This window comes from Helianthus annuus, chromosome 15 (assembly GCF_002127325.2).
Source record: "Helianthus annuus cultivar XRQ/B chromosome 15, HanXRQr2.0-SUNRISE, whole genome shotgun sequence".
Classification (NCBI taxonomy): domain Eukaryota; kingdom Viridiplantae; phylum Streptophyta; class Magnoliopsida; order Asterales; family Asteraceae; genus Helianthus; species Helianthus annuus.
The window spans coordinates 87,881,275-87,953,363 of NC_035447.2; the positions used below are offsets into that span (position 1 = coordinate 87,881,275).

A 72,089-nucleotide genomic window follows, 5' to 3' on the forward strand; every position below is an offset into this window, starting at 1 on the left:
CAAAGTACCATCAAGAACAGTTAACTGATCGAACGAGGTGATTCCCATCCGATCGGGTGACTTGGACTTGATGGGGTTTCCGTTGTTTAACACGTTGTCATACCGTCTCAGTCAAACCGCAAACTTTTCAAACTTAGCAAGATAATTCAAGTTTTAAACGATCAGGTCACTGAACGGACTGCCGTCCGATCGGATTACCATCAGATCGAACGACAATCCGATTGGATGTCTTATGGTCTCAACATTTGAACATTTTTTTACAACTTTCAATGATCATCAGTTTCCAACGGATAGTCATCTGATCGGAAGACCATCCGATCGAATGACCATCCTGCTATGAACTTGTTCTTTGAAATATCTCACATGGAACAGGTCATCATCCGAGCGAACGGCCATCCGACCGGTCGACCGTTTGACCGGACGACCTAAAAAGTAGAGATGCTTCTCTGTTTTTAAAATGCTACAACGAAAACTTCAAAGCCATCATACACAAACACATCCATCCCAAACGAATGCCAATCCGACCGAATGGCCATCCGACTGGATGACCATCCATCCGGATTGACATCCGATCGGATGACCATCCGTCCGGATTGTCATCCGATCGGATGACCATTCGTCACTCAGTACACTCGTCTACGTTTTTCACACCGTTCATAGCTTATGCTATCGTTCTGTGATCATGCTAACTTTCCAGCGCTCCCTTCAATCCAAGACGGTGTTTGTTTATTGAATGCCATCTGTGAGTATACTCGATCCCTTTTGCTTTACCCACTTTTGTGTGTTACATACGTTACTTATACGAAATCACATCGATCACACAACGCAAACACTTTTATACGCTAACCGACTCTTCATGTTATACGTGTTACTCGATGAATGGTTGTATGTTATGTTTACACAGTGATTGTTGCCTGACACCTTAGCAACGATAGTACTATAGTTTGGACTCAGCACCTATCGTGGGCAAGGGTTGTTAAGGGCTTTTCTTCATGTGTCATAGTGGTGATATGTGTTTGCGCATTCTACAACTCGCAGTCACGTCTGTGCATATTTCATTGTCGAAAACCTACTAGCTTCACTTTGCTATATGTTACATGCTGGTTATGCGTAAAACGATTTCGCTATCTATTATACTATTAAACTTGTATGCTCACGTTTACACTGTGTGTATTGACCTCTATTTTAACGTATGTGATAGGTGTTTAGGATGTTATGCTTCGCTAGCTTTGTGGAATCAAGTTAGGAAGAGTCCAGAAACAAACTATTTAATTTATGAGTTGTCGGAACAGCTTTTATTTGTCCTTGAAAACTACTTGTCGGTAATAACTGTGTTACTTATTATGTCATGGTATGGGACGTGATGCTTAAGTAATTGGTAATCGTATTTGTTATGGAAACTCTTGGACAATCTGTTTCGCTCAGTGCCTCACCCCGATGTTTCCGCCATCGGTTGGGGTGTGACAACTACCGTCCATAAGTGAGGAGAATGTGCAGGAACTCCGTACATTTTGTGAGGAGTTAGTGGAGGAAGGAGAAAAGATAAAACAAATAGGAGAAAAGCTCGTGTGGAAATATGACAAGCAAGAGATGCATCTGGAACAACCCCTAATAGTTATAATAATGATAATATATATATATATATATATAAATGTGTGTAGTTTGAAAAAAAATCTCCATTAAAATATATATAACCTAATACCTATTGATGCATAACTAGTAGTGTGTTTAAATTCCCGTTGTAGATTGTAATAGATATATATATATATATATATATATATATGAAAAAGAGTAAATGTCCCAATGCTCGACGATTTTGATCAATTTGTTGCGTGATTGTTTGCGTTAAATCTTATTCTGTGATATTAATACCTGGTAAATGTTTATAATTCAGATGGACAACGAAGTAAATCAGGAAAACCAGAATAATGATAATAATGGAAACCAAATAAATAACAGTGCCATCCAACACATAGTAGCACAAGGAATCATAGACGCTATGCCATATATTATCAAGATTGTTAAAGAAGCAGAAAATAATAAAACTAACAGTGGAAGTAAACGACCACCTACTGAACCCAATCACAATGTGAACAATGGACCGCTACTTCAATTACCTATTCCAAAAAGAAGAAGAACCATGTCATATGGTTGTTCTTACAAAGAATTCTGGTCTTGCAAACCAATAGAATTCTCTGGCAATGAAGGAGTCATTGCAGCTCTACGTTGGATAGAAAAGACAGAAGCGGTCTTAAAAATAAGCAAATGTGCAGAGGAAGATAAGATTATGTTTACTTCTAATCTATTTAAGAATGCAGCCTTAGAATGGTGGAATACTATTTTCCAGTCTAGGGGAAGTGACAGAGTTTATAATATGGAATGGATCAACTTTAAGGAAATGATTGAAAGAAAATTTTGTCCTCCCAATGAAAAGAAACAAATTGCTAATAAGTTCTTAAACCTTAGAATGACTGGAATAGATTGCAAGAGTTACACTACCGTATTCTTCGAATATGCTAGAATAGTGCCAACCCTAGCCTCACCAGAACCAGTATTAATCTCGCGTTACATCTGGAGATTAATTAGTGAAATAAGACACGTAGTCAAGGCAGCTAGACCACAAACCATAGAAAAAGCCGTAGAACTAGCCAATACCTTGACTGATGAATTGGTACGTACGTAGGAAGAAAACCAGAGAAAGAACCTGGCCTAAAAGCTTACCCAGGAATTTCGCTACGGTAATTCCAACCGTGGGAAAAATACAGGTTCTACTTCTGCACCTTTCTGTAAGTACTGCAAGAAGAAGCATTCAGGAAGAAGACTGCAGGAAAAAACCCAGCAACAAGGTATGCTTCAACTGTGGAGAGACGGGACATATCAAACACCAAACTATCCGAAACTAGCTCCAGCAACAAACAACAAAAATACTAAGAACGCCAGGGCATTTGTTCTGACAGCTGAAGAAGCCAAGATGATTCTGGATGTGATTGCTGGTACATTTATAGTTAATGATATTTTTGCTAAATTATTATTTGACTCTGGTGCAAACCAAAGTTTTATTAATACTTCGTTCTGCAAACTTCTCAATCAACCATTAATTAAACTTCAACAAGAATGTCTGGTAGAAATGACAAATGGGAAACCCATTAAGATCACTGAAATCTTGCAGGGAGCAAGAATAGAAATTTTAAACCATAAATTTATTGCTAACCTTTACCCAATGAATCTAGCTGGATTTGATATTGTATTAGGAATGGATTGGTTAGTAGCCAACCATGCCAGTATTCTGTGTGATCAAAAGTCAGTACAAGTAAATTCACCAAAGGGTGAAAAGATCACAATTAAAGGAGATAAGCCAACTAGATCCACAAAATTCGTCTCTGTGATAAAAACAATAAATTATGCAAGGAAAGGATCACTAGTGTATATGATTTTCATAATCATTAACACTAAAGAAAAAGAATTGAAAGATATTCCCACAGTATCTCAATTCTCAGATGTTTTACCAGAAGAATTACCTGGACTGCCACCAGATAGGGAGGTTGAATTCAGAATTCACCTACTACCAGGGACAGCACCGATTGCCAAGGCACCTTACCGTTTAGCACTAGCGGAAATGCAAGAACTGAAGAAACCGTTGGACGAACCTCTGGAAAAAGGCTTCATACAGCCTAGCTCATCACCATGGGGAGCACCAATCTTGTTTGTCAAAAACAAGGATGGATCAATGCGTATGTGCATTGATTAGCGAGAATTGAACAAGGTCACGATTAAAAATCGGTACCCACTACCGAGAATCGATGATCTGTTCGATCAACTACAAGGAGCTCAATTCTTTTCTAAGATCAATTTACGCTCAGGATATCATCAATTGAAAGTACAGGAAGAGGACATTCCTAAAACTGCTTTCAGGACAAGGTATGGTCATTATGAATTACAGTCATGCCATTTGGTTTAACAATGCCCTGACCGCATTTATGGACAAGATGAACAGAATATGTAAACCATATCTTGATAAATTCATAATTGTCTTTATAGATGATATTCTAAATTACTCTAAGAGTAAAGAGGAACATGCAGCGCATCTGCATGCACTCCTTACATTGCTGAGAAAAGAGAAGCTTTATGCTAAATTCTCAAAATGTGAATTTTGGTTACAAGAAGTGCAATACCTGGTCAATCATGAAGGAATTCATGTGGATCCCACAAAAATCGAGGCGATTGCTAAGTGGAAAGTCCCTAAATCACCGACGGAGGTGAGAAGTTTTCTTGGACTAGCAGGTTATTATAGACGTTTTATTCATGATTTTTCTAGAATAGCCATTCCCTTAACAAAACTGACCTGCAAATCAGTTAAGTTTGAATGGGGACCAAAACAAGAAGAAGCTTTTAGAATTCTTAAGGAAGGTTAACCAACGCACCCATACTCGCTTTACCAGAAGGAACTAAAGACTTTATAGTGTATTGTGACACTTTTAAGTTAGGTTATGGATGTGTGTTGATGCAACGTCAAAAGGTTATAGCCTATGCACTAGAAAACTTAAGAATCATGAAGAGAATTATACAACCCATGATCTAGAGTTAGGAGCCATAATTTTTGCCCTCAAAATTTGGAGACACTATCTTTATGGTAGCAAGTTTACCATTTTCACCGATCATAAGAGTCTAAGATATGTTTTCGGGCAAAAAGAGTTAAATATGAGACAGAGACGATGGGTGGAAACTCTTAGTGATTATGATTGTAATATTCAGTATCATGCAGGAAAGGCTAATATAGTAGCTGATGCTTTAAGTCGAAAGTATCATGAAAAGCCAATACGAGTACGTTCTCTCAAATTAAATCTACAGATAGATTTAAATGAGCAAATCTGAAAAATTAAAAGGAATGATTAAGGAATTAGAACAAGGGACATATGGAATTTGGAGATTCCATAAGAAAAGAATCCGGATACCCAAACAAGGAAATTTACACTACCAAATTTTAGAAGAAGCTCATAAGTCTAAATATACGATACATCCTGGTAATGATAAAATGTATCAAGACTTAAGAAAGAATTTCTGGTGGATAGGAATGAAAAAGGATATAGCAACCTATGTTGCCAAGTGTCAAACCTGTTCACAGGTTAAAGCTGAACATCAGAAACCCTCAGGTTTATTGCAGCAACTAGAAATGCCTATATGGAAATAGGAATTAATAAAAATGGACTTTGTTATAAAATTACCCAAGACACGAAAAGGTAATGATACAATCTAGGTGATTGTAGACAGATTAACCAAGTCTGCTCATTTCTTACCGATGAAAGAAACTTTCAATATGGAACAGTTAGCCAAGTTATATGTAAATGAAATAGTTTCATTACATGGAATTCCTTTATCTATTGTTTCTGATAGAGATAGCCATTTTACTTCTTATCTAAGCACCGCTTATCATCCTCAAACAGACGGACAAAGCGAAAGGACAATTCAGACAATGGAAGATATGCTTAGAGCTTGTGTAATTGATTTCGGAGGAAATTGGGACGATCATTTACCATTAATAGAATTTTCCTACAATAACATCTATCATACCAGTATCAATGCTGCACCATTTGAAGCACTTTATGGATGAAAGTGTCGAACTCTAGTCTATTGGGCAGAAATTGGAGAAAAACAACTGTCTGGACCAGAGATAGTACAGGAAACAACGGACAAGATTATTCAAGTCAAGGGAAGACTAAAAGTAGCACACGATCGCTAAAAGAGTTATGCTGATAACAGGCGAAAACCGGTTGAATTTCAAGTAGGAGATAAAGTGTTACTAAAAGTTTCTCCATGGAAAGGAGTAGTCAGATTCATAAAGAAGGGAAAGCTAAGCCCCAGGTATGTTGGACCCTTTGAGATTATTAGAAGAATAAGACCAGTAGCCTACCAGCTACAACTGCAAGAGGAAATGGCAGGAATACATGATGTATTTCATGTATGTAATCTCAAGAAATGTTTAGCAGATGAATCATTAATGGTACCTCTTAAGGACATAGAGGTAAATGAGAAACTTATGTTTGTAGAGAAACCACTACAAATTGAAGATAGAAAGATCAAGAATCTCAAACACAAGAGATTAGTCCTAGTTAAAGTAAAATGGGATTCCAAGAGAGCACCAGAGTACACTTGGGAGCTCGAATCAGAGATGCAGAGGAAATATCCACACCTGTTCCAGTAGACCTCGAGGACGAGATCTAAAACAAGGTGGGGAGGATATAACAACTCTCCCAAAACCCATTAAAATACTCCTATATATCCTAAAATACACCCGTATACGAAAAACGGGCCTAATATACCTTTATATTTATAAAAATCCAATAAAACCAGTTTTAGTGGGTTCTCGCGGGGTGCGACAAAGTCAAGACTGTCGCGGGCCGCGATAGCTTGACACCAGGCGACATCCTGGTCTGCCACGTGTCCCCCTGCGTGTAAAGTATAGACCGTTGATTTATCAAGGCTAGAGCCTACCCTATGTCGCTCGCGGGCCGCGAAGGCCGTAGCCGATTCTCTCACGGGCCGCGACCCGCTGCTCGATCAGGCCTATATAAAGGGTTGAGAGGCTCAGTTTCAAATCGTTCATTTCTATTATCTCTCTCTCACTTTCTTTAAGCTAACACTATCTGGTATTATACCCCTAAAACGCGAAGCTCTGCCTCGTTGTAAGTATTATAACCCCTGGTTACGTATTAGTTACTCTGCCCGATTGATCTAGAGCTCCATAATGCATGTCAAGGCTCTGCCTGACTCAGTTGTTGGAGTTCTGTCTCGGGGGTATAGTTAATGTAAATTGGGTTATCTTACTAACATGTGTGCATTGTTTAATTTAATAGATAATAACCAGCAAGTCACCAGCTGTAACACCCCGTGTTTTCGAATGTCAAAGTCAAAGTCAAAGTCAAAGTCCAAGTCAACTTTGACTTTCTTTGACTATAACTAGTCTATTTTATGTTTTATTTGCATTATGTGGAGTAAGTGTTGTAATAAAGGAAGAATCGAAGTAATCGAATGTTTAATCGAGGCGAACCGACTTACGACTGTGAATAGTAGGAAGTAACAATGCGATAAAGTTAACTAATCAGTAATCAAACCGATCTAAATATCATCAAACTCGAATCTCGAATTACGCGAAACTTGGTTGTTGTTATACGTGTGTGTGTGCCCTATGTGTTACCTGTGCGTGCGTACTTTATGTTTTGTGTGGTATTCAATCGAAACTCGAATCGAACCTCGAAGCTCAAACCAAATGCAATCGAAATCGAATTATGACGAATGGTAACGTAAGGATAGGGTGAAGTATAGATGATTGTATGTTAGATATAGTGGTTGGGATTAAAAGTAATTTGAATAGGTAACTCTATCGTACTCGTATCGTCTTCAAATCGAAAATCGAAATATCAAAAATCGTCGCACCGAACCCTCGAACCAGGCTGCTAATCGATCAGGCTGTCAGCCGATCGAACAGCCCAGCCGATCGAATAGACTGTTCGATCGAGCAGGCTGTCCGATCGGGGAAGCCTGGCCGATCGGCCAGCCCTTTCCTCTTTTGGAGCCTATAAATAGGGTTGTCATTGTCACTCTTTACCACTTTTGGAAAGCTCTGACCGACCAGCTCGTGCTCCTCTCCTTTTCTCAGATTTCTTCCGATTCCGGTAAGTTTTCATCCTAAATCTTGTACTTTCTTGATCAAGACATGCTCCTACACCTTTCTATCTTTCAAATCTTGATTTCTAACAGTGAAATCACCAAGATCTAAGCATTCTTGGATGATGTCATCATGGTGTTCTTCAAGAACATCATGTTTTGGCTTCAACCCACCATGAATAGCTTGGATCTAACCGATTTCCACATAAACAAGCTAAGATCTATCAAAGATCTAAACATTTACATGATGTGAAGGATTGAAAGAAGGAACTCCAACTTTCTTTCAACTCTTTTACACTCAATGCCTTCAAACCGGTAGAAACGGAGCTTGAGCCAACTCACTAATCATTCTAATGGTTGTGAGGTTCAAGATTCGGATTCTATCTAAGAGGTTCACTGACTTCGGGTTAAACGTTAAACCGCCGTTCCGAACCGTTCACTGGCCGGATTTGGGTGATTCCTGTCCAAACCGGAGAAACAAGTAAGAACGAAAGTATTATGGTTCAGCTCGTTGACAAACTACCTCGATATAACGTCAAATAATCAGAACAGCCAAGTGTTAGACGAACAGGCCGACCAGGTCAGGGTGCTGGCTGAACGGTTAGGCTGTTCGAACGAACAGCCCAACCAATCGGACCTGCCAGCCGATCGACCAGGCCAGCCGATCGGCTAGCATATGGCCCCACACTTTGACAATTTCATGAAGTATAGTATTGAACGAGATAATGTTCGATCGAACAGCTGTTCGTTAACATTACTCCTCGGATTATGAGATACAATGCTTCAACACTTAGTCGATTTTCAATTCATTTGTCGTATAGGAACGCCACCCGATCGAGCATGCTATTCGATCGAGTAGGCTGTTCGATTGAGTGACATCCTGCTAAGGACTACTACTGAAGTTCCTAACCGATCGGTTAAGCCGACCGATCGAACAGACCGTTCGATCGATCGACCTGAAAGGTAGGAACGCTTCAGTGTTCTCAAATACTACAACGAAAACTTCAAAAGTTCAAATCCTCACACACAAACACATCTCAGCAAGAAACAATCCACTTGAATAGTCCAGCCGATCGAGCCTACCGACCGATCGAACGGACTGTTCGAACGAATTATCTAGCCGAACGAACAACCCGCTCGATGGAACCAACTGTTCGATCGACAAGGCTGTCCGACCCACTTACATTTGTTTCCATTCTACGTGTTCTTCATCGTTGTGCTATCGAACTGTTCAGGCTAACCCCACTCTCAAGCGCTCCCTTCAATCCATCAAATCAATCCCTGTGAGTATACTCGATCCCTTTTTGCTTTTTAGCACTTTTGGGTGTTACATACGTTACTTATATCAAAATACAATCGATCACACTACTCAAACTATTTGAACGCTAACCAATATGCATGTATTACGTGACTAAATGAATGCTTGTTGATTGTGTTTACACGTGGAATGCTGTCTACCTGCCTTAACGACGTAGTACTATAGTTTGGACTCAGCACCCGTTCACACGGGGGTTGTTAAGGAAAATTACTTGCATGGATTACGGTGGTAATCATGTATTGTGAACCGTCTCGGACGGTCAACCCGCAGTCATTGGTATCGATAGGTCCATGTCGATAATAACATGCTTCGTTTTCCTCTGTGTACGTGCTGGTTATGCGTAAACTATTCGAACTCTATATGCTATTATTAAACTTGTATGCTCACCTTTACATTATATGTATTGACTTTATTTTAACGTATGTGACAGGTGTTTAAGATGTTTTCTTGCTAGGAAAGCGAGGCTAGAATAAAGCTCTAGAGGCCCCCAACAAATAGTTGTCTGTCAGGAAAAAGCAACTAGAGCATAGTTGTCTGTAGATCTTGTCAGGCTGGGTCTTTAGGAGCATTTGGTCAATATTTATTTGTTTTATTTAAATCTGAGTTGTCGGAACAGAATATTTGACTAGTTGTTATCTGTAATAATTTGTTTGTTATTTGGGACACGGTATGGGACGTGCTATTTAAACTGAATAGTAATGATAATTGTTATGGAAACTCCTGGACAATCTGTTTCGCTCAGTGCCATGCCCCGATGATTCCGCCATCGGTTGGGGTGTGACAGATTGGTATCAGAGCCATAACTATAGCGAATTAGGCAGGGCACGACCTAGTCCGGGTCGCTGTCTTAGAGACCTAGACTATAGTTAGGAACCAACAGACCAAGTTTAGGTGCTATAACCTGCTATCCTACGCTATCACTGCACTCGAATTCTCAAATAAAGTCAAGCGATTTAGCCGAGATTAGGAGTGAAAGCCGCAAACTCTCGACTAAATTGTTCGATCAATGCTGATTTTATCAATTTATCAATGAGTTCCTTATTATTTTCGATAACGAACAAGGAGAATTATACCAAAACAGGAGTGAAATCCAAAATTTGATGAATAACCTCCTCAAATTTTACTAAAACAAGGAAGAAATTGCGAAGCTAGGGGTGAAACCCGAACCTTGGCAACTTATTCCAACTTTTACTCATCTCACCAAAGCCTCGACGGACTCCAACGACCTGAACTCACGAGTATGACTTAGGGAATACGTGTTGAATGCCCAGGAATCGAGGCAAAAACGCGATCCTGAAAGTTGAAAAGTGACGACAAGTCTATTGTGAATAGTCGAATCGCTTTGGATAGTCAATGTCTAGTAGCCGCAGACAATCCATTTCCTCGATTTTGTGTGTTTCGATTCTGAGCCCGCAACTGCTGACTCTGATAATTCGTCGATTTTATGTGTTTTATGTGTAATTACCTGTTTACGTGTTTAATTTTGATGTTCGCCCGATTTTTGTTATCACTTCGATCGACACACACGACTCGTATTGCTATTCTACCTCAAAACGCTAGCAAGTCGTTGCAATTCTAGACGATACTATGATGTGATATACGCTATACTATAATCGACATGCTATACAATTATACGAAACTACTCGATGTGCTATATACGAACGACACGCGAGCTTTGAGTAATAGGTTTCTGTATTCTGCCTGCTTCTGTGTATGTGCTTCTGTGTTTATGTGTCTCTGTGCTCTATGTGCCTATGTGCTTCTGTGATTACGTGAAACTGTGGTTATGTGCCTACGTGTTTATGTGATGCGTGATTCGACGTGTTTCTAAGCTTTAGTAAATAGTAGACGCGTGAGGTGAGATTCGATTTGTTTTGTCTGAGACATACGACGATGTCTGTTGCAGACCATGTCATCATCTGGACACCGAACCCCACTTACTCGCCAAGAGAAGAGAGACAGGCGTCTCGCTGCTATCATTGCCAAGAGCGTGGCAAAAGCTGTGAGCGATGTCTTTGAAAACGCCAGCAAATCGTCTGAGGAGTCGCGAATCGATGCTCCAAAGGATGCCAACAAGACTGGTTTCAGCTTCAAACAGTTTAAAGCATGCGGACCCAAAGAATTCACTGGAGAAGATGGCCCTACCGCCATGTTTCAATGGTTCGATTCAATTGAAGTCACTCTGCGCCAAAGCGGCTATTCTGAAAATCTCCGCACCCTCAATGCTACAGGCGTCTTCAAGTCCCGAGCTCTAGACTGGTGGACGGCCGAACGAAACAAGCGCGGAAATGATGCAGCTTATGAGCTGATCTGGGAAGAGTTAAAGGCAATCATGATGGACGAATTCTGCCCTCCCCATGAACGCCAAAAGCTGGAGGACGAGTTTTGGAACGTAAAGCAGAAGGATGGAGACAATGCTGCTTTAACTGCACGCTTTAAACAGCTCAGCATCATTTGTCCCGATCAGGTCAAGACGTCAGACATGGCCATCAAGAAGTATATTCGAGCACTACCCGATTGTGTTGCCGATTTCGTTCATGCTGCCAAGCCATCATCAATCGAAGAAACCTACCTGCTTGCCGCTGAGATCAATGACAAGCGGGTGAAGTCTGGTTTTTGGGATAAGCATACCAAGTCTCTGCACCAAGCCACCGTCGCATCGACCATCGACACCACCACTGCTCAACCCTCCAAGTCATCAAGAAGAAAGAAGAAGCACAACAACAACAGCTCCAGCAACAAGAACTGTGCTGTCACAACAACTGCTGCACCTCTGCAAGTCGTACCGGCTCAGCAGCAGTCTCACCACCGACAAGCTCTAGTGATCAATGCGCCGCCAGCTAAGCGCGCTTACACAGGTCCCTACCCGCTCTGCCCAAAATGCTCATATCATCATCCAGTGGGAATCGCCTGTCGTTTCTGCGCCCACTGCAACCTCTACGGGCATTTCACTGCGAATTGTCGCTATGGTCCCCGTCAAGCCCCAGTTCAAGCCGTCGTTCATCAAGCTCCACTTCCAGCCCCTCAAGGCCAACCTGCAGCTCAAGCACCCGCGGTCAATGCTCGAGTCTGCTGTGCATGTGGTGATCCTAACCACTTTGCAAACATGTGCCCGAACAGGGTTATGAAACAAGAACCCCAGTAGCAGCAGCAACAGCAGCAGCCTCAGCAGCAACAGCAAGCAGCCCGTGCCAGAACCTTTAACATCAATGCCCCTCAAGCCCAGGCTGACAACAACGTGGTTAATGGTACGTTCCTTGTGAATGGTATTTATGCATCATGTTTGTTTGATACTGGAGTCGATAACTGCTTTGTGTCATTTGAATTCGAAAAGCTCCTTAGTCGTAAGCGTTCCTATCTTCCCTCGTCATTCGAAGTCGAAGTTGCTACTGGAAGAACCGTCGTTGTTAACTCTGTTCTTCGTGATTGTACCCTCGAGCTCAACAATCACCTCTTCCCAATCGACCTTATTCCGATGCAACTCGGAAGTTTTGACGTCATATTAGGCATGGACTTTCTTCGCGAAAACCATGCTGAAGTTGTGTGCTTCGAAAAGATGATCCGATTCTCACTCGCGAATGGTGATCTATTATGTGTGTACGGTGAAACAGCTTCGAAAGGTCTCAAACTTATGTCATGCGTCCAAGCTAGCAAGTATCTCCGCAAGGAATACAGCGCTTTCTTGGCCAACATTGTAGTAGCGGAGAAGGAAAAGAAAAATAAAGTTGAAGTCAAGGACGTCCCAGTGATTCGTGAATTTCCTCAGGTGTTCCCTGATGATCTTCCCGGACTACCGCCAAGTCGTGACATCGACTTTCGTATCGACCTTATTCCTGGAGCTAACCCTGTTGCCAAAGCCCCTTATCGACTCGCGCCATCCGAAATGAGGGAACTCTCAAACCAACTCCAGGAGTTACTTGAAAAAGGCATTATTCGCCCGAGCACCTCTCCATGGGGCGCGCCGGTCCTTTTCATCAAAAAGAAGGATGGGTTGTTCAGGATGTGCATCGACTATCGGGAATTGAATAAGCTGACCATCATGAACCGTTACCCATTGCCTCGAATCGATGACTTATTTGATCAGCTGCAAGGTGCCAAGTGTTTCTTAAAGATCGATCTACGTTCAGGCTATCATCAGTTGCGCATACAAGAGGAAGATATACCCAAAACAGCCTTTCGCACTCGATACGACCACTATGAATTCGTTGTTATTCCTTTTGGTCTAACCAACGCACCCACGGTATTTATGGATCTGATGAATCGCGTGTGTTTAAACATTATCTTGACCGTTTCGTCATCGTGTTCATCGACGATGTCTTGATTTATTCCAAGTCGAAAGCCGAACACACGCAACATCTACGTTTGGTTCTCGAGTTACTCCAGGGGAACCAACTCTGTGCCAAGTTCTCCAAGTGCGAATTCTGGTTGGAGGAGGTTCAGTTTCTGGGTCACATCGTGAATAGTCAGGGTCTTCATGTCGATCCCGCGGAGATTGAAGCAGTCAAAAGCTGGATTACGCCAAAGAACCCGTCTGAAGTCCGATCATTTCTTGGATTGGCTGGCTATTATCGACGATTTATCGAAGGATTCTCTAAGATCGCTGTGCCGCTTACCACTCTTACTCATAAAGACAGGTCTTTTGTTTGGGGAACTGAACAAGAGTCTGCTTTTCAAACCCTTAAGCGCAAGCTCTGCAATGCTCTTGTTCTTACGTTGCCGGGCGGAAACGACGATTTCATTGTCTACTGTGATGCTTCCAACCTTGGTCTTGGCTGTGTTCTCATGCAACGAGACAAGTTATTTCTTACGCATCTCGTCAGCTCAAAATCCACGAGAAGAACTATACAACCCACGATCTCGAGCTAGGCGCAGTTGTTTTTGCATTAAAGATATGGCAACACTATCTGTATGGTACCAAGTGTACGATCTTCACCGATCACAGGAGTTTACAACACATCTTTAATCAGAAAGAACTTAACATGCGTCAACGCCGATGGGTAGAACTTCTTAACGATTACGACTATGAGATTCGTTATCACCCGGGCAAGGCAAATGTTATAGCCGACGCACTCAGCAGACGGAGTTATCTGCTCAGTATTCGCAATCCCCAAGCCCAGCACAACCTCAAAGCTCTCATCCGCGAAGCCCATCATGCTTGTTTTAATGAACGCACTTTGAAGAAGGAGAGAATCTATCACGATGGAGCTCATCTTGTAAGCAAAGCATATGGGATTTTCTATTATCTGGACCGAATTTGGATCCCTAAGCGGACCGATTTGCAAAAGATTATAATGAACGAAGCCCACAAATCCCGATACTCTATTCATCCTGGTGCCGATAAAATGTACCAGGATCTTTGTTACAAGTACTGGTGGCCGGGTATGAAACGGGATATCGCCCTCTATGTTAGAAGTTGCCTGACTTGTGCGAGAGTTAAGGCTGAACATCAGCGACCTTCCGACTTACTCGAACAACCTCCAATCCCCATATGGAAGTGGGAGAGTATAGCTATGGATTTCATAACCAAACTTCCGCCCACGCCATCAGGTCACGACAGCATTTGGGTTATAGTGGATCATCTGACCAAATCAGCCCACTTTTTGCCAATACGGGAAGACTACAAGGTAGAACGACTAGCCCGAATCTACACCGACGAGATCATTTGTAATCAGGGTACACCTCGTGACATCATTTCAGACCGTGACGCTCGGTTTACTTCCCGATTGTGGGAAACGTTTCAAGCGGCCCTTGGTACGTCGCTTAACTTGAGTACTGCATTCCATCCTCAAACTGACGGACAGACTGAAAGAACGATCCGTACTCTTGAAGACATGCTCCGCGCGTGTGTCATAGACTTCGGCAGTAGTTGGAGCAAATACCTACCGTTGGTCGAATTCTCGTACAACAACAGCTATCATGCCAGCATACAAATGGCACCATTCGAGGCTTTATATGGAAGAAGATGCCATTCGCCTATTGTGTGGTACGAGATTGGTCATTCGCAATTAACCGGTCCCGAGTTATTACAAGAAACGACTGACAAAATCCTCCAGATTCGAGACAACTTGGCAAAGGCCAGGGATAGACAAAAAAGTTACGCCGATAGAAGACGCAAGCCCCTTGAATTTGACGTTGGCGACTATGTACTCCCAAAATTATCGCCTTGGAAGGGTGTAGTCAGATTCGGCAAACAAGGGAAACTAGCGCCTCGATATGTTGGACCTTTTAAGATTCTGGAAAGGATCGAAAAAGTCGCCTACAAACTCGAACTACCGGAGGAACTCAGTAACGTTCACCCGACTTTCCATGTGTCGAACCTCCGAAAATGCCTAGCCGATCATGATCTGATTGTACCTCTCGACGATCCTCAGGTCAACGAAACGCTACACTTCGTGGAAAAGCCTGTCGAAATCATGGATCGCCAAACCAAGCAACTCAGACGCTCACACATCCCTATCGTGAAAGTCCGATGGGAAGGCAAACGGGGCGCGGAGTTCACTTGGGAACTCGAAAGTGACATGAAGGCCAAGTACCCGCAGTTGTTCAAATGAAGATCTGAAGCGTCAAATTGGTAATTCACGGTGCTGTGCAGCTTCGAGCCTAATTTTGGACGAAATTCCCTAAACAAGGGGAGGCTGTAACACCCCGTGTTTTCGAATGTCAAAGTCAAAGTCAAAGTCCAAGTCAACTTTGACTTTCTTTGACTATAACTAGTCTATTTTATGTTTTATTTGCATTATGTGGAATAGTGTTGTAATCAAGGAAGAATCAAAGTAATCGAATGTTTAATCGACGCGAACCGACTTACGACTGTGAATAGTAGGAAGTAACAATGCGATAAAGTTAACTAATCAGTAATCAAACCGATCTAATTATCATCAAACTCGAATCTCTAATTATGCGAAACTTGGTTGTTGTTATACGTGTGTGTGTGCCCTATGTGTTACCTGTGCGTGCGTACTTTATGTTTTGTATGGTATTCAATCAAATCAATTGAAACTCAAATCGAACCTCGAAGCTCAAACCGAATGCAATTGAAATCGAATTATGACGAATGGTAACGTAAGGATAGGGTGAAGTATAGATGATTGTATGTTAGATATAGTGGTTGGGATTAAAAGTAATTTGAATAGGTAACTCTATTGTACTCGTATCGTCTTCAAATCGAAAATCGAAATATCAAAAATCGTCGCACCGAACCCTCGAACCAGGCTGCTAATCGATCAGGTTGTCAGCCGATCAAACAGCCCAGCCGATCGAAGAAACTGTTCGATCGAGCAGGCTGTCCGATCGGGGAAGCCTGGCCGATCGGCCAACCCTTTCCTCTTTTGGAGCCTATAAATAGGGTTGTTATTGTCACTCTTTACCACTTTTGGAAAGCTCTGACCGACCAGCTCGTGCTCCTCTCCTTTTCTCAGATTTCTTCCGATTCCGGTAAGTTTTCATCCTAAATCTTGTACTTTCTTGATCAAGACATGCTCCTACACCTTTCTATCTTTCAAATCTTGATTTCTAACAGTGAAATCACCAAGATCTAAGCATTCTTGGATGATGTCATCATGGTGTTCTTCAAGAACATCATGTTTTGGCTTCAACCCACCATGAATAGCTCGGATCTAACCGATTTCCACATAAACAAGCTAAGATCTATCAAAGATCTAAACATTTACATGATGTGAAGGATTGAAAGAAGGAACTCCAACTTTCTTTCAACTCTTTTACACTCAATGCCTTCAAACCGGTAGAAACGGAGCTTGAGCCAACTCACTAATCATTCTAATGGTTGTGAGGTTCAAGATTCGGATTCTATCTAAGAGGTTCACCGACTTCGGGTTAAACGTTAAACCGCCGTTCCGAACCGTTCACTGGCCGGATTTGGGTTATTCCTGTCCGAACCGGAGAAACAAGTAAGAACGAAAGTATTATGGTTTAGCTCGTTGATAAACTACCTCGATATAACGTCGAATAATCAGAACAGCCAAGTGTTAGACGAACAGGCCGACCAGGTCAGGGTGCTGGCCGAACAGTTAGGCTGTTCGAACGAACAGCCCAACCAATCGGACCTGCCAGCCGATCGACCAGGCCAGCCGATCAGCTAGCATATGGCCCCACACTTTGACAATTTCATGAAGTATAGCATTGAACGAGATGATGTTCGATCGAACAGCTGTTCGTCAACATTACTCCTCGGATCATGAGATACTATACTTCAACACTTAGTCGATTTTCAATTCGTTTGTCGTATAGGAATGCCACCCGATCGAGCATGCTATTCGATCGAGTAGGCTGTTCGATTGAGTGACTTCCTGCTGAGGACTACTACTGAAGTTCCTAACCGATCGGTTAAGCCGACCGATCGAACAGACCGTTCGATCGATCGACCTGAAAGGTAGGAACACTTCAGTGTTCTCAAATACTACAACGAAAACTTCAAAAGTTCAAATCCTCACACACAAACACATCTCAAGAAGAAACAATCCACTCGAACAGTCCAGCCGATCGAGCCTACCGACCGATCGAACGGACTGTCCGAACGAATTGTCTAGCCGAACGAACAACCCGCTCGATCGAACCAACTGTTCCATCGACCAAGCTGTCCGACCCACTTACATTTGTTTCCATTCTACGTGTTCTTCATCGTTGTGCTATCGAATTGTTCAGGCTAACCCCACTCTCAAGCGCTCCCTTCAATCCGTCAAATCAATCGCTGTGAGTATACTCGATCCCTTTTTGCTTTTTAGCACTTTTGGATGTTACATACGTTACTTATATCAAAATACAATCGATCACACTACTCAAACTATTTGAACGCTAACCAATATGCATGTATTACGTGACTAAATGAATGCTTGTTGATTGTGTTTACACGTGGAATGCTGTCTACCTGCCTTAACGACGTAGTACTATAGTTTGGACTCAGCACCCGTTCACATGGGGGTTGTTAAGGACAATTACTTGCATGGATTACGGTGGTAATCATGTATTGCGAACCGTCTCGGACGGTCAACCCGCAGTCATTGGTATCGATAGGTCCATGTCGATAATTAACATGCTTCGTTTTCCTCTGTGTACGTGCTGGTTATGCGTAAACTATTCGAACTCTATATGCTATTATTAAACTTGTATGCTCACCTTTACATTATATGTATTGACTTTATTTTAACGTATGTGACAGGTGTTTAAGATGTTTTCTTGCTAGGAAAGCGAGGCTAGAATAAAGCTCTAGAGGCCCCTAACAAATAGTTGTCTGTCAGGAAAAAGCAACTAGAGCATAGTTGTCTGTAGATCTTGTCAGGCTGGGTCTTTAGGAGCATTTGGTCAATATTTATTTGTTTTATTTAAATCTAAGTAGTCGGAACAGAATATTTGACTAGTTGTTATCTGTAATAATTTGTTTGTTATTTGGGACACGGTATGGGACGTGTTATTTAAACTGAATAGTAATAATAATTGTTATGGAAACTCCTAGACAATCTGTTTCGCTCAGTGCCATGCCCCGATGATTCCGCCATCGGTTGGGGTGTGACACCAGCAAGCAGTTGTATTATGTAAAATAACAATGTGAGTTATTCCCCTTTTTGCAATCTGTTTTTTCAAAACCTCAATTGTTTTTAATTCTAATTAACAGTGATTGAGTCTATGTGTTCTACAATTATTGTCGGTATGTTGGGGTTTTGTATACATTACTTGTTACTACACTGTGAGTAGCAGCATTACCACAAGTCAGGATTGACAGTACCGTGGGTGGTAATTAGGTAGCTAAAAACATTGAAATCGCTCTTAATACTATAAAGATATAAAAGCATGTTTTGATTAAACTGGGATTCACTCGCCAGTATTTCTTGCTGATAAAACTTTTTTAAACGCGTTTCAGGTAACAAAATGTGAAAGCCAAATAGAAGCCAGCTGGAGAGCATTGAAGGCTTGGAAAAGTGGCTATAAAAGTTACCTAAACAAGAAAGAAGTTTTATTTCAATAAATTAGGGTTTTTCCCTATAAACATATTTGTAATAGAAACTTGGGTTTTTCCCATGTATTTATTATTATAAAAGTTTGGTGTCTAACTCTAATAAACTATTTCCTAACTACGGTCCTGATGTTAATTTCCGCTGCCAAATTAAGAAACACTGATACCACTGATACTGTCCTCACGGCCGCCCGCTCCCGGGGTAGGGGTCGGGGGTTGCGACATAGGTAAACCATACAAACGAAGATTGTTTAACACATCAGGAGGAAACAATGCCATGTTAAGCTCTGATTTTTCCTCAGATTGACATAAACTATTTGAACTAAAATAAATCTTCTCTTCACCAGGCAGATTCTCTAACAACTCTTTATTTATTGAATCCACTACTTCATTAGTTGGAGCAAGAATCGCGCTTTGTTGGAAATACGTTAAATCCCACAATGAAGCATTGACTATCATTGTTCTGGTACCTTTAGGGATGATCGGAAGAATTTGTCTAAAATCACCACCAAATAGAATGACCATTCCTCCAAAAGGCTTGCATTCCATGTTTGGTTGACTGGAACGTGATATGTCTCTCATTGTTCTATCGAGAGCCTCGAAACAATGCTTGTGAGTCATAGGTGCTTCATCCAAAAAATCAAAGTTGCTCTTTTAATTAAATCACCTAATTCAGTATTAGGCTCTATCGAACATACTGAATACTCATTAATGTTGATTGGAATTATAAACCTTGAATGAGCAGTTCTACCACCATCCAGCAAAAGTGAAGCAATTCCACTGGATGCAACATTCAATACAACTTCACCATTAGATCGTAATGCAGCTGCGAATGTCTTCCAAAGAAACGTCTTTCCAGTTCCGGCATAACCATATGCAAAAAAGACACCTCCATCACCTTTTTCAATCGCTTTCATAACAGTTTTATATATTCTTTCCTGTTCGGCAGTTAAACACTTTACATAACCACCATGTTCCCTTTGAAGAGCTACTCTATCATACGATAGTTCTTTCATTATCAATCGATTGTTCGACGATGAAACATAATTATCCAGAACACTTGGCATATCATCAAAATTTCTCACTGTACTCCCATTGATAAGTAACAACTTTTCAGTTTCAGATAGACAAATATTTTCAAGTTCTTCTTGTTGAAGAACCAAATCTAAAACAAATGTTGAAAAAAATATTAGTTTTTTTCCCAAAAACGGAGCTATTGCATAATATTAATGTAGTTGTATATAACTTTAATAAAATAATCACATTACCTACAATACCAGTTATCTTTCGTTGCTGATACAGAATGTCTTCACATAACAGGGACTTCTTTTCCGACCAAAAACACCAGGACAAGATATCGAATTTGACAGCAACAACATTACAAAAAAAGTCCTCAAGAAATCTCTGGTTAACCATGTGCTAGCTTCTTTGACGACATCAACATAATCCTTATCATCATCCAACAATCCGCATGCAAAACATGCATCTTTAAATATTTCAAAAACCTGTCCATCAACTGTTTTTATATCTTCAAAACAGGTTGGTCCCCTAATATGATTCAGTAAAATCCTTAGGTAATAACAATCACCAAGTGATGGTGGGATATAATGTATCCTCCCAACTGATCCATACGGATGCTTTCTTCAATTCTATTTCCGATTTTTAGCTATCCATACATAATATCCCAGAAACTGAACATACTTCAATGTCCTAGCAAATTCATCGACTTTGTTACAATTCATCCACTCTGTGAACATTGTCATTTTCACAGTTGGATCAGTAACAATATCACACAAATTATCATGATCGTTATACACAATACTCTGACCATCTTTACAATGAAAAGGCAATACTTCAACAGCTGGATATCTATAATGTATATCATACATGAGTATTCTCCAAGCAGCTTCACAAGCAGAGATATATCTACAATCAAGGTATGCTTTTATCTCATCTACAACTACATTCTGCTGCGTATCATTGTTGGTGCTATTGGATTGAAAAACAGAAGCCGTGACTCTATCAGGCCCCTTATTAATATATTTAAACAAATATTTGATAGAACCTGACTGGTTGCACCATTCAACGTTAATGTGGCACTGATACTTTCTGAGCAGGAGAGCATTGTAAGGAACTACAAAACTATTATCAAGTGCCACACCATTCTTTACTACTGTATTACTTGTTTGACGACGATGATAGACATGATATCCTTCAGAATCAACACAAGTCTCATCTACATATTTTTTGGAAAACTTTTTAGAACATTTTTGCTGAACCATACATGGACAAAGTGGGTTGTCTGTACCACATGGTCCATGAATCATAAATTGCTTGACAAGCTCATATAATTCAGGATCTCTTTCTTTATCTGGTATCTCAGCACTAATAACACGATCAATATCAGATGTAGTTGGAAATTTGCTTTCAGCACTCAAGAACAAACATATGTGAGCATGTGGCAGTCCACGCTTCTGAAATTCTACTGTATACATAACTAATATTTTTCAACAGTGAGCTGTTAGATAAATATAATTAGATGTTCAATGGACCAAGAAGTTCACTAAGCCCAATGGTATATACAGAAATATGAAATGCAAATTTGTCTACTCTATAGAAAAAGCCAAGCTGAACTTAAAGAAAGTCTACAAATAGTTATGGTTGTTGATATTGTCTCACGTGAGATGAAGTTATGGGATGGTGATGTATGAAACTTGTATATTTTCCAAACTTACGAATATTTAAATTATAATCATGTATGCTTATCTTGCTAGTTATATTAACTTCAATTTTTGTTGTACATTCATTATATTTTAATTGGCTCTTCATGATGCATTACAACTTGAATTATACTCTGTAAATTATTTACCAATCATCGAATTTAAAAGGCTTCAAAAAATTTATGGGCGATCATTGTCATAACTTCACTTGAACTATACTCTGCAACCTCTAATTACAAATAACAGTTTTTTAACATCTATAACTAAAGGGATACACTCAACATCTCTTTAGATAAAGTCTGCCAAACCCAAAGCTCTGTTGAACATAAAATATGTTGAAGCAAAGTCTGTTGTTCCAAACAACCTCTGCTGATAAACACAAAGACTGTTGTAGCAAAGGTCTACCAAAAGAGAACCTCTGCTGATAAACATGAATACAAAAGTATCATGAAGCTAACATCTACTGTTACTTAACAGATGATGCAGTCTTTAAACATCTGAAACTAAAAGGATACACTCAACATCTATTTCGCTAAAGTCTGCCAAACCCAAAGCTCTCTTGAAGACAACATCTGTTGAAGCAAAGTTTGTTGAACCAAACATCCTCTGCTGATAAACACAAAGACTGTTGAACCAAAGGTCTGCCAAAGACATCCTCTGTTGATGAATACAAAAGTATAATGAAGCTAACATCTGATGAGGCTTAACAGATGATGCAGTTTAACAGGGGATTTCAACATCTGAGATTTAACAGATCATGATCAACAGATGATAAGGTCTGTTGAATCAAAGTCTGTTCAACAGATCCTAATGTAGCTCAGGTCCCTTTCCATCTAGGTCACAGCAGATGTTAGCAATCTATAACAGAGGTTAGTCTCAAACAGATGTTAATGTATATAAGATCCTAACGGTTTTCCTACTAACCAATTCATTAAATTTGCATTCATTCACTGACAACAATATACAACTCTACTACTTGTGCAAAACAGGAATATCAACAATAATATAATATATATAATATAATAACAATAATATTCAAATTATAGCAATTACATGCTAAATCCATCGGTTTAGATGATTCTCATTTTTGTTGTACATTCATTATATTTCAATTATCTCTTGACGATAAATCACCACATGTTGGTGATCTACATTTAAAAGGCGAAACAAATTTATGGCCGATCATTGTCATAATCTAACTTGAATTATACTCTAAAACCTCTAAATACAAATAATAGGCTTTTGAAAATCTACAACAAAAGGAACACAGTCAACATCTTCTTATATAAAGTCTACCAAACCCAAAACTTTGTTGAAGACAAAATCTGTAAAAGCAAAGTCTATTGAACGAAACAACATCTGCTGATAAACACAGAGATTGTTCAAGCAAAGGTCTGCCAAAGAGAACCTCTGTTGTGGCTTAACGGATGATGCAGTTCAACAGAGAATGTTTAACAGAAGAGCTTTAAAGACCATGATCAACAGATGATAAGGTCTGTTGAAGCAAAGTATGTTCAACAGATTCTAACAGTTTTCCTACTAACCAATTTATTAATGTAATACTCATTCACTAAAAATAATATATAACCCTACTACTTGTGCAAAAATGAATATTAACAATAATATAATAATAATAATATTCAAATTGTAGCAATTACATACAAAATCCATCAGGTTAGATGATTCAAATTGTAGCCATAAAATACCAAACATTCAAACACACCAGGTTAAAACAAAAGTTAACAAGCATAACTAAAAACCACAATTTTAGTCTTCAAAATAAGTTGTTTTTACTTTCCATTTAGGCTTAATCCAAAATCCTTTTCAACCTCTGCTGCCGAAAAGTCTTCCGTAACATCACCAACATCCTTGCAACAGATCATAAAACAACTAATGAATATTTATTCAACCTGTTATTATATTTCCAACAATAAAGAATATAGTTATGATTTGTAGAAAGTAACAAAAATTACCTTTCCATTTCCTTGCACTTTACATGATGTATAACAGGCATCACATGCTCATGAGCTGTCATTTTAGAGATAAATTCAATAAACTGCAGAGCATAATCATTCCACACAATACATCGCAAAACCGTAACCCTACATGGAAACAATATTCATTTAACCATAAACTAAACACTAATTTATGACCAGTTTTCTAGAATCTATAAAATCAAAACTAAAACTGAATGAATAACAACATAAAATCAAACGAAAATTATGACCATCTATTAAAGTAGTAAATGAGCAACAAATTAACTAACATATTCACTTGAAGAATAAATTTGTTGATCTCATTTATTACCATGATTCCACATTAGATACAAAGACTGTTAGTCTCATTTATTAGCATTACCCTGATTGCCCTTTAAATACCAACAGTTCTGATCTCATTTTTTAAGATCATTCCGTAGTAAATATAAACAATAATTTGTACATGACTGAACATGTAAACCACCACTTACTCTAACTCTTGAATATCGCTCTTCATACTGTTAGTTTCTTTTGAAGGTCGACCAACGAATTCAAGACCTCCACACCAAATAACAGATCCAGCAACATCTACCTGAAGAACATTTAAACAAAGTATTTTTTTAGCATACAAACCTACAATTTGTAATAAAAAGAAAAAAAATAAAGAATATACATCCTCAATAAACTACCATACAAAACTCAGGAACATGTATATTACAAACCTACAAAGCATAGAATCAGGAATTCACACATATACATCTATTTTTAAATACAAATAGACATTACCTTTTCATCAATGAAGATGAGATCCATTTTATAACCTTGATTCCATTTTCGGAAGATCCTCGCTCTCATGTGCCATAAATCTTTCCCAGGAACATTTATAATAGTAACCTATAAAGCATACAAACAGGAATTCACAGATATACATCCATAGAATCCTTTATACACGAACGGAAAAACACAAATACACCATACCTTTTCATCAATGAAGATGAGATCGGTTCTATAACATTGATTCAATTTTCGGATGATCCTCGCTCTCATGTGCCACAAATCTTTCCCAGGATTCAAATCGTTAAGTAAACTAAAATTGTTAATCTCAACTGATGCTGACGTGCTTCTAATTCGGAAATCGGAATGAATTCAAATTTCAAAATACAAAAGCAGAGAACAGGAGAGTGGAAATATGAAGAGGGAAATGAGAAAAAAAACCTTTATATAAGAAGATGATAGATATAAGACTACACGGTATGGTGATGGACCATCCTTGGAGGATGATCCGCCACGTAGGCGACACGTCATAGTCCTCCCATGGATGGATCATCCTCCAAAACTAGGGGGCATGGGAGGATGGTCCTAGTCATAGTCTTCCACCACTTTTATGTTTTTTTCTTTTTTTAATCTTCTACTTTTTTTTAACATTTAACAAATAAAGTAACAAAATATTTTCATTAATATTAAAAAACATTACATAAACTTAAAAAAAAATTAAACTTAAAAAAAATAAATTAAAAAAAAAAACATAAACTTAAAAAAATAAAGTTAAAAAAAAAACTTAAAAATATCCTAATATATTAAAATAATCTACTAGTCTTCGTCTTCCATGTCGTGGCCGAGTTCGTTGGGAGCGTTGTTCCAAATGTACTCCACCAAGTCCGCTTGTAGGTTGTGATGTGTGTACTCGTTACGTAGAGCGAAGGCGTTCAAATCTTGTTGTTCCTCACTAACTGGAACAGAATTTCCAGTAGACGCGTTTTCATCGTACTCGCATATCGCTCTCCCTTCGTCTTCAATGATCATGTTATGAAGGATGATATAAGCGTACATAATGTGTCGTAACCTCCTTGGTGTTTGCGAACGTGCTGGATGTGAAATGATGTGCCATTTTTTTTGTAGAACACCAAAAGCCCGTTCAATATCTTTTCTTGCGCCCTCTTGAAACTTTGCAAACTTTTTTCTTTTGTCGTCGGTCGGGTGCGGGATAGTTTTAACGATTGTCGAGTACGTTGGGTAAATCCCATCGGCTAGGTAGTAACCTCGCCTGTACTCCACCCCTGAAACCGTAAAGCTTGTGTCTGGACCTGTACCCGCCACTACATCATCAAAAATCTGTGACTGGTATATGATGTTAAGGTCATTGAGCGAACCAGGTAGACCAAAAAAAGCATGCCATATCCAGAGATCCTGTGACGCAACAGCCTCTAGAATGATAGTCGGATGTCCCTGATCTCCCCTAGTATACTGACCTTGCCATGCAACTGGGCAGTTCTGCCACTGCCAGTGCATGCAATCAATGCTCCCGAGCATTCCTGGGAAACCATGTCTCTGTTCGTGTGCTTGATATAATTTTTGAACGTCGTTTGTGTTCGGTTTCCGCAGGTATCGCTTGCTATACAATTTGACAACCCATTGGCAAAACTTGTGCAAACATCGACGTGCGGTTCTTTCAGACATCCTAATGTACTCGTCTAATGCATCGGGTGCGTAACCGTACGCAAGTTGGCGAATGGCCGACGTACATTTTTGTAAATTACAGAAACCCCTTTGCCCCCTAGCGTCGTTTCGCAATGTAAAAAACGGATCAGACTGGGCCATGTCGCCTGCAATACGTAAAAACAGTGGACGACTCATGCGGAAACGACGTCGAAAAATCTCGGCTGGGTACACGGGTTCGTCGGCAAAATAATCGGCTACTAGTTTATCGTGGCCGGCTATAAATTTAGAACAAAACATAAATGAAATTAATTATAAAATACATTTTCAAATCTATATAAAACATAAGGAAAAAAAAGTAAAATACCTTCTTGGTCTCGGTTATATTTTGCTCGTCTAGTTAGCCGTTGGGACGACCCTTCATCAGCCGCCATGAACACCTGAGTCGCGTTCATAATCATGTTGTGCATAATAGCATCCTCTTCCGAAGATGATGAATACCACGTGGACGAAGACGATGAAGACATAGAAGAAATTGAAGAAATGGAAGAAATGGGTGAAGCCATGATAATTTTTTAGCGAGAGATGGGGTGGTAGCGGGTAAAAAATGGTATAAAATATGAAGAGTTTTTATAAAAAGGGAAGAGTGGTAATAAAATGTGAGAGAGAATGGGTTGGTAGAGAGTGAAAAGTTATGAAAAAAGGGGTTAAATAGGTAAGTATTTATAAAAATGGAAGTGAAATGGGGTGTTTTTTGAATTATGACCGTTAGTTTTTAAATAATTAAAATTCTGAATTTAATTTTTTTTTTCAAACGGTCAAAACACATCGGTCCCCACACCTTTTTTGTTATTTAGCGCGCGTCCTAAACGTCGGAACTCGGACGTTGGCGACCGGGGGGGGTGGCACGGTGTGCCCTTCGGCACCGGACCAAGACGTCCCGGGGATGGGTGCCATACCGAGTAGTCTAAGTGAGTGAGTGACATGCATTAATTGCAAATTACGTATTCCCAGGCATTTTGAATTTGAAATTATCGGCAACTAAACATCTGCTGAGATATAGCATTATATGAACCTTCAACCGCTGCTGCTTTTAAAGTATAGATGGATATGAGCAGAGGGTTTAGGAGGCAGAGTTTTAGATAGATTTTAAAGTGATTTTATATATTAGGCTTTATGATGCAGTAATGACATAAGAAAAACATTGTTTGATAGCCTCTCTAGCTGTCACATAAGTTTTTCTTATGTCAGTTAGATTTCTCCTTTTATAGAAAGTATAGATATATTTATAAATACTTCTTATAACTAAGATTTTATTCTACATTTAATAATAAAAAAATGAAATTTGTATTGATGGGACCAAAAGATTAGCAAAAAAGGTGTTAACTCAAGACTGGAATGTGTTACACGACTTACAAATGAAAACAATAAATTTAATAAATCTCTAAAAGTTCTGGTGGTTGAAGTACATATAACGTATAATAATGAAAATATAAAGTTACTGTAATTACTTTCACGGGGAAGTTTCAAATGAAAACCACTAGTTATCGCGAAAACTCGAAAACTAACTAAAAAAGCCTAAAAAACATACCAAATTTTTTTTGGATACCAATTTTCGCTATTTAAATTATATAAGAAAAACTTTTTTTCAAAAAAAAATAATTTTTTTTGTAGTGCACATGTGTAATATTACACATGTATATGTGTACTACAGATGTGAATTATTACACATGTGCACTACATTTTTTTTTTTTTTGAAAATAAAATTATATACTAATAAAAACTAAACTCAATGAACAGTAATTGAGTAAATTATATATATATTAGTGATCTAGGAAATATAAGAATATGGGGTATGGGGCGGGGTTGTGACGTGGGTTGAGTACAAACGCCCAAGTCACCATCCCGGGTGGGCTTGGGTTTCGGCGTAGCCCTTTGGGCAGGGGTTTCAGCCAGGGCGATGGGCGGGGCTATCAAGATGACATGGCGGGATCTCATTGGCCAAGACAAGACAAGTAGCCGTTTGGGCTAGCCATTGGCCAACGGCTATGTGTTAAAAAAAAGATCTAGGAAATATTATAATATGGGGTATGGGGCGGAGGTTGTGGCGTGGGTTGGGTACAAATGCCCAAGTCACCACCCCGGGTGGGCTTGGGTTTCGGCGTGGCCCCTTGGCCGGGGGTTTCAGCCCGGGCGTTGGGCGGGGCTATCAAGATGACATGGCGGGATCTCATTGGCCAAGACAAGTAGCCGTTTGGGCTAGCCGTTGGCCAACGGCTATGTGTTAAAAAAGATCTAAGAATTATTAGAATATGGGGTATGGGGCGGGGGTTGTGGCGTGGGTTGGGTATAAACGTCCAAATAACCACCCCGGGTGGGCTTGGGTTTCGGCGTGGCCTCTTGGGCGGGGGTTTTAGCCCGGGCGTTGGGCGGGGCTATCAAGATGACATGACGGGATCTCATTGGCCAAGACAAGTAGCCGTTTGGGCTAGCCGTTGGCCAACGGCTATGTGTTAAAAAAAAGATCTAGGAAATATTAGAATATGGGGTATGGGGCGGGGGTTGTGGCGTGGGTTGGGTACAAACGCCCAAATCACCACCCCGGGTGGGCTTGGGTTTCGGCGTGGCCTCTTGGGCGGGGTTTTCAGCCCGGGCGTTGGGCGGGGCTATCAAGATGACATGGTGGGATCTCATTGGCCAAGACAAGTAGCCGTTTGGGCTAGCCGTTGGCCAACGGCTATGTGTTTAAAAAAATATCTATTCACTATAAATACTCACACTTCTATTCATTTTTTACCACAACTACTCCACCTCTTCTATAATGATCTCTATCTTATTTTTAAAAAAAATTCTCATCCAACCACAATACGAAAAAATGAATCCTCATAATCGAGGTTTTGACCCGAAAAATCCGTGGGCATTCCAAGAAACACCTAGCCCAGCATCCAATCGTCCAATTGCTCCCTTTTTAATGCACTCCACGATGCCGGATATGACTGGTTACGCATCGTTTATCTCGAATCGTTTGAAGAATGATGTCAGTCAGTTTACTTACTGTGTGTATAAAAGGTAATCTAAACTGTGCAATTACTTGTATTGCTACGTTGTTACAGGATTTTATGAGCTCGGTACCAATCGGTACCGAAAATACCGTTACCGAAATCCCCAAAAGTATGTATCGGTACCGAATATACCTGGTACGGTACGGTTCGGTACCGGTTGGTACTTGTACAACACCGGTATTTGAGGGTAAAAATCGGTGAACACCGGTACCGAAAATACGTTACGTTTTAGTTCGAGCTACTTTTTGTTATTTGACATGTTTTGTCATTCTTATAGAACGATTTGGTTTAGCGCGCCGCAACGCGCGCGCATGGTAAACAACTAGTTATATAAAAAAACTAGCGATTTTTATTAAAAAATTGAAAAATATACTTTTTTTTGTGTTTTTTAGGCTTTTTTAGTTAGTTTTCGCGATAAAAATGGTTTTCATTTGAACCATCCCCATAGCCATAAAATGGTTGTAATTGAATATATTTGAATTTCGACAACATAGTTTTCGTTTTCGTATGTTATTAAAGATATGCAACTTTGAAACAAAAGATATATTTGATTTTGTTTTATCAAATAGTACATAGAAGGTATTCATTTCCACAACACTGACATTTCATCATGCAAAAAACACATACACTCAAAAGTTCAAAGGCTAAGTTTGCCATTTAATATATATTAAAGACAAAGGTGGGTGGACCTTTGTCTTTAATTCCCTAACTTTTGCAAAACTACACATATAACCCTTACACTTTTATCTTCTTTCAACTTTCAAATAACCACCTAAAGTTACAACTCTAACCCTTATACTTTTAATTCTTTCATTTCACACTCTCAAATTAACTAAGTTACACATTCATTTCCAACTTTGGTAATTGATAACTTTGATCCACCAACTTTTTGTATTTAATAACTTCACGTCTCATTTTACTACGAATTGCTTTTAAGACTTTAGATCATAGCGTCACACATTAATATACTTTTTTTTTATCTATGTATAACCATGTTAATGTCTAATTTACTTTTACGACTTTACACGGTTATCTAAAATATTGTTACAACTTTACACCACAATGAGCGATTCATACTCTTTTTTATCCATATCTAATGATGTTAATGTCAAGAATGTGCTGTATATAACAAAGTCAAACACGTGTAATGTCGCGTGTGGGCATGACACGTTAATGTCATCACCGTACACTGTAACCGCAATGCTTATATAGGCTACACAGAGTTAGATCGGATATGTCAAAACATGTGTTTTATATGGTTAACAAATCATATAACGTGCCGCCGGCTATAAACAACTAAGGTGTCGCCACCGTAATGCGCGACGTATGGCAGTTTTAACGTACCTGTCATTTTAAATTCACGTTTCAACGTAAACGACTCACGTTTTGACATAATTTTTTCTCTCAAACGAGTCTGGTAAAAAATAATACGTTTTTATACTTATTTTGTGTAAGTTCATAAACTGTGTTCGAAAGCGAGTCGGGTCAAATATAATGCGTGTTCATTCGACGAATACATAATTTTTTTTTTTTGGATAAAGAGTTAAGTCAAATATACACTATAAATGCAAGTTATTATAACTTTCGACGCCGCCGCAACGCGCGGCAGGTCAAGATCCTAGTATATATTAAAGAGAAAGGTCGGTGGTAATAAGACAAACACCTGACCTTTCTCTCGTCTCTTAAATACAATTGCTACCTACCATCTTCTTCCTGAACTATCTTCTTCCCACCGAACATGTGTCTTCCAGTCCTTTTCATCCCGATCTTTGATTAATCGAACCCACAACGCAAGTAGCAACAAGTTCATCTTCATCCACTCAAATCAAACAAGCGTTGATTCTACGCACTGCCCCCGATTCATCAACTACAACACAAGACGGTGCTCCGGTGGCCGTGAGCGACGGTGACGGGGCCGGTGACAGGGGTTCTCGACGGCGACGGTGGTGCCTCAGAGTTCCGGCAGCCGTGACTCCGTCGGTAAGAACATCTGTTCTTTCTTTTCTCTTTGATTTCTGAACGGTAAACAAGTTCCACACTCGAAATTCTTTTTTTTTTTCCGGTGATTATTGATGATTATGGTAACTGATGTTGATAATAATGATGATGGTGTCGACTTCCGGCGAGTGCCGCTAATGTTGACGATGATGAAGATGTGTCTGCTATTGACGTGATGATGTTGATGATGAGGAAGACAGTGGTGGTTTTCAGGTCTTGGCTCGATTGCTGAACTCCGGTCCGGCCCTCACGGAAACAAGCTCAGTGCAGGTTTGATTTTTTTTTTTGTTTCGTGGGCACAAGTCTTAACTCCGGTGACTCGGTTTTTATGATTTTAGTTTTGGTTCAAAGCTTCGGGTTTCGGTTCGGTCAACAACAATCAACTGGTGGTTTGGTTCAGATTACGGTTCGGATCAGTTTCGGGTGATTCGGGTCGCGACACGGTCAAAGTCAGTCAACGAAAGCCAACTGGTCAACCCCAGTCAACTTTTGGGTCAAACTTAGTCGACGAAAGACCCGGTAAAGATTTAATTGATGCGAAATTCTGAAATTATTCTTATAGATTGTAGATTCTTACACTACGCGAACCGAGCTCGAACCTTTAGCGATTATATACGTTTTATTCTTGACCTTTTTTTTTGACGGAAAATATATATATTTGTTAATGGTTTTCAGTAGGGTTTCATAGTTGATTTTGCAGGGTATTACTATTTACTATTACTTCTTGATGTTATGTTATCTTTGGCCAATCATACATAGGAATTTTTAGTTGATAAATTTTGATTTTTTGCTGTTAAAAAAAGTTTTGAAAACTGTATGTGAGAAAAACTTGAATTTTACAAATTACAACTTTAATGTTGAATTGGAGCAACCTTTGTTAGTTGTAGTAGACTTGAGCTCCGGATCGGCTGATCAATCGCTGCCTCGAGTTTAATTTTTTTTTTCCCAAATGACTTCTTTACACTTAAAGAACATGTGTTTAAGGTTTGATACTTTTGCATATTGTACGTGAGTATTTGATTATCGTGTTACAAAGTCAGATATAATTTCCAGTGATTTGATGATGTGCAACCGGTTCTTATAGTGGTTAAACAATAAGTTTTGTAGAATCACGTCAGTAGTAGCTGCGATGAAACGAATTCTGTTTGTTTGTTTATAGGGCGATTTTGGGGAATGACTTGAGAATTATTTTTCCTATGTATTCTTACACATAGACTATTGATACGTAGAAGAATGCTTCTTCTGGAATGGGTGTTGCTGATCACTGTAAAGGCACCTTCTTGGAACTACAAAGAAAGAAGGTACACCGTTACGTTATTTTCGAAATTGACAAAAAGAAAACTCAAGTTGTTGTGGAGAAGACTGGCAATCCTGCTGAAAGTTACGATGATTTTACATCGGCTTTGCCCGAAAATGATTGCAGATACGCAATCTTTGACTTTGTAACCTCTGAGAACTGTCAAAAGAGCAAGATTTTCTTCATCGCATGGTTAGTTTTCTCTTTTTCCTATATGATCCATTTGCATACCTTAAGAAAAAAAAATTCTATGTAGTTAATGCCGCAGATATATAGGTTATCGGTCCCCTGGTTAGATATCGGTGCAAAATATCGGTAATGATATTATCGGCGATATTGGACCGATATATCACTATTTTACATTGCTGTCTATGACGTTAATGACACGAACCGAGTCACAAGCGTGATTTTGCCGCCGCAACGCGCGGCATGGTCAAAATTCTAGTGTAAATAGTAAAGACAAAGGTGATATAATTAAGATAATTGTTTCATGGGCTTTATTTTATAAGAAAATAACCTTGTGTTAGACTACAAGGTATGGTGATAGACTATCCTTAGAGGATGATCCGCCACGTAGGCGCCACGTCATATTCCTCCCAAAGATGGTCCATTCTTCAAAACTAGAGGGCATGGTAGGATGGTCCTAGTCATAGTCCTCCACCACTTTTTATGTTTTTTTTATTTTTTTTAGTCTTCTATTTTTTTTTTTAACATTTAACAAATATACTAACAAAATATTTTCATTAATATTAAACCCACATTACATAAACATAAAAAAAAACATAAACTTAAAAAAAAAACCAAAGACTTAATAAAAATAAACATAGAGTTAAATAATTTGATGTTTTTTCATGATGTCGTGTTGTAATTTTTTCAACATCGAACGTTTCAGCTCGGGTTCGTCCTCCACATTCATCGATATTATTTCCCATTCCTTGAGCCGAATTTTTTCATCGGAAATTCGGATTTTCTCAATTGTCAATCGGACCTTCTCGCGTAACTTTTCGTCCGATACACGACTTTTTTCTTCGACGGCCCGCTCCTTCGCCTTCGTCTTTTGGGCCAAGACGTCGTTGTACATTTTGAAGTGTTCCATAAACTCAACCATGTTCGGGTCCACCTTTTCCTTTTCTTTTCCCTTGGCCCGCTCCTTCTTTGATTTGTCTCGGCCCGTTGGACGCTCCGGTTCACGTACGTTGTACTCCTCTTCGTCAAAGTCGGCGTCATCATTTAAGTTTATGTGACACCTCGCGTCCGATCCACCGGCGCTAAAACTACCCGTTTCCGATGTTTTTTGGCGTTTCGCCATCGCCACCTCGTTGGGAATAGGCCTCCATTTTGGTTTGTCTTTTACAACCATCCACGCGCGAACGTGAGAAAAGTTGGTATTACCATTCTTTTCCTTATACTTGTCCAACGCCATTTTGAACACATCCTCGTCGTTCCACCCGCTACGACGGTCACTTGTATATAATTTATTATATTCCTCGCAAAACCTATTGATGGACGAGTTCATTTTCCGCCACTTTGAGGAGACCGAGTCGACATCTCGATACGGGCCTTGGTCCATAAAGACGAGAAACTTGGCCAATACGTTGGACCAAAACCCCTCACCCGATTGGTTATTACCTATAAAAAACAAACAAAATATATAAAGTGTTAACATAATAATAAACAAAAAAATTAAACTTTAAAACTAATAAAGTAAAAAACCTACTGTTAAAAAAATACTTAAAGTAAAAAACCTACTGTTAACAAAAAAAAAAACCTTAAAAAAAAAACAAACTGTTGGTTTTTTAAAACTTTAAACTTTAAAACTTTAAAAAATTTAAACTTTAAAAAATGTAAACTTTAAAAAAACACGAACCTTTTGTCGGGTTGTCAGAAGTGCCAATGAAAGCCTTGGCTAAGGCTTCTTCTTCGATTGGTGTCCACTTAGTCGCCTTCGGTTTCGACGGTTGATCACCCACCACTTGCTTGCCTTTGTTTCGTTTTCCTTTCCCTTTAGGCGGTTGGATTTCGGGAACAATCTCCACATCGTCTTCGGGTTCGGATTGGGTCGGGATCGGTTGAGGTTGAACGGGTGGTGTGGGGATCGGTTGAGGTTGAACGGGTAGGAAGTTCCAAGCACCCCGCATCATCATTTGTTGAAGGGCTTGATTTTGGGAGATTTGAGCGAATTGGTTTGGCGAGTGTTGGAATGAAGCAAACGCATTCGATGAATATTGCGAGAATTGGTTCGGTTCTAGCGTCGGATAATATCCCGGAACCGAGAAAACATTAGGTTGGGTCGGATTGTTGGGATTATTCGGGTTGTTCGGAGTGTTCGGGTTGTTCGGGTTGTTGAACGGATCCATGAAAAAGTGTAAAAAGGTTTATAGTGGAAGAAGGTTTATAAAATAGTGGAAGAAGGTTTATAAAAATTATCTGAGAGAGAGATGAAATTTTGGGGTTAATTTGGTGATTGAAAGTGAAAATAGAAGGTAAATATATATATTTAAAAATTCTGACCGTTTGGAATTATTCAAAATTTGGAATTTTTTTTTTTATTAAACGGTCGAATTCTTTAATGATGGGCCCCACTTTTTGGACCGTCTCAAACGGCGAAGAAGAGACGGAGAGGCCGGGACGCGCGCGCGCGCGGGGGGGGGGCATGCAGTAGCTTCCGTCGCCGGACCTCGACGGTGTGGGGACATCCCCATACCGTGTAGCCTTATATCAACTTTTGTTATTATATAACCTGGTTTTTAATTAAGGTAATATTTTAATTATGTTCAACACAATGAGCATTTGTCAACAACTTTCCATCACCTGATGTTTAGAGAATCTCAACCGAGAAAAGTTTTCAAAAACATCCTTAAATGAAGACCGGGTGAATTGTTCCTCATCGGCTTTATATAAATCTTTACGGTTACCTTTCACTTGAAGTATATTTTGCCCGATTTCCTTCCGGTCATAATCTATAATCTTGGGATCTATGGGATATCCCAAGTTATCATCCAAATAGAAGAATGACACAGCTTTGTTTGTCACCTGTTGTTGCCACCTCAGCTATTGTGATGTTTAGGTTGTTCTTGCACATGACGCGAGTCAAATCAAATAATAATTCAACTCTTGTCTTTTGTGTGTATCTCTATTGTCAGCCCCTTGTATTGTCACTTCAGTTTATGTTAACTCATAAAAAAGATAATATCATCCTTACCACGGGACTCCTCGCTCTATTGCTGCTTCAAGATAGAGGACCATTTTCTGTCTCTCTGCATCTAACTTGAAGGGTGATCCATCAATATGTCTGATCTAAAATTCCTACATATGTTGCTAAAAATATTTATAAACCTGTAGATTTTAATTAAAAGAATAAAAAGGAAGTTTATAATACGATTAACCATTTGGTATGCTTTGGCCCCATCAACATTAAAGTTTCCATGAAAACAAAATATCCGAGATATATCAGCATACAAATAGTACCAAATAAAACCTTGGGCGTATGCTTGCACCAGATACTGATTGCTTGGTAATTATTATCATTACAGCTAACAACATCCGGTTTATGTCTTATTTTACCGTTTTAAATCGGTTCAAGGTCATGGTGAATTACTGAATAGTTGGTTTTATCCGTTCATTGTTGGTTTTTAAGATTTGGAATGTGTGCCCAAAATACCAGATTGAAGTATTGAAGAAAGCATCAAAGGTTTCAGTATTTTTCATCATTTTCACAACCTCCAAAACCGCAAGGATTGGCAGTAATCCCTCACTGAACCTCAATTCAACAACAGCAATCACCTGACAAACCTGTCCAATGGACGACGGTGAACTCATCCGTGATTGACCAATGTGAATAGTATAAAAAGCAAGAAACTAACCATGATATATGAAGAAAAGTGTAGAAAACCAACACCATAACCATCAAATAACATAATTATCTTCACTGAAGTTCAGGCCTATTGGAGCAAGTTTCTTAATTTGTATTGGCTATAATCAATTCAAAATAAGCATAAACCACATAAGAGCCTTAGTTTTAAAATTATACGTGATTTAATCAGAGCTACCATTTTTTATAAGAGCCTTAGTTTTAAAATTATAAGAGCCTTAGCATAAACCACAATTCAACAGCCTACCACTATAAATTGCCCAACATCAAACGCCACCGGCCACAATCACGGCACCTCGTCGACTCCCGATCATTAGTCCTCACCATTACCGACAGAAATAAAACACAAAGAAATGGGTGGTTTTGTGTTTTAGTAGTAAAAACTGTGTGTTCTAGTATTAAAATCTGATCTTTTTTTAATTCTCTTCAATCGTAATAAATTAAAGATTGGGGAAGAAAACCTGACACATGTCATCCGTTCTTCAATCGACAAGCAATGATTCACCTTCGACTCATCAGTGGCTCGCCCTCTCTGCTTTCTTTACAGAAACGAAGACCACAAAAAAGGATCACCCTAATGTCTTAACTGATTTAAAGAAGATCAGATTGCGGATAGTGAAAACAAAATCAATCGGTTGTCGTCAGTTGTGCGTCTCTATGCCATTAGTGTTCCTAATAGAGCAATAGGAAGTTAATAATGATGGAAACCGAAACATTCGATGAGAGTTAAAACGTATAAGAGATAGCCACGTGTCTCAATTTTATGCTGAAAATATAATAAAAGGGAAGGCGAAACACCAGCCAGTCACGTGTATCTTTATAGAGATAATACTAAATTATTATGTTTACCTAGATTTGAATATTGGACTCTCTTAAAAAAACTAGTAGGAATGCTCGCGCGTTGGGCCGCGGATATTTATGTTAAAGTCTACCAAAATTACACATAATGACATATAATACTTCAATCCTCAATGGAATGACAATCATTATAACCTCATATACCTCAAAAACCCATATACTGTTCCTTGTTATGATAATATATATACACACATATATATAATTCCAATAGTAGCTTGTTCCACGAATGTGTCAGCTGTTAAAGTCTAGCAAAATTTACCTTACCTGCAATAGCATCCAAACAGACAAGTTAATGACATTGGTAATATAAACAATCTTTTTTTTTTGGCTCATTCTATACGCACCCCCCCTCTTCCTGATTACACCCCCCTTTGTGAGAGGAAAACTGTCGGTCCCACGCAGGCCCCACCTGTAAGTATGTGAGAGGAGGGGGGTGAAAAAAGTAAATAGTGGGGGTGTAGAAAGTAGCACCCTTTTTTTTTTTGAACGGCTAACATAATCAATCCCGAGCACTCTCGGGGCACCCACTGGACAAACGAAGTACTCTGAGAGTAACCCGAGTCCACCAACAATTCCGAGGAAAACCCAATAACCCACCCGCTCGTAGGCACGACGGTGAAATTACCGGTAAAACCCGTTTAGATCAAGGATCTACCGGTGCCTTTCCCGCACCCACCCCTTTCACCCTTAAGAGCATTGAATAAATTTAACTTAATTTCATTAAAAAAAAGTTGACCTGAAACCAATGGGGGCTTCCCCGCACCACCCCGTTCACCCTTACGTAGATCAGTGATCACATGAAGTCACAAAACATGCAAAAAAAAAAAATAAATAATAATAATAATAATAATAATAATAATAATAATAATAATAATAATAATAATCTGTCTAACGAAAAGGAATTTGGCCGTTTCTTGGGTTGACCAATATCCTTTTCTTGTCGCGCCCCATTTACTATTTGAATTTGTTATCACCTTATTGGCAAATCACTTTCCATATTCTTTATAAAACCAGGAGCATATTGCTTAGGACTTCCTTTTTTATTACTACATCAGTAGGTTTCAACTAAAACTTTATTAAAAGAATAGAAAATGCCTAGTGACAAACTAAGCAATACAGTATGACCAAATAAAATTAACAGAACCAAAAAACCACAAGCAGCCTAACCGAAACGTGCTCCCCATGTATGAGCTTGTAGATGGCATTCACCGGAACATATTGTTTATGCATCACGTACAAGTGATTTAAGCGACCCTCAACATATTGTTGGTTTAAAAGCAAACATGTCCATATGTACATACGCACACACACAATAATAAGGTTCATATGTTCGAAAATGAATCACCTGCTGTTCATCCTCAGGAAGTGGGTAAACATCACCAAAAATTGTAGCGCGTGCATTTGACAAACCGCTCCATCCAGGTATCTATAAATACACCTACAATTTAAAAACCAGCTTAAAACGTTAAATGTTATTATTGGTGTCGATAAGTCTCTCAACGCTCTTGAGCTTTCCTCTCTTACAAAACACTCAAACTCATGATAACTCACATTCTTTACATTCAGTGTCTTCCCTCTATTGTTATGTGTTCCAATTTCTTCTGCTCCGGCTGCTGCACTCTCAGTGATTTCTCCAGCCCCCTCTTCAGATTCTCTTCATCGGCGACGCCCATTTTGTAAGTAATCGACGTTTTCAAGTGTGTTTCACCAGAATCTTTATCTATCGTCAATGCGAATACGTGCGCTGTGCTCGAAAATTTCGATATTCGTGTCTTGAAATCGAAACCAGAAACCCATGGCATCAGTGCTGAAAACATACCTGGATGTAAATATATATTAATAATTAGAGGGTGTATGACAAAGGCATTCAAAAATAAGGATTATACAACTAATAGGGTCGTTTAGGCTCCCGAGCCTAGTAAAGCAAGTTATGTGAGGCTTGGACTCGCGATCAAGCTCGTTTAAACGTCTCAGTAATCCACTCATAGGAAACCCAAAAACATTAATCATATCCCAAGAGATAGAGAGGCCCCAAACTCCAAAAACCTTTCCTCATTTGTTATATGAAACTCAAGCTCGTCTAAACTCAGCTCGATTAAGACTTTTAATGAACTGATGTCAAATAGCGCCGTAGTGGTCCGAATCGTTTATACCATTACAGTAACACATTCATTATTTATAAGACTTCAAACCCAAGCATCAGTGCTGAAAACATACCTGGGTGCAGTGTCGGTGTTTGTATAACGGCACCATATCCGGAGCCTTTGAAGTCTGCAACCAGGTGGACATAGCAGTCATTATGACTCCCTTGTAGCTCTTTTTTTATGGCCATTAAGAATGAACCTCGTTACATTAGAATGCAACTGAACAAAAAACAGAGCATACAAACTAAAAAGAAAGATTAATCAACTTTCGAGAGGTCGATTCACGATTGGCTATTCCAAAACAATTAAAAAAAAAACATTTTCCTAGTATAATTACACTTAGGCTGGAGGGTGTGGCTAGGGGCTTTATCACCGCCACGTCACACAAGGGTTTTAAAGCCCCCTCCTTTAACTTGAAGGGTGTGGAGGGTGTGGCTAGGGGCTTTATAGCGCCCCCCTTTAAACCAATCAAATTCTATAACCCCCCCCCCCCCCCCCCTTTGCTCCTTTGGTTCCGGGTCTAAAAGGGGGTTTGTGGGTGGATTCTTTACTCCTTTGTTCTTCTGTAAATAAGTTGAGAAAATTGCTAAACACAAAGACCTAAATTAAGTTATTTAACAAGCATTAGAAAACATTTCGCAAGCCGAAATATTGTAAATGTAACAAGATTAACCTGCATAACTTTCTCTAGCAATGTAAAAATCTCTATGCTTGTACTGAGGGAATCTTTCAAACCAGTTAACAAGAAATGCATATGAATCTTCAGCTGCAAATTCACAATACCCAGATTCCAAAATCACCCAAAAAGTCAAAATCAAGAAACTTTAAGCTAAAAAGATCACAACTTTATGCAGTTCAATCAACTAATGTACAACAATCTTGAAAAGTATTAATTAAACACAATAAAATATTTTTGAACAACTCAAAAAGGGAAAACTTTTTGCAGAGATCTTGTGGCTCATACCTGTTCTTGCATCACCAAAAGTATACAGATCTGATGTAGTGTTTGTATATGAATAACCAACTCCTGCTGGTGATTCAAGAAACAGCAAATTTGCCACTGCCAACATAAAGATTCAAGGTCAATCACAATATAAACCACAATCAGCATAAAAATTGAAACTTTTTAACAATTACATACATTTATTCCAAGAATAAGGGTTTGTGAAAAGGGTCTTCCCATCAGAATTTATATGCAAAGGACCTATCAAATAAGAGGACTAAAGTTCACCTGCCATTGATCAACCCGAACTCCTTTCCTGGTTCAAAGTTACGCAACAGCAACAAGGGAGATGATGATGGTGTTAGGTTCAATCATGATATGACATGCCATGCCGGAATCGTCTCAAACAGGAGATCAATTGTTTCTTAAAGGGGGAGATAATTCCTAGGCATCTGATACTTGTTCTGGTACTTCACCAGATCCTGCATCGTCCACACCTTCTTCTGCTGCTGCCCCTTTAAGTTTATATTTGCTAATACTGAAATTTCAAACAAAATACTTCTCAACTTTTAACCTTACACAGATAATCCACAGTTCAGGTAACATAAGGGACCGTAAATATAACCCTAACTATAGCATAATGAGCTAATTCAAACAATAAAGGATAGTAAACAAATCAATTTATGAAGGATACATGTTAGAGTAAACGAATTTGAGAACGGAATACGAATTAGCGTACCTGAATCCATCGCCATGATGTACTTTTGAGGAAAACCTAAGCAGGTGGTCGGATTGATGAGATGAAATTGAAGAAATCAAACAAATAGTGTTGGGAGTTTCAATCGATTAGATTCATGGCGTATTGAATGAATGAAATTGGACGTTTTGTGTGCTTGACATCCAGGGCATGTTTGGCTAAGCTTTTCAAAACAACTTATTATTGGCTTATTGACTTATTAAAAAGCTAATAAGTTGTTTTTGTGTTTAGCTAAGCCAAAAATCCTTTTAGAAATAGCTTTTTGTAAAGAAGAAAAAGGAGGTTTTAAGAAGTCACAATATTGTGACTTTTTGGCTAGCTTTTAACTTTTCAAACTACAAATTACCAATATACCCCTTCTTTACCCCCTTATATCTAAAAGAATGCCCATTTTAGTCATTTTACATCAATAAGCTAATCCAAACACTTTTTTTAAAAACTCCTTTTTAAAAAGTCTTTTTCCCAAAAGTCCTTTTCCAAAAGTCCTTTTTAACTATAACAAGCTTAGCCAAACATGCCCTTACTCTTCCGTTTGATTGTGAGGGACGTTTATTAGGTTTCCTGAGGGCAAAGAAGTAATGGATTTGGGGGTTGTGAGTATGGGGTGATGGTCGAATTTACTATTATACCCTTTTAGTGTCTTAAACTTTTTGTATTCTTTACAATTTTACCCTCACAAAATAAGCATTCAGTGATTGTACATATTGCATAAAATGATGGACGCCATGTAAAATTACATGTGTGTACATCACTTCTCCTTTTTAATATATTATAGATTATAGATAAGTGGGATAGCCTCACATTAACACTAAGTCAACTACTATTTTTTTAATAGCAAGTGGGACCTTTTATTAAACACAAAAACAAACCGAAGAGCTCCCAGCCAGGAGCTGGGTAGCCAGGAGCTGGGTAGCCAGCATACAGAAACAGAAAAAATAAAACACGAACACTTTACAAGATTACATTGAAATCCCACCACTCCTGTCTTGTTATCGAATTGAATTTTGATCTCAACTTCAAACCTTGAAAAGAGGCTTCCTTTATATGTTCTATAGTTGTCTGTACCACACCTTGTTTCCCCGTGAACACCTGCTCGTTTATGACTTTCCAAAGGATCCACATCGATTGGATTGCAATTGTGCGCATCGTTTTTCTCACATTCCGACTCCTCTGTATTTCGTTCAACTCCTGCAATAGTTCTTTTAAGCTCCCTCCTATGTTTACCATCGATATTCTAGTCCAATTTGCAACTTTTTCCCAAATTCTTTTTGCGAAATTACAGGGTAGTAGTACATGAACCGTGGTTTTGTCTGCTACCCCACAGGTTTTACAAATCACATCAGGAAGATTCATTCCCCTGCTTCTTAGTGCCACTGCAGTAGGAATTTTCTCGTCTATAGCCCGCCATACAAACATTGAACTCTTGCCAGTTACCCATCTGTTCCAAATAAATTCAACAGCTGGAGCATTTAAATCTAACTGTTGACATAGAGAGTGTCTAACCTTTTTTACACTAAAATCTTGCTGCTCATAGTTCCTCCAATACCATACATCTCGGTTCTGTGATATTGTCTGCTATTGCAGCAACTGTTAGACAATATATTCTAGATAGTATTCTTATATTTTCTATTCTTAACGGTATCTAAGTGTAACATATGTTCCTATATATAGGGCTCCATGTAATTGGTTTTATTCATTAATAACAAATCAATATTCTGTGTTAATATCGTATCACAGCTAGGTTAACCTATTCCTAAACCCTACCCGCCGCCAGGCATCCTTTTTTTTCTTCCGAACAATAACCTACAGTCGCCCTAAATATTCCCGCCAAAAACATTGTCGACCCTTCTGCTGGCCAGAGATCAATAACAACAATCAACTATAATCAACAACCGCAATCAACAGCAGTGATCAAGTTCCAACAATAACCTACAGTCGCCCTAAATACTCCCGCCAAAAACATTGTCGACCCTTCTGCTGGCCAGAGATCAATAACAGCAATCAACTATAAGCAACAACCGTAACCAACAGCAGCGATCAACAATAGTCCAAACCCGGCTGCTGTAATCCACCCCTGGTCGCCTAACCTTGCTACCAGTGCAGCAAATCTGCAATAATTCATGGCTATGCTCTCTGCTTTCACAACCACTGAGAAGACCGCCCACAATTCCCATAAGTTTGCTTTCAAACTCTCACCCACTAATTATGGATTCTGGAAAAATATGATTTATCCATTCTTAGGCACCAAACATTTATTCGGATATATAGATGGAACAATCCCTTGCCCGCCATCACGTACTGCTGCCACCACTAACACCGCATCTATGGACAACCCTAGTTATTCCAATTGGGTTGCCATTGATGCTCATGTCAGAATGCTTCTCATCTCCACTATATCTGAAGCATCCTTCCAACATGTTCAAGGCCATACCTCCCGTGATCTCTGGCTCTATCTTGAACGAGCGTATGCACCACACAACTCTTCCAGAGAATACACACTAAAAACCCAACTGTTAAAGCTTGAGATGAAAGGTGATGAAAGTTCTTCCGCTTACCTTACTCGTGCACAGGAGTGTGCCACCGCTCAAGCCCTTCAAAGACAAAGATTTAGCCATGCTTGCTGTCGTAGGTCTACGTGAAGAGTATACAGGTTTAAAACAAAATCTTCTAGCTCGCTCACCACCCATGACATTCAATGAATTATATGGCTTGCTCAGTGACCATGACTACATGATCACTTGTCACACAACTGCTGCTCCTCAAGCATTCACGGCTACCCTCGTTGGTCCTACACCTAATCCCTTTGGTACTCCCCCAAACTCACAATTTGTTGTTGTCCAACAAATGGCAGCCCAATTAGGGTATCAACTTAGCCCTCTAATACAACAGACCAGCCAATCTCAGGCCTTTATTGCAAATCGTTCCTCCAATAATTATCATGGCAATCGGCGGGGTAGTTCACGTGGAAACTACCATGGAAATTATAATAGAAATCGAGACGACTCTCATGGAACCGATGGCCAAAATCGCCAACCATCCTTTGCATTGGCATCTACGCAAAACACAGTCTACGGTCATTGTAACAGGTGTGGTATAGGCCACATCCCAGCTTAGTGCCCCAACAAATCCAGTTCCAACTCCACACAAGGTTTGTCCCAGCCAAATTATGCAGCAGATTATGCAGCTTTCTCCAGTGTTGGTGTAGCCTCCGGTTCAACATGGAAGCCTAACACCGGGGCCAATGGTCATGCTACTCCAGATTTAACAAATTTGGATCACTCCAAAGCGTATAATGGTAATCACTCACTTCATGTTGGCGACGGTAATACTTTTCCCATCTTTCATATTTGTTCCTCAAAAATCTATTCCCCTAACAAAACTTTTAAACTCTCTAATGTTCTTCATGTACTCGCACTTAAAAAGAACTTGCTATCTGTACAACAATTTTGTTTGGACAATGATGCTTTCTTTGAATTTCACTCGTCTTTTTTTTTTTTTTGTTGTGAAGGACGAGTCTACACGTACCATCCTACTCACGGGTCCAAGTGATCAACGTCTTTACACGCTTCGCTTGCCTCAGTTGAAGTCTCTTCCATATGTTCCTTTCACAGCCACCAAAACATCCTCAACAATTTGGCACCATCGTCTTGGTCATCCTCATGCTCGTGTTTTGAATTCTATTGTTTCTAGTAATTTGTTACCTGTTTCATCACTTTTATGTCATGACTTATGTCCTTCTTGTCAAATGGGGAAGTCCTCTAAATTTTCTTTGAACCGTTCAAATTTTCGTAGTAATAATATGTTGGATTTGGTTTATTGTGATGTTTGGGGTCCTGCTCCATCACGTTCTTTTGATGGTGTAACATCCGTCAAATTGAATTCCCAAAAATCCGACCCGTTTAAAAAAATATGGATCCTAACTTTAAACCTCGGAAAGTTTTTTTCCGAAATAATTAATCGTTTAATTCATTATAATATGGTCATTTAATTATTCATTAGTTTAATTAATTAAATTTTACAAATTAAAGTTTTATTTTTTTTTATAAAAACAATCTAGTAGTTCTGTTAGATTTCTAGTTAATTTAAGCTTAGTAGAGTTAACCCAGTCAAATATTTCAGTTAGTTCAGTTAAGGGGCTGTTTGTAAATATTGGAAACTTAAAAACAAAAAAAAAGGATTTAAAAAGGGGTGGCCGAGATTCGAACCTAGTTTGAACTGATGCACGCACAGCCACTCCACCAGTTCCCGTTTCGTTAATAAATTGCATTCCCTCGATAAATATATCCGAGATAATCGCTGGTTTTCTTTTTAAAGTTGGCCGCCAAAAGCTCAACGTAACAGCCTGTTTGTTTCCTTTTCTGGTCTCGCAAATCTCTCGGTGATTGATTCTCATTACGCGTTTCCATCTTTATAGCAATCATGAAGCTAGACACCTTTTCAAAACGTGTACAAGAGTCGCTCATGCGGAAACTTCAAAACTTACCGAAACAAGATTTCGAAATTGTGTATATATAGATGGTTCACATCATCTCGATCCCCACACCTTTCTCTATCTCCCTCACTCCCTCTCGTACATCGGAATGCCACCAGAGTGACCCGCAAGTCGCCGGAGACAACCGGAGAGGAAGCTCACAACATCGGAGCCGTCGCCAGAACTCGAATTCTCGCCGAAGTCGTTACGTCGGAGCTCACGGCATCCTTTTGTTTGGTATACTTTCTTAATTTTCTTGTTCCCTCGATTTGGTCCACTGTTAGAATATACTGACTTTGATTTTAAACACGAGGAGTCCGACGCCCTCGGAGAAGACAACCGGAGCCTTTCGCCGGTAATCGTAGGTTCGCCCGAGTAAATTGAGACGCTGACGGGTAACTAAGTTCGCTGGAGTTCACGATGTTCGTCACTGTGCCCGGTACATCTTTTAACTCAACTGCCTTCTTTTATTTGGAATCACACTACAACCAATGAACAATAACAATCCATATCAAAATTGTGAGTTTGGAAATGTTTGTTGATGTTCGTTACTGTTCTTTCTATTAGTCTCTTTTGAAGACTTATGAATTTATATTATTTATTATATATTTATTTTATTCAGTTTTCAAAACAGATTATATAAACTATTAAAACATAAGTAATAAACTATAAATATTAATTATTGAGATAAATTATAATATTTAAATAGCTAATTCGCAAACCTTAAATAATAGGAATATCATTTTAACCTAAATATTAACAAGATTATTGTGTGGTATTTTAATCACCTAGGTTAACCATTTCATCCATTTGGATATCTTCAATCTTACCCGTGCGTTATTATAAGAAATCGCAACGCGACCAATGTGAGTATACTCGATCCCATTTTCGTTTTAAACACATTTGGGTGCAACATGTATTCCATATTCAAATTACACAACACTTGAGTCTTGTTTTAATCACACTCTATCCACATTTAAACATGAAACAATTTGATGCTTGTTAATCTCTTATGCTATGCAAGTTGAACGTGTTAATCTCAATGCCCTTGAGTCTTGGGGTATTGCGATGTTGAACGATATTTGAACGATATTTGAACGATGTTGAATGATATTTGAACGATATTTGAACGATATTTGAACGATATTTGAACGATGTTGAACGATGTTGAACGATGTTGAACGATATTGAACGATGTTGAACGATGTTGAACGATGTTGAACGATATTGAATGGCAAAGTAGTAACTTGTATCATTTTATTCATGTTGGATATGAGCACATTTAAACATTTTATTCTACTATGCTATGTATCAAACTTGTATACTCGCCAACGTTTTTGTTGATTGTACTTTAATACATGTTGCAGGTTGATAGATGAAGAATTCAAGAATCAAGTTAGGGTGGACTAGAAACTCACCTAGAAAATAAACTATGGTTGAAAGATGATTTATGTTTTAATCATGTTTGAAACAATGTATTGTTCTTTAGTTTTAATAAAATGATTTAATCTATATTGTCACAATTAGTGTTATGTTGTTTTGAGCAATTTGTTCGTCTCATCCCGATGTTTCCGCCATCGGTTGGGGTGTGACAGATGGACACAGGTTTTTTTTATGCTACGTGTTGATCATCACTCACGATATATGTGGTTTTACCCCTTAGCTCAAAAATCTGATATTTACTTAACCTTTAAATCATTTGTTCTTATCGTAGAAAGACAATTTAACACTAAGCTTAAAAATGTGCAAACTAATTGGGGAAGGGAATTTCGCAACCTTAAACCATTTTTCACCTCACTTGGTATTATCCATCGACGTTCGTGCCCACACGCAAGTGAACAAAATGGCATTGTCGAGCGTAGAAACCGTCATGTTGTTGAAACGGGTCTTGCCCTTTTGGCTCATTCCAACACTCCACCACGTTTTTGGAGTTTTGCTTTCGAGACGGTTTTTTCTTAATAAATCGCTTGCCCTCTCGAATTAACTCCAACAAATCACCCTTTGCACATGTTTTCAAACAACCACCTGATTACTCTTTTCTAAGGGTTTTCGGATGTCAATGCTTTCCCTACCTACGACCATACAATCAACACAAAATGGACTTTTGGTCCACCCCATGTGTTTTTCTCGGCTATAGCCCAATACATCATGGGTATCACTGTTTAGACCTAGATACCGAGCGCATTTACATTGTGCGTCATGTTCGTTTCAATGAACTTCTTTTTCCCTTTACGCCTAAACTCACCCAACCTACCACCGAGCCTACCACCCCTACTACTCCTCCTACCCTGACCCTCCTAAATCTCCCGACATACCTTCGCCACCCCCCACGGCCACCCCAACCCCCACGGCTACGACAACCCAAACAGTCACCCCAACCCCCACTTACACTTCCGCACCCGTGTCTCAACCCAATCCACAACCTCCTTTACCACGCCCTCGTCCATCCAACCTTAGTCAAAATCCAAAAACTTCAATCCGCTATGATCCATCGGCCTACCACACTTCTATTCATCCTGCTGAACCTTTCAAACCTTCCACTTTTACTGTTGCCAAGAAATTCCCGGAGTGGCGTGATGCCATGATTGAAGAGTTTAATGCTCTTGTTAAAAATGGAACATGGTCTCTTCTGCCCCCGGTTACCAATACTAATATTATTGATTCAAAGTGGGTTTACAGGACCAAAAAGGATGCCAATGGGCAGATTACGAGGTACAAAGCACATCTTGTTGTAAAGGGATTCAATCAAAAACCTGGTATCGACTATAAAGAAACATTTAGCCCGATTGTAAAGGCTATTACTATTTAGGTATTTTTGTCTCTCGCAGTTACAAACCAATGGCCGAAGACAGAGAATTGCGTAGATAGGAGGACGAAACGAACCAACCCACTTGTCATGTTCAAAACGCCTTTCTTCATGGTGATCTAAAAAAAATTGTCTATCTTCGCCAACCACAGGGTTTTGTTGATGAATCCAGACCTGATCATGTTTGCTTATTACATAAGACATTATATGGTCTTAAACAGGCACCGCGAGCATGGTTTGAACGTTTCTCTACCACATTACATCATCTTGGTTTTATTGGTTCTAAAACCGACCCGTCTTTATTTATTCTCAATAACAGGGTACCTTGGTGTATGTTCTTGTTTACATTGATGATATTATTATTACAGGGAATAATCTACCAGCCATTACTGACATCATCAACAAGTTGGGCACTACGTTTGCAGTCAAGGATCTTGGCACTTTGCATTATTTTTTGGGCATTGAAATTATACCTTCTGGCAAGAATCTCATCCTATCTTAGCGAAAGTATATTTGTGATTTAATCAACACAGCAGGTTTAGCCGAATGTAAACCCGTTCCATCTCCTATGAGTATCATGCAATCCTTGACTCTTGCTAACAGTCCTCTACTTGCTGATCCTACCAAATATCACCAAACGGTCGGTGCTCTTCAATATGCCACTCTTTCCCGACCTGACAAAACCTTTGCGGTCAACAAGGTTTGTCAGTTCATGAATTCTCCCACAGTAAATCACTGGTCAGCTGTCAAACGGATCTTACGATATCTTCAAGGTACCTCTCACTATGGTCTTTTTATTCGCCAGAACTCAAACTCTACTCTTTAGGCTTTTACTGATGTAAACTGGCACACAACCTTGCAAGCTTACTCTGATGCTAACTGGGCCGGCTGTCCAGATGACCGATGGTCCATGGGGGGATTTGCCATCTACTTAGGTTCCAATCTTGTCTCGTGGAATGCTTGTAAACAACGAACGGTCTCGCGATTTTCAACCAAATCCGAATATAAAGCGCTTGCTGACACTGTTGCAGAAATAACTTGGCTTCAGGCTCTTCTAAATGAACTCGGTGTTATCTCCAAAGGCTCACCCACACTTTGGTGTGATAATCTAGGTGTAACATATCTCTCTACCAATCCTGTATTCCATGCCTGCACTCAACATGTTGAAGTCGATTATCACTTTGTTCGTGAACAAGTTGCTCAAGGGAAATAGGCAATTTGGTTTATCCCTACGGATGATCAGATTGCAGATGTTTTTACCAAACCTCTACCATCGCAAAGGTTTCTGCTGTTAAGGTCCAGGTTGCAGGTCGTTCCCCGCCCTCAACCTGTAGGAGGATGTTAGACAATATATTCTAGATAATATTTTTATATTTTCTATTCTTAATGGTATCTAAGTGTAACATATATTCCTTCCTATATATAGGGCTCCTTGTAATTGGTTTTATTCATTAATAACAAATCAATATTCTATGTTAATAGCAACCCATTCAGGTTATCCATCTCTTGTTTTTCTATCTCACTAGTTGGTGTCCTTGCCCATGCCCAATCCCAGATTTTCCCCCTGTTAATTACTCGATAGCACTCCTTTATCGTTGCTTTTTCATTTGTAGATCATTCATACAAGTTTGGGAATTGCACCTTCAGTAGGTCATTTCCTAACCAAGTATCGACCCAAAACAACATTTTATCACCCGTTCCTACTTTGCTTATCAAACTTGTGGTGATGTCAACGTTACTCTTCATAAAATCTTTTACTATCTCACCGATATTTTTCCACACACCCGACATAGATTTTTTAAACGGAATCGATTCCACTTTTCTTTGGCTAACATGAATCGATTTAATTACCTTTACCTATAAGCTATCCAGCTCCATTTTCATCCTCCTCCACCACCACTTCAGCAGAAGAGCCAAATTCAGATCTCTAATAGTTTCAATACCAAGGCCACCGAAATATTTTGAAGCCACCACTTTACCCATCTTATTTTGTTATTAACAATGCATCCGCCCCATAAGAACTTCCTACGGATCCCTTCCAATACCTTCAGTACAACAATAGGGCACTTGTAAAGAGATAGATAGTAGTTCGGTAGACTACCGAACACTGATTTTACGAGAATAACCCTTCCTGCAAAAGATAATGTTTTCGCCTTCTAGTTTTGGTGAGTCTTTTATTGAATATATCAATAACCTCTTTCCAGTTCGCTATTCTATTCATGTTTGCACCGACCTTCAACCGATGTATATAACGGGGAATTTCCCTGCCTTACATTTGAATACCGACGCCATATTTTCGACTTCCTCCTCAGTCATGCCCACAACGAATAACTGAATTTTGCGCGGATTCACTTTTAACCCTAATAATAGATGAAAAATTCGAAGAATTCTTTTGAGGTTTCTCACATTGTTATCCTCCCATTCACCCACAAAAATTGAGTCGTCCGCAAACAACATGTGGGTTAAATAGGGACCGTCGCCCGGTAATTTTACTCCAGAGAAAACATTATTTTGTTTTTCCCTTTCCATCATAATGTGTAGTGCTTCCATTGGCATAATGAAGAGAAAGGGTGATAAAGGGTCCCCTTGCCTTAATCCTCTTTTATTTTGAAATTCTCCTGTTGGGGAGCCGTTTACCAAGATAGAACCTCTTCCCGTGAATAATATTCCCATTACCCAGTTTCTCCACTTTGATGGGAACCCCAAATGTGCTAATATGGAAATTAAAAATTTCCAGTTGAACGTATCTTAAGCTTTCTCAATGTCGGCCTTGAACACAAACATACTTCTCCCAGTTATTTTTGCCCAGCCCACCACTTCATTTATTACCAAAGGCCCATCCACAATGTTTCTTTCCGACATGAAAGCTGACTGAACATTCGACACAACACTCTTAATTACCCCTTTTATTCTATTAGCTAGAACTTTAGATATTATTTTGTTCACCACACCTATTAATGATATTCATCCGAAATCAGAGAGAGTTATAGGATCCAATACCTTCAGAATAAGAGTGATGAACGAGGCACTGCATGTATGGTGAATCGACCCATGTGTAAAAAACTGGTTCATGACCTCCATTAGTGACCCCTTCAGCTCTTCCCAGTATGATTTAATTAACTTAAATGTGATCCCGTCCGGGTCTGGAGACTTGTTTATACCGCAATCCCAGACAACCTTGCGTACTTCCTCAACTGTAAATGGTAGAACCAGACCTTCAGTTTGTACCGTACTCAACCTTTTAAATTCTCCTGACCCGATTCTAGGCTTGGAGCCCACTGGCTCCTTAAATTTCGTTTGAAAAGCCGACAATATATTTTGTGAAAACTACTATGTATAAGATAATATATTTTGTAATGATCAAAACTACTATGTACAAGATAATATATTTTATGATATATTTTGTGATGATCACAGGGTGGACTATAGAGAAAATGCTTTGATTACTTGGATTACTAGTCATAAATAATATTACTTATTTAAATAAATTAATATTAGATATATTTTAAGTTAAATATATAGAAAATTTAACATTTTTTTAATAAAATAAACTAAACTAAACATAATAAAATATTTTACAGTTATATATATTCTATCGATCATCGATAAATATAATATAATTTATTTGAAAGATAAATATAACAAACTTGAAATGCTTATTTAAAAGACATAACCTAACATACTTTTAAAAATAATTGATAGAAAAGAAGACTAGTTATTCATACGATCATTTGGTATGTGAATATGAGAAATATGCTCCACGAGATCTTACCGAAGTTGGAGATGAATATCCTCATCGCGTAACTCATAAATATTATCATTGCTAACTTCTTCTCATTTCATAGTCTAGGCTTATCGCATGACCTTCATTCGTCATTCATCTTATGCAATATAAGACAAGCATACATTATGTTCTTAGTCTTTGCAACAATCGTTTGCCTTATCAATTGTTTGATTGTGCCACAACATTATTTTTCGAGCATTAAAATCACGTTCAACAACCATTCTTGCGCCTTCTTAAGCAACCTTGAACCTTTTGTGTTTGCTCCTTATGGGAGCCATAATGTTATCACAAAACTCGCCCACGTGGGATAGATCCCATTAGCTATATAGTACCCATGTTTATATTTTGTTCCATTCACCTCAAAAGAACACCTGGGTGCTTGACCATATACGACTGTGTCAAATAATGGCGACTTGTAAAGGACAATAAGGTCATTGTTGAACCTGACACACGAAAGAACGCATGCCAGAACCACATATCTTGTGACGCGACTACTTCTAGCATAATCATCGGCATAGTATTGCCACACCCTGACCGCGTTAAAACAACAAACCGCGGCGGAAACGTCGGGGAGTGTCGTAACAGAATCATTGTTTCATAACACATGGAATTTAAAGTTTGGTTCCATTAATTAAAATGTTTACGTTGTCTAGAAATTTGCAGAAACATAACATGAATTAATTTGTCTTTCATAGTTTTAAGTTACTAAGGCCTAGGTCCGCCTAAGTGTGTCACGAACATCATCATGCAATAGCTCCTGAAACACATGTGAAAATAGGTACGTCAGCATAAAAAATGCCTGTGAGATACATAGGTTTTGTTATTGTAGGTTTCATGACTTGTAAGTTAAAAGAAGTGTTTAACAAAAAGGTAGTCATGAATCTTGTAAAGTGTTTTCTTTTATAAAATCTTATGAAATTCGATATGAAAATCAGATGATATAAAAGAATAATGTATGGTTAAATAAATAACCAAGTAAAAATGAATTTGTATAAGAGATGTCATTCGTAAACCAATGTCTCGTGAAAATATGTCATTTGTATAAAATGGGTCATGTCATTGTATAAATGTAACATGTCTTTGTCTTGTCGAAGTGATTTAGATAACGCTACGATATGTAATATTATAAAACCACTTATATATAGGAAGTACCAGTGGCGTATCCACCATGCTTTTATCATATTACACACGCCTCGTTATTTAAATCACTTACAAATAACCAACCAAAATGTCTTGTTAAACCAATGTCAAAAGTCGTGTATAAACAATGTATCATGTCAAAATATCGGGTACAATCCATGTCTCGTATAACCAATTGTCTTGTAAGGTGAATAAAGAGTATTTACTCAAACCATATGTATAATGTCCTGTATATGTATAACCAAATGTCGTGTACAAAACAATGTTTTTAAATAAACGAAAGTTTATGTCAAAAGTTATGTTTTGCAAAATCAATGCTTTATGGATACAAACATTTATGCAGTAATGCTTATCGGGTTCTGTCATTCCCCAGATGGATACTTCCAAACCAACTTAGGAAGCGGGAATGAGGTTAGCAAACCTATGGTAAACCATACGTACTACCGGTCGGCGGGATAAATGTTAATGAATGAGGTTAGTCTCGTTTTACGTACCAAAATGTCATAATCAATGTGAGCATGTCAGGTAAAATGTCTTTGTAAACCATGTACTACGTAGAGTGTTCATGAAATCAAGGTGCTAGATATATTAAGTCAACATATGAAGCAAAATGTATCCTTAAAATCAATGAGCTAAGCATGTTAAGTCAACATACGAAGCAAAACATAATTGAAATCATGTACTTGTACGTGTACTAGATGAACATAGCAGGTATATGTCATGAAAGCGTGAAAGCATGAAAGTAACAAGTAGGCACATGCGTATCACCCCAAAATATTTGAAAACGGTAAAAGAGGGGACTATGTACTCACTTGATATTGCTTAATAGTCTTGAAATAACAACCAAGTAACTCTCGAAGGATCACGGAATTAAACGGCACCTAATATAGGTAACTACGTTAATAAACCGGACCTAAATCGGAAGATCAGATAGAATGAGGTCTCGTAAACCAAATGAGTATTGGGACTCATGTGATATGGTCTAACAAAGCCTACATTCTAAGTTGGAACCTATCCTAAGTGCTTGTGACCCGTTACGCCTCGTTAAGGTAGTTTACGCTACTTTAACGTTTCGTTCGCGCAAAAAGTGCGTTCGGACGGTCTAACTAGCCCTATGACAAGTATTATATGCCTTAACATGCTTAATAACATTGCATAATCAGTTTAAATGTCAAAATTTAGGTTACATATGCTTAAAATGAAATTATGCGCAAAAAGGGCATTTTTGGTCATTTTCCTAAGGCATATAATCTACCTATCATACAACTAACTAAACGAAGTGACCATAAGGTATAACCTCGGAAGGTTATTCCCTATACAACTATGATCTCAAAATATGTTTGGTCGGATCCTAATGATCGACCAAACGGGTCGGGTTTGAAAGTCTAAGCGGTTGTTTAGACGCTTAACTTACGACCCTATATAAGCATTAGACTAAAACTGACGAGTTAAACATGTTAAAACATGTTTAACTAAGTTAGAAAACAGGTTTGATATCAAAACAAAGTGTTTTGATACCCGAAAATAGCTTCGTCGTAAAATGCACATAATCGTGCATTTTGACTGAAACTTTGACTCGTCACATCGCCTAATCACCGTGGTAATTAGTAGGTATAATCACAAGGGACTATAACCATCGTGATTACGCTCACGTTGCAAAGTTCGAACGAACTTTGTCTTGATCAATTCATGGTCAAAGCAGAAAGTCAAACACCGTTTGACTTTCATGCTTGAAAAGCATAACCAAGCATGAAAGAAACTTACAAAGGGTCCAAGCTTGGAGATAGAACAAGAAAACTCAGGTATAAAGCCTTCAACAAGTGTGAGAGCTTCAACTTAGAGCAGATTGTGAAGAATTTTTGGAATGAGCAAGGAAATGTGATGAAAACCCAAGACTATTTATAGAGAATCATGATCCATTAAGATCATTCTCTGTGTTTTTGAGTTGTTCAAGGCTTAATCTTGGCCATACACATGTTGCCCGTAGATTTGAATACTTGGGGAGCACTTAAACAAGCCGAAGGTATGTTAAAACTAGGATTAAAAACCATGAGAACTGGCTGTTAAGCCAGATTCAATGTTTCTGCCAGATGAGGCTGTCATGCCCCGCGTAAGATTCAACATGGGCTTACGCGGCCCATGAGGAACTTTCAGGAAATGACCGAAATGGTCCCTACAAGCATAAAACTTAGTTTTTGATGCTTTTAACCCCCGTTAACCCCATTTCAAGGCTCTACAATGATGTTAAAGCATAGGGAACATAAAATATGCTTGAAAACATCTCGGATGTCGGTTCGTTTGGTCGTACGGTCACGTTATTCGGTTAATTACGATGAAAACTCGAACGGACACGAAAACGATCCAAATTAAGCGACAAATGGTATTTTTGCATTCCATTCACTAAAATAAAATATTTTAGTGTTTACAAAAATTTTTGGATGTCCGGATATGTTCAGAACGTAAGATATGCGTGTAAATGCAAAGTTATGCACTTTTTTACGCTTTTAGTCCCTGGTGGTCAAATAAGTTTATTTTCTCACACCGAACCTGTAACGCCCTGCTTTTTCATACTTTCCATAATTAGAAAGCTCGCCTTGTAATGCTATTTTTGGAAATCTTGTATTATTGTAGTCGTCTTTTTGTTGTAAAATCCGAGACTTGGATCATAAATAAAATTCGTATTTCTTTAAATTCACCATCTACATATTCATACATGTTCATACGTTCGAATTCATTGTACATCGAATCCTTATTTGTAATTCATACTTATACGATACTTATTCACGATGCATGTCCATGCTTATCCTTAAATTGTTGATACCTAGAAACCCCTAATAATATGCTTATTTATACAACGGTTAATCATCTAATATGTGACATATACTTGTCACTTACAAACATGTTACATACTTGTACATTACACTTTTTACCTAGTTAAATCATGTTTTATTTCATATTTTACCTTGTTACAAGTTAGGGGAAACATTGTTGCATATTATTACACAACTTCATTAACAAAATTACTCGTTATAATGTTTTAAAAATAAAAAAAAATAAAGAAATATGGCAGCCCCAATTCAGCAAAATTCAGCCCCATATAGTTGGGTATTGTGGGCTAGTTTCAAGGTGTAACCCCTTCTAAACACTTCCAAAGCCCAACCCATTGAAACCCTAATCCTTCCCCCTATAAATACCACTTATAACCAGCCTCCCTACCACTTTTGCAACACTAAAAACTCTCAAAACACCCTCCAAACCGTAGCTGAAAGCAAGGGTTCGAGCAGATTGACATCCCTTCACGAAAATGAGCATAACTCACTCAATTCTTATCCGATTCACTCGATTCTTTTTCCTACTACTTTGTATTGACCTTATCTACGTTTCCATGGGTTTTTCACAGTAAATAAGTCCCTGGAACTCCGGCAAAAAGGCTCCAAAGTCCACTGATTGTTTTTGTTTTCATGAAATCCTTGTTATTTCTTACCAAACTTAAATCTATCTCATCTCAAACCTATGTCCTAATGCTTACAACCTCACTTATGGTTGGTTAAGCTTAAAAACAAGGTTGGGACACTATAAATCAGAGGTTAAAACCTCAAATACTTTCTGTTTTGTTAGGGTATTTAACCCACAAATCATGTCAAGCTTAGATCTTGATGAATGAGTGATTATGGAACAACTTGGGTTGTCCTACATACAATCCTCACATGATTTGATGATTTCTCTATAGTTAGGTTGTTTATGTTATTGTGCTAATCCTAGTTCGTGACCCTCCTTGGTTGTTTTTACATCAAGTGAAGTGGTGAACATTCAAGGGGTTCCTAAATGGAAGCATGTTCTTCCTACCCCATACATGACATCTATGATAACACGAGGTGCCTAAATGAAGATCCTAATCTTCTACCTCCTACTTGAATTATTGGACTAAATAATATGTAGTACTTAACCTAGATATATATATACGCTCATTCGAACCTTTGATGTTGAACTTGTGTTTATATGTTAAAGTAGTAGAACATCATCTAAGACCTAAACCTTGTTATGATTCTTATGAGTGTTCAACTCATGAAAACATTATTATAATACTTGTGGTTACCAAGTGTCATACAAGTGTTATGTGTTGAAGATGATTATTTTCACATGTTATTCTCATATGTTATTTTCATATTGTTTTATTCCGAGTCTCGACTCTAAACATACTTGAACTTTAACCCTTACACATTTAACCTTCTAACCTCATCAACTTCGTCACGTTGGATAATTGGAAGAAATTGCAATAATGTGAGTATACTCACAACCCCCCTTTTTATGTTTACCACTTTTTGGGGTGTAACATATTTTACTATTAAACTACACTTAAACTTATTCTTTATGCAATGCAGAAAACAATCCTTATACATGAATACTATGCTATGATACTTGATGCTTACGTGGACCATACTTATGTGATATGTTTTAGTCATTAGCTCTCACGAGCCTCCCTTCGACATGTATAGCGCTATAGGAGTAACGCACCGCCCCCCATAAACTTGGGTCATGTTGAATTAATTAAACTTTCTTGTGTAAACAGAGGTTGGCTAGAAATATTGCATGCCACGATAGGTTGATCTCGTATAAACTAAGTTGCCATGGGGATTCGTTTTAAACTTTTATACATATACTTATACTTATGCTTAAACTTGTATACTCGCCTTTGCTTTTGCATTGAACTTTATTTTAAACATGTTACAGGTTGAGGATGATGATGCTATGAAATGAAGTAGCGTTGATACCTAGATACACATATAGACGTTTAGGTTTAATCGTTGTATCAATTTTGATTATGTTGTATTGTAATTCCTTTGAACTTGACGTTATTTGATTTCTTTGTAATGTTGACAAATGAATTATGAAATGAAATCGGTTTATTAAATATTGTCACAAATAGCGTTATGATGTCTCTAGCAATCTTCACACTTCGTCTCATCCCGATGTTTCCGCCATTGGTTGGGGTGTGATAGATTGGTATCAGAGCCATAACTATAGGGAATTAGGAAAAGTAGGAATGTTTTTACCTAGTCTATAGTTTTAGAGCCTTATTTTTACGTTTTGCTCGAAACTACTTGCATGCCACTTTAATTACTTCTTATTTATCATCTTTTTTTATCTTTTAAACATATATGTCACTTATGTGTTGATACTTGATATGTCATTCTTATGTGTTAATACTTGTTTCATTATGTGTTAATGTTTGTTTTAATATTCCATTCTTTATGTGCTATTTTTGACATGTTTATACTCGTTTGTCTAATCTTTAATATACTCTTCCCCTCATGCATTTTACTCGACTATTCTAAATCCGTAAACACTCGAGACGAATTCACCAAAATAGGCGTGAAACCCACAATTTGGTGAACGACTCTCAATCTACATATTCTTTTTTACACGAGATATCGCCATTAAGCTAGGAGTGAAATCCACATCTTAATGGTAAAACTCAAATTTCAAATTCTAGTGGACCCTCGTCAACATGTCGAAATTAAATTTTGACCCGACGAGTACCAACCACACTTAGGATACAAAATCGTCAAGTTAGGGGTGAAACCCGCACCTTGTCGACTAGTTCCACTCCTTGGTATTTTTTTTATATAAATCCCGCCAAGTCTCGAAATTTCGATTGATTTGGGATATGTAGTAACCGGAAGGGTAAATACCGTTAACTGACTTGTCGGCGAGAGTATTTTACCTATTAGGCCAAAGCATGCTCCTCAAATTCAAAAGACTTTTCGACCACTTTGGTTAGTCAAAGTTCCGTTTTGGAACCATCCAAATTTTGATCAACATGTGTTCCTAATATTTATTTTATACGATGCAATCTTTCAAACTCGAGTATACTTTCGATATTCTCTTTTCATGCACACAACATATTGAACCTTTTTCCATACATTTATATATATGCATGATTTCATATAATTTAAATTCATATTCCTTGTAACGACGAGTGGAGACATATCATTAAGATTGGAGTGATTTCCTTACCTTGACGATTAACTCCACTCCCCTTTTCTTAAAAACGACCTCACCAACGAGTTAGGGGTGATTCCCTTACCTAGGTGATCGTTACCAAAACGTCTCTTCAAAATACCTTATGATGCAAACTCGATCATATTTTATACCCAAATTGTTTATCATTATTCAAAATACCCACTCATACCGATTTCAAAATGCATTGTTTTATCAAACGTACTTCTTATTCTACAATCTATTTTCACTCAACTCATATACGCGAGATTCATAATCATGTCTTAAAACGTTTTATTGCTCGAACTTCAAAACCTTACGAAATGCTACCTATCAATTTAATCGGCTCAATGAAACTCTTGCCCATGAACTTCATATTCGACTTAATCACTAAAACATGCTCACCTTCTACTTTTAATCAAAATCCAACCAACCTTTCTCAAATACTTATAAGATCTTATAGAAGTTATATGATTGTTTTACCAAATACCCTTTTCAACATCAACAAATCATTTGTTAATTTTTTTTAATCACTAAGTGCTTTTGCTAAATTTCTCTTCTAAGAATCCTAGTTTTCACAAGAACCTACTAAATTCAAAATTTCTTATTTGATGAAACGAACTTACTTTTTAATGAAAACCTTTTTCCTACACGAATTTACAAAACACGTGGGCAAGAAGACTTCATAGGGACCGACCATTTTTTCGGATTACGTAAACCCTTTTAAACAAAATTAGCATTTCTATTTGTTACAAAATACGTTATGCATAACCAACGAGTACTTTATGTTCCTTTACATATACAAACTATATTCTACCTTTCAAACCAAGTTCAATCTAATTTTGATTCGACAAACTCAACGTTTTGTTTAAACAACTATACATGCACATCATCATACACATTTTAGTCGATATCTCGCGATAACATCATTTATATCGTTCGTATCTACATACTTAACCTTTTTTTTCGCAATGTCTCAACGTACACTATATACGCAATATTTATTATTCATACCTACACCTATGTTCATACGTTTATGCTTGTACTTATACACATACTACTTACACGTTTATGTTTATGCTCATACATACATGCGTATTCATACTTAAACTTATGCTCATACTTTCATCCATACTCCTGATTCATACATTCGTACCTATACGCGAGGGTAACCCAAGAGATTTGCTTGCGTGGGTCCCATACATACTTAAGCATGGACTTGCTTACATACTACATTCTTACACGTGCACATTCTAAATTTTTATGTATACCCGGATTCATACACAACTAGTACAAGCTATGCAGATCATGCGACGATCAAAATAATCGCGGGTGCACACGAGATTATAGTGATAGGCGTATGAGAACCATATAGTGTACTACAGTGTATGGTAAGACACGGAACGTAACCTGACACCGAATACGAGACAGACGTGACATGGTCAAAACATGGTGGATACGCCGCTGGTACTTCCTATATATAAGTGTTTCACCATGTTACCAAACCGTCGTAAAACGTGCCATGAGAAATTCAGTGTTTTGAAGACCCTTTGACCTAATACAAACTTTAAATAACTCACAAACGCATTATATCCGATTATCCATGACGAGACTTCATCTTTAACACGCTACTTTCGTCTATCTAATACTTATATCATTCATATACTTGCATTCATTTAGTGTCAATTGTTCACCCCATACTCCTATTATTCTCCATTATCCTTTCTTTCATATGAACCCCGTTCGCAATCAAGCTTGTTTAAACATTCAAATCCTAACTTATCTCATTACCTTTAAAACCGTCTTCCTATTCTTTACTCTTATGTAAATGTACTTAGTATACCTTTAACGCGTTATTCAAAGTACCAAATCTTTTCGTTACTCTCAATAAACAATTTTTACGAAAATGTGATTTTTATACTATCCTTTAGACTCCCCATGCAAACTACCACACTTTTCATCAAAATACTAAACGCATTATACGAAAGTTATACTTCTTGGATATCATATTTTAAAGATACCTCTCCATTCTGGGACATTCAAACTTATTTAAACTCCTTTGCCTATGCGCAGGCATACACGTTTTACCTATGCTTAAATGTCTCAACTCATTTTAGTCAAACAAATTCCTATCCTATCGTTCTTCAAAATTTCGTACTTTTCTAAACATTTCAAAACTCCCAAGTCTCGATTCTTTTAGCCAAAATGCTTTTTCTCCAAGGTCTTCCTCTTGAATAAATTTCGGGACGAAATTTCCTAAAGGAGGGGAGACTGTAACGCCAAGCTTTTTCATACTTTCCATAATTAGAAAGCTCGCCTTGTAATGCTATTTTTGGAAATCTTGTATTATTGTAGTCCTCTTTTCATTGTAAAATCCGAGACTTGGATCACAAATAAAATTCGTATTTCTTTAAATTCACCACCTACATATTCATACATGTTCATACGTTCGAATTCATTGTACATCGAATCCTTATTTGTAATTCATACTTATACGATACTTATTCACGATGCATGTCCATGCTTATCCTTAAATTGTTGATACCTAGAAACCCCTAATAATATGCTTATTTATACAACGGTTAATCATCTAATATGTGACATATACTTGTCACTTACAAACATGTTACATACTTGTACATTACACTTTTTACCTAGTTAAATCATGTTTTATTTCATATTTTACCTTGTTACAAGTTAGGGGAAACATTGTTGCATATTATTACACAACTTCATTAACAAAATTACTCGTTATAATGTTTTAAAAATAAAAAAAATAAAGAAATATGGCAGCCCCAATTCAGCAAAATTCAGCCCCATATAGTTGGGTTTTGTGGGCTAGTTTCAAGGTGTAACCCCTTCTAAACACTTCCAAAGCCCAACCCATTGAAACCCTAATCCTTCCCCCTATAAATACCACTTATAACCAGCCTCCCTACCACTTTTGCAACACTAAAAACTCTCAAAACACCCTCCAAACCGTAGCTAAAAGCAAGGGTTCGAGCAGATTGACACCCCTTCACGAAAATGAGCATAACTCACTCAATTCTTATCCGATTCACTCGATTCTTTTTCCTACTACTTTGTATTGACCTTATCTACGTTTCCATGGGTTTTTCACAGTAAATAAGTCCCTGGAACTTCGGCAAAAAGGCTCCAAAGTCCACTGATTGTTTTTGTTTTCATGAAATCCTTGTTATTTCTTACCAAACTTGAGTCTATCTCATCTCAAACCTATGTCCTAATGGTTACAACCACACTTATGGTTGGTTAAGCTTAAAAACAAGGTTGAGACACTATAAATCAGATGTTAAAACCTCAAATACTTTCTGTTTTGTTAGGGTATTTAACCCACAAATCATGTCAAGCTTAGATCTTGATGAATGAGTGATTATGGAACAACTTGGGTTGTCCTACATACAATCCTCACATGATTTGATGATTTCTCTATAGTTAGGTTGTTTATGTTATTGTGCTAATCCTAGTTCGTGACCCTCCTTGGTTGTTTTTACATCAAGTGAAGTGGTGAACATTCAAGGGGTTCCTAAATGGAAGCATGTTCTTCCTACCCCATACATGACATCTATGATAACACGAGGTGCCTAAATGAAGATCCTAATCTTCTACCTCCTACTTGAATTATTGGACTAAATAATATGTAGTACTTAACCTAGATATATATATACGCTCATTCGAACCTTTGATGTTGAACTTGTGTTTATATGTTAAAGTAGTACTTAACCTAGATATCTATATACGCTCATGAAAACATTATTATAATCCTTGTGGTTACCAAGTGTCATACAAGTGTTATGTGTTGAAGATGATTATTTTCACATGTTATTCTCATATGTTATTTTCATATTGTTTTATTCCGAGTCTCGACTCTAAACATACTTGAACTTTAACCCTTACACATTTAACCTTCTAACCTCATCAACTTCGTCACGTTGGATAATCGGAAGAAATTGCAATAATGTGAGTATACTCGCAACCCCCCTTTTTATGTTTACCACTTTTTGGGGTGTAACATGTTTTACTATTAAACTACACTTAAACTTATTCTTTATGCAATGCACAAAACAATCCTTATACATGAATACTATGCTATGATACTTGATGCTTACGTGGACCATACTTATGTGATATGTTTTAGTCATTAGCTCTCACGAGCCTCCCTTCGACATGTATAGCGCTATAGGAGTAACGCACCGCCCCCCTTAAACTTGGGTCATGTTGAATTAATTAAACTTTCTTGCGTAAACAGAGGTTGGCTAGAAATATTGCATGCCACGATAGGTTGATCTCGTATAAACTGAGTTGCCATGTGGATTCGTTTTAAACTTTTATACATATACTTATACTTATGCTTAAACTTGTATACTCGCCTTTGCTTTTGCATTGAACTTTATTTTAAACATGTTACAGGTTGAGGATGATGATGCTATGAAATGAAGTAGCATTGATACCAAGATACACATATAGACGTTTAGGTTTAATCGTTGTATCAATTTTGATTATGTTGTATTGTAATTCCTTTGAACTTGACGTTATTTGATTTCTTTGTAATGCTGACAAATGAATTATGAAATGAAATCGGTTTATTAAATATTGTCACAAATAGCGTTATGATGTCTCTAGCAATCTTCACACTTCGTCTCATCCCGATGTTTCCGCCATTGGTTGGGGTGTGATAGATTGGTATCAGTGCCATAACTATAGGGAATTAGGAAAAGTAGGAATGCTTTTACCTAGTCTATAGTTTTAGAGCCTTATTTTTACGTTTTGCTCGAAACTACTTGCATGCCACTTTAACTACTTCTTATTTATCATCTTTTTTTATCTTTTAAACATATATTTCACTTATGTGTTGATACTTGATATGTCATTCTTATGTGTTAATACTTGTTTCATTATGTGTTAATGTTTGTTTTAATATTCCATTCTTTATGTGCTATTTTTGACATGTTTATACTCGTTTGTCTAATCTTTAATATACTCTTTCCCTCATGCATTTTACTCGACTATTCTAAATCCGTAAACACTCGAGACGAATTCACCAAAATAGGCGTGAAACCCACAATTTGGTGAACGACTCTCAATCTACATATTCTTTTTTACACGAGATATCGCCATTAAGCTAGGAGTGAAATCCACATCTTAATGGTAAAACTCAAATTTCAAATTCTAGTGGACCCTCGTCAACATGTCGAAATTAAATTTTGACCCGACGAGTACCAACCACACTTAGGATACGAAATCGTCAAGTTAGGGGTGAAACCCGCACCTTGTCGACTAGTTCCACTCCTTGGTATTTTTTTATATAAATCCCACCAAGTCTCGAAATTTCGATTGATTTGGGACATGTAGTAACCGGAAGGGTAAATACCGTTAACCGACTTGTCGGCGAGAGTATTTTACCTATTAGGCCAAAGCATGCTCCTCAAATTCAAAAGACTTTTCGACCACTTTGGTTAGTCAAAGTTCCGTTTTGGAACCATCCAAATTTTGATCAACATGTGTTCCTAATATTTATTTTATACGATGCAATCTTTCAAACTCAAGTATACTTTCGATATTCTCTTTTCATGCACACAACATATTGAACCTTTTTCCATACATTTATATATATGCATGATTTCATATAATTTAAATTCATATTCCTTGTAACGACGAGTGGAGACATATCATTAATATTGGAGTGATTTCCTTACCTTGACGATTAACTCCACTCCCCTTTTCTTGGGTCATGTGGAATTAATTAAACTTTCTTGCGTAAACATAGGTTGGCTAGAAATATTGCATGCCATGATAGGTTGATCTCGTATAAACTAAGTTGCCATGTGGATTCGTTTTAAACTTTTATACATATACTTATACTTATGCTTAAACTTGTATACTCGCCTTTGCTTTTGCATTGAACTTTATTTTAAACATGTTACAGGTTGAGGATGATGATGCTATGAAATGAAGTATCGTTGATACCTAGATACACATATAGACGTTTAGGTTTAATCGTTGTATCAATTTTGATTATGTTGTATTGTAATTCCTTTGAACTTGACGTTATTTGATTTCTTTGTAGTGTTGACAAATGAATTATGAAATGAAATCGGTTTACTAAATATTGTCACAAATAGCGTTATGATGTCTCTAGCAATCTTCACACTTCGTCTCATCCCGATGTTTCCGCCATTGGTTGGGGTGTGACAGAACCCCTCAAAGCTTATTTCTAAGCTATGTAAAGGATATTTATGGTATGTTTAACTTATGATCATGTTCCGGAGTGTACGTTACTATACGAATCGGCAGACTTTCGCAGTTTGTCACAAATAGTCCCTGTGATCGAATAAACTTGTTTTTGGCACACCAAACCCTTAAAAACTTATTTCTAAGTTATGTAAAGGTTATTTAAGGTATTTTAAGCTTATGTTGCTATTTCGGAGTGTACGCCGCGTTAAACTAATTATGTTTATGCATCAGTTTACGTATAACTTTCCAGATAGCGATTTAGAGTTTAAAATCGAACAAGAATTGATATTTGTGATTGCCAAATGTATTTGTACAAATAAAAAGAATGAAACACAAGATTTAATTGGATTCGTATTTGTATGATGTTCGTAGAGACACAGATGTCACGGTCTCCCCTACTTTAGGAAATTTCGTCCCGAAATTTATTCGTAGGAGTCTGTCTGTAAAGTTGTGTTAAACAATTGTCTTGCATGGAGTCTAGGGTGTTATCTATTTTCATAGAGTAACCCATCGAGGATCTCCATGTAAGACATAACTTTATCATTCCCTAGTGGGTGCTTCCTTAGATAATGCAGGAAGTGGGAACGAGAGATTTGATTAATGATAAAATCAAATTAACCAGTAGTTTTATGAGTATCCTTTAAGAATCTAACTGTTAAAACAGAAAGATCTTGTAAGGATTTGCATTTCATTTCTCCAGTGGATATTCTTCAAAAGCGGAAATGAATGGATAGTTCATTCTCCTCAATGGATTCTTCGTTAGGAGTAGAAATGAAGAATTGTAGAATAAGTTATTCATTTCCCCGATGGATATTTCTTCAAAAGCGAAAATGAATGGATAATTCATTTTCCTCAGTGGATACTTCGTCAGAAGTGGAAATGAAAGACAGTTAAATAGAATATTCATCTCCCCGATGGATATTTCTTCAGAAGCGAAAATGAATGGATAATTCATTTTCCTCACTGGATACTTCGTCAGAAGTGGAAATGAAAGATAGTTAAACAGAATATTCATCTCCCCGATGGATATTTCTTCAGAAGCGAAAATGAATGGATAATTCATTTTCCTCGGTGGATACTTCGTCAGAAGTGGAAATGAAAGAATCGATACAGGATTATTCATTCCCCAATGGACATTTCTTTAGAAGCGAAAATGAATGGATAATTCATTTTCCACAGTGGATACTTCGTCAGAAGTGGAATGAATTTATTCATTTTCCTCACCGGATATTTCTTTAGAAGTGAAAAATAAGTAGCTAGTTCATTTTTCCTCATTGGGTACTTCATCAGAAACGGAAATGAATATAGTTAACTTTTGTTTCTTGTCTATTGTTGACACATGACAAAACTTGATGTGGTTTCTGTGCACTGAATTCCATAATTATGTATGTATCCATAATTACGTAATTCCTTGCACAGTCTGCACAGTTTATTTTATAATGTGTAGAGAATGGAACCAATCGAACAACCTTGTATTAACTTTGACTAGAACAACATATAATCACATAAATACACAGTCACATTGTCACATAATTGTCAATTTGGTTATCAACTTGTTATCAGTTTGTCATTAATTTTGCTTGTTATTACTTGTTTTTAACTTGTCGTTGGTTTGTACATATGCATTTAAAGTACACCAGGAATCCAATCAATGGACTTCAACTGGTACCTTAAACATCCTTAAGAATTTATCTATAAAGATAGGATGATCTTGTAAGGATTCGGTTTTGTTCTCATTGAATCGTAACATTCATATTAAAGCACACAAAGAATCCAATTAAGGACTTTGATTTTGCGCTTTAAACATTCACAAGGATCTAACTATGAAGAAGATCCTATAAGGATTTGGAATTCGTGTAGCGAGAAATGTTTCGAAACCTTGTACTAGGTATGCTAAGTAAATTTGTTTATAAAATGTTTTTAAAACCGTGTGAGATGATTTTTGAAATCATGTTTGAGGTTTTTGAAAATATGTATAATCTTTTGAAATCATATGCTGTGTAAAATATCATGAAACCAGGAAGATATGGTATGTATATTGCGTAAAGACTAATTAAGGACTTACGGAAGTACCCTTAGGTATCCAATTATGGATTTAAAGTGGTACTTTGAGTATTCGTCCAGAGTTGTAACTTGTACCTTGTACTTTGTTTCTTAGATGAAACGAGTACTTAGGATTTTCGTGGAGATTGCGAGTGATCACAAAATGGAGGAACTACGAAAGTAGTTTGTCTTGCAAGGAACACGGTTCCTTGGTGTCGATATTGTAGGGGTATGTCATTCGTACATGTAACCACATTTGTTTTCGTACATCGTAATGTAAATAAAGATTTATTTATAAACCAAAATAACTGTTTCATAGTCTTGGATAAGAAAAGAAAATAATACATAAAGTTCATTTGTCTCTAAGTAGCAGCGTCTTCCAGTTAGTTGAATGCTCATCCACAGGCTGGATTTACATTAACAAGCTTTGGGCAATTGTTTCTGAAATGACCCATCTCGCCACAGTTGTAGCAAGAACTTGGTGTAAAACGAGCTTGAGCAGGGTTATTATCGATTTGATTTTGTGCAGCTAGGCAAACCCTAGCTGTATGACCAACAAGTCCACAATTTAGCCATTTGCGGCATTGTACATTAGCGTGATGATGAAGGTTACATTGGTTGCACAGAGGTGCAGTTCCATTGTATGGCTTCTTAGCAGGGGGTTGAGCTGGTTGGTTAGGGACAACTTGATTGTTTTGAGTAACCACAGCGAAGTTCTGGGAAGCCTTATGCTTCTTTGACTTCTTGGAGGATTCAGTCTGCTTATCCTTTGGTTTTGTCTCATCGGTTGGTTTCTTGTCGTCCTTTCGAAAGAGTTTACCCTTCCTGATCCGAGATTCAGTCAGGGTAGCGGATAATTCGATGGCCTGTCTGACTGTGGTAGGGTTGCTACCAGTAATAATGTCCTGAACTGGGTCAGGGAGGACATCAATGTATTTTTCAATCGCCTTATCCAAAGGCGTAACCATGGTAGGACATAACAGACTTAGTTCTTCATAACGGTCAGTGTAGGCTCGATGTTCACCGCTGTCTTTCTTAATATCGTCGAATTCCCTTTCCAGTGCCCTGAGTTCATGACGAGGACAGAATTCCTTCATCATTTAAGTCCGGAGCTCTTCCAGGTTTGAGCCAATGCCACATCGGTACCCCTATCTCTCATCACACTATTCCACCATGTTAATGCTCGTTTCTCAAAAACACTAGATGCGAATTCAACCTTTCGCTCATTTGGACACTGAACATGTCGGAATGTGCTTTCTAGACTCTCGAACCATTGTAGGAGCGCAGTTGCTCCTTGAGACCCAGAAAATTTCAGAGGTTTAGCTGAATAAAAAGTTTTGAAGTTACACTGAGCATTGTTATTGTTGTTATTGTTATTCGCTTGGTTTATCTGAGTAATGAGGTTCGGAATCACAGTAGCAATCTGCTGAACGACTAGGGCTGTGAGGGCAGCATCCTGGGTTTGATCGCGTCTAGGAGGCATTTCCTTAAAAGAACAAGGAAACATGAGAAACGAGTGAGATTGACATTTGAATAAACCAAAGAGGTATTTGAAGATATCAATGAAACATAAGGAAGGCGATCATTCGTTCATTATCTCGAACAAACAAAGGACGCACAGTGACTGATCAAAGTAAATAGGTCTTTATAATGTATCACGAAGACATGCTTTAGCCTATAAGTGGACACTCACCCCAAGAGTTCTACATCTCTACTTCTTCTATCTCTATATTTTTATAAATTTAACCCACATCTTCTACAATGCATCGTTTTAACCGTGGATACAACCCAAACAACCCCTTTGGATACCAAGAAAACCTGAACGCTAGCCCGCCACAAAACCGTCAACTAACAAACCGCGGCCATCCTCAAGGTTATCAATTTTTTTGTACTCAAGTTTAACCAAAATTCACTGAACCAAACCGAATCATTCATGTAACAGCCCAGCGTAACCGCACCATGATATTGTCCGCTATGGCCGGGACGAACCACCATCGTCTCACGGATTTAAAACGCGTCATGATGGTGAAGGTATCAAGCCCCTTATAAGGAAGCCTTCGTTCCCCTTCACAACCAATGTGGGATGTTACTTTAAATGCATGAGGCGATGGTCGTTCGTCCCTGCCATAGCGGACAATATCATGGTGCGGTTATGCGGGGCTGTTACAATTCATATTTTCATATATTACTAGTTTTATACCTCCAATTCATATATTTCATATTTTATATCTCCATTTCATGTATTTACTTTCACTTCATGTATTTATACCTCAGTTTCACATATTTCTAAGCAAAAGTGTTAGCCTAATTTTGGTTTTTGCTATTAACTAAAATTAAATGAACCAAACCAAAACCCGTCAATCTAACCGAATAAACCGAATAAACCGAAAACCGATTGATTAATAAAATAGGCTAACGGATGACTTTGGTTTCGGCTTCGGTTGAGGACAATAACCGAATCGACCAAACCATGCACATCACAATGAAATGGATTACCCGATTACTTCTCTTTTGATGTATATCTATCACAATTGTAGGATCGTTTGCACGACCAAAAACGAGTCGTTCAGAGGTGTTCTTATCAATACGAGAGGCGGAAACTAATGTATCGACTTCGAAACAGCTTGATATACACTCTAATTGTCTTTTTGATTGATATAACAGTGTTTTACAGCGAGTAGACACTTCAGCAGCACTTCGGCTCTGGAATCGGAAAGTTACAAATGAAATGGGCAACATGGGTATTTATAGGGAATGCATTTCGTACGAAATGGTTAAGTTTCATTTCGTGCGAAATGGACAAAGTCCATTTCGTACGAAATGGCCTAAACATCATTTCGTGCGAAATGACTTCACATCCTACAAAAACCTGTTTTCTCGTATATTGTGCCCTGATCTATCAAACTAGTTACAAGACTCGAACGAAGACGAAGTCGACAGACATATGCACCAATAGACTCCCCCTTGGATGTTGACGAAGTCTTCGGTACGAGTCTTCATCATGTTGACTCTTCAGTCTTTATCAGTCTTCGAGCTCTTCCAAAGTATCTAACAGTGTAAAGCATCCTCAATCTTCTTTCATCTTCTTTCAGTATCTCAATCTGACTCTATTTTCTCTTGATCAGATCTCTTGATTCCTTAATTTCTTCAGCATCTAACCTTTTCCTTGGATGTTGATCTAATCTTCAATCTCTTTTCATGCTACACAGCCATCACATGTTCAAGATCATAGCCTGGCTCTCTGAAACACTCAGTATCAGAAACCTGGCTAACCTGCACATCCTCTACCACAAAATAAATTTCATAAATTTAAAATTTGACAAATTTATTCTCTGCTTACCACTTGTAAAAAACAAACTCAAAACATCATTTTTATTATATGACATTTCACACATTATCTTTCATCACAAACAGACTCCCCCTCACTAATTGTTCATCATGTTTAGCACTCGGAATTTTGAAAATCAGCTTTTCAATATCAGTTGTCAAAAATCTTTTTGTATTTTTCAAAATTTATGCTAATACACACAGAAAATATTTTTAGATTTTTGTTTTTAATGAAATGCATTAAAGAAATATTTACAGACACTATTTTTGTGAGTTTGTGTAAGAGGATCATATCAGTTTTTGAGACAAATCACTTACACTGTTAAGCTTTAAACATTTTAAGTTCTAAACGATTCACTTAGATTGTCAGTATACAGATCCACTTAAATTTTCACACAAAATTCAAATGTTTCGAGATACGAGATTAATGTTTTAATGCACTTAAACTTATTCGCGTGTACCATCTCAGAATATACTCCCGTATCCAGACTTCTATATTCAGTCTTACAGGTGAGTGTACACTAATGATATCTGTAAACGGGTAAATGCGAGACCATGAGAGCTCAGGTTAGAACTTCCGTTCAGACAAAGAGACGATGGCTCGTCTTTAGGTGTGTCCCGTTTGGGGATCTTTTCTTCAACATCACATGATTAGCATTTTTTAATGTTTCATCATTTTTATGCTGAGGGTTGGCTTTAAGATTAAAGCATGTGCAAAGTATTATACGAGGACTAGGCTATTGCTCCCGCAAAATCAGAAGTCCTTGTATAATACCCCAGATATCATCACGTACAAAGACCTAGTATGTCAGAAATAGAAAATCTTTCAAACAAGATTTCGGGGGTTACCCATATATCCGAGAGATGTTCCCCACGAGATAAGTAAGTTTGATTTTTAAGTTTATATCTCGAAAACAATCTACTGAATGTATAAAAACCTACTGGCACATCGATAGTGAGATCGTTTATCACATTTGACTTTCCAAATCTTTAGCGTGCTGTGATAGTCAACTGATATGCTATCATTTCCTCTTTTTTCACAACAAAACTCGTTTTTGAATTTTTCGATGTTTTTGGCTTTTTAAATTTTATCATGTTTTTGGATTTTTTTTTCAAATTTTCTAATGTTTTTGGATTTTTTGAAATTTCTTACTCCCCCTAAAATTCAAAACCATTTAAAGAGAATTTGACAAACCGATGTGAATTGCTTCAATTCGCCATACACTTGGCATAAACAATCATAACTCCCCCTGACAA

At 38.0% G+C, this 72,089-nt stretch overlaps 3 protein-coding genes and 1 long non-coding RNA gene across 24 annotated transcripts; 1 reads left to right on the plus strand and 3 right to left on the minus strand.

The window, feature by feature from the left end:
* Positions 1-19,097: 19,097 nt before the first annotated feature.
* On the minus strand, positions 19,098-21,442 carry LOC110913931. The gene is made up of 4 exons (XM_022158748.2): positions 20,649-21,442; positions 20,248-20,495; positions 19,646-20,112; positions 19,098-19,598 (listed from the first exon to the last, which is right to left on the minus strand). The coding sequence occupies exons 1-4, from the start codon at positions 21,440-21,442 to the stop codon at positions 19,098-19,100; spliced, it is 2,010 nt and encodes a 669-aa protein (XP_022014440.2).
* Positions 21,443-30,786: 9,344 nt separating this feature from the next.
* Positions 30,787-47,003, plus strand: LOC110912000. Of its 17 annotated transcripts, none has more exons than XR_002577575.2 (8): positions 30,787-31,409; positions 31,478-31,658; positions 32,299-32,440; positions 32,563-32,628; positions 45,424-45,717; positions 45,797-45,919; positions 46,273-46,346; positions 46,848-47,003. It is a non-coding gene; the product is annotated as an uncharacterized LOC110912000 (long non-coding RNA). The 17 variants fall into 17 exon arrangements; XR_004880967.1 differs by having other exon boundaries at positions 32,369-32,440; XR_002577568.2 differs by having other exon boundaries at positions 30,787-31,121; positions 31,295-31,409; positions 32,299-32,628.
* On the minus strand, positions 33,056-35,969 carry LOC118487253. Its single transcript, XM_035983923.1, has 2 exons — positions 34,304-35,969; positions 33,056-34,065 (listed from the first exon to the last, which is right to left on the minus strand). The coding sequence occupies exons 1-2, from the start codon at positions 34,791-34,793 to the stop codon at positions 33,266-33,268; spliced, it is 1,290 nt and encodes a 429-aa protein (XP_035839816.1). The 5' UTR covers positions 34,794-35,969; the 3' UTR covers positions 33,056-33,265.
* LOC110911999 (serine carboxypeptidase 1-like) lies at positions 37,268-41,156 on the minus strand. 5 transcript variants are annotated; one of them, XM_022156661.2, is made up of 8 exons: positions 40,992-41,156; positions 40,541-40,790; positions 40,274-40,369; positions 39,983-40,075; positions 39,383-39,436; positions 38,717-38,984; positions 38,511-38,603; positions 37,268-37,429 (listed from the first exon to the last, which is right to left on the minus strand). In XM_022156661.2, exons 2-6 carry the CDS (start codon positions 40,545-40,547, stop codon positions 38,728-38,730), a joined length of 507 nt encoding a protein of 168 aa, XP_022012353.1. In that variant the 5' UTR covers positions 40,548-40,790; positions 40,992-41,156; the 3' UTR covers positions 37,268-37,429; positions 38,511-38,603; positions 38,717-38,727. The 5 variants fall into 5 exon arrangements, 3 of the variants coding, with proteins under 3 accessions (XP_022012353.1, XP_022012352.1, XP_035839817.1); XM_022156660.2 differs by having other exon boundaries at positions 39,383-39,481; XM_035983924.1 differs by having other exon boundaries at positions 37,902-38,603; positions 39,383-39,481.
* Positions 47,004-72,089: the final 25,086 nt, after the last annotated feature.

Coding starts and splice junctions, on each gene's coding strand:
- LOC110913931 (XM_022158748.2), bottom strand. CDS start 21,442: ATGTATACAGTAGAATTTCAGAAGCGTGGACTGCCACATGCTCACATA. Junction 20,496..20,648: donor GAATTTGCTAGGACATTGAA/GTATGTTCAGTT, acceptor GAATCATATTAG/GGGACCAACCTGTTTTGAAG. Junction 19,599..19,645: donor TCAACATTAATGAGTATTCA/GTATGTTCGATA, acceptor TTTAATTAAAAG/AGCAACTTTGATTTTTTGGA.
- LOC118487253 (XM_035983923.1), bottom strand. CDS start 34,793: ATGGATCCGTTCAACAACCCGAACAACCCGAACACTCCGAACAACCCG. Junction 34,066..34,303: donor TTCTGACAACCCGACAAAAG/GTTCGTGTTTTT, acceptor TGTTTTTTATAG/GTAATAACCAATCGGGTGAG.
- LOC110911999 (XM_022156660.2), bottom strand. Junction 40,076..40,273: donor TTTTGGTGATGCAAGAACAG/GTATGAGCCACA, acceptor GTGAATTTGCAG/CTGAAGATTCATATGCATTT. Junction 39,482..39,982: donor TGCTAGAGAAAGTTATGCAG/GTTAATCTTGTT, acceptor CCATAAAAAAAG/AGCTACAAGGGAGTCATAAT.